Genomic DNA, 72,089 nt, shown 5'->3' with positions numbered 1-72,089 from the left:
ATCCTGACTAAATAGATATCTAGGAGTTGCCTAATGTCTATGCAGCTTCACCCGAAAGTAGCAAACACATATTAAAGTCTATTCTAGATTTGTATAGAAAATTAACACTTTTAAGGAAATTGTTGATTTTGAAGCAGGTGATAAGTATATTAACTCCAAGATATTGGGTCCCAACAATACGAAGATCTTTTGAAACAAATATAAAACGAAGGAGAATATCCAGATAAAAAAAGAAATTCTTTTCTAGTATAGTCGTGAAATGAAACTGATAACATCTTTGTCAAAAATAAAGAAAAGTGTTTGCGATCTCTTTTCTCGATTTTCATTTCTTGTCAAAGATTTCTTTAGCCACGAATACCAAACTGATCCTCCGTCTTTGTTCAGGATATCACATTAAACAGTGGTATTAAATCGCAGTATATGGGTGTACTTGACACATTCTGTGATTTGCCATCAACTGATCCAAATCTGAAGCATATATCGTTGATGGGGCAGTAATGGTTATTTCCAGGACACCACGTGAAGCAAAATAAATGGTGATAAGGCAAAAGATGTCATACTGGCTTATCTATAATCTTGCACCGATAAGTATTCAAGAGTAGACATTGCGTTTGATGTTTACTAAATGGATAATTTAAAAGGCTGGGACGAGAAAAAGGCTAAAAAGTGTTAGAAAGAAAGTAGTTGGTTCTGGTAGTACGCCTAGGGTTTTGGGGTAGTTTTCTCTGTGAAGATAACAAAACGGAATTGTCCAAGTTTCTTGCCGACAGAATAACTTCTTTAGAGACTAATAAAAATGCTGGGCAAATTGTGGATAGATTTTTAAAGGAAAACATACTTTCGATTGCTTCATGTATTTAAATTTAGTGCTCGTTTAGCTGCTTTTCCCATCCTCCATGTATTAAATTGATATGACACTGTGTCAACATTTCATGGTAAAGTGACTAGGTCAGCTTGACAGATATGGGAAGTATTTTCTGATGAAACGGACCTTTTCCCCTTCTTAGTATGAAGACACAGACATGGATATAATAGAAGCGTTTATTTGCATCATGTATCATGTGTATGGCAACATCAACATTTGCTGAAATCGAGGCTCGAAAAGAATCGTTTGCCAGAAAGCAGCAGCCTTGTGAAAGTTACGTTTTAGCAAAACTTACATTGAATTATACCTTTAACACAACTTTCAAATTGGATATGACTCCATATGTATAACGAGCGGTGGCCATTTTGGACCTAAAAGGTCCTGTACCAAGTCAAGTTTCAGTTGTGTCGTAGTTCTTCTCTTGTATTTGATGCGTTTCCCTCAGTTTTAGTTTGTAACCGGATTTGTTTTCTGTCTCAATCGATTTAAGAATTTCGAACAACGGTATACTACTATTGCCTTTATTTATGGCCATCAGCTGGTTTTTAGCTCACCTGTCCCGAAGGGACAAGTGAGCTTATGCCATCACTTGGCGTCCGTCGTCGTCCGTCGTCTGTCGTCGTCTGTCGTCGTAAACTATTTCAAGAATCTTCTCCTCTGAAACTACTGGGCCAAATACTTTCAAACTTTAACTGAATGTTCCTTAGGGTATCTTATTTATAAATTGTATCCGAAGTTTTGATCTATCAACAAACATGGTCGCCATTGCTAAAAATAGAACATAGGGGTCAAATGCAGTTTTTGGCTTATAACTCAAAAACCAGCATTTGGAGCAAATCTGACGGGAAAATATTGTTTATCAGGTCAAGATCTATCTGCCCTGAAATTTTCAGATGAATCAGACAACCCGTTGTTGGGTTGCTGCCCCTGAATTGGTAATTTTAAGGAAATTTTGCTGTTTTTGGTTATTATCTTGAATATTATTATAGATAGAGATAAACTGTAAACAGGAATAATGTTCAGCAAGTAAGATTTACAAATAAGTCAACATGACGGAAATGGTCAGTTGACCCCTTTAGGAGTTATTGCCCTTTATAGTCAATTTTTAACCATTTTTCGTAAGTCTCAGTAATCTTTTACAAAAATCTTCTCCTCTGAAACTACTGGGCCAAATACTTCCAAACTTTAACTGAATGTTCCTTAGGGTATCTTGTTTGTAAATTGTATCCGAAGTTATGATCTATCAACAAACATGGTCGCCATTGCTAAAAATAGAACATAGGGGTCAAATGCAGTTTTTGGCTTATAACTCAAAAACCAAAGCATTTAGAGCAAATCTGATGTGGGTAATATTGTTTATCAGGTCAAGATCTATCTGCCCTGAAATTTTCAGATGAATCAGACAACCTGTTGTTGGGTTGCTGCCCCTGAATTGATAATTTTAAGGAAATTTTGCTGTTTTTGTTTATTATCTTGAATATAATTATAGATAGAAATAAACTGTAAACAGCAATAATGTTCAGCAAAGTAAGATCTTCAATTAAGTCAATTTGACCAAAATTGTCAATTGACCCCTTAAGGAGTTATTGCCCTTTAAAGACTTTTTTCACAATTTGTTCATCATGTTGACTTACTTTAAAAAATCTTCTCCTTTGAAACTGCTGTATCAATTTCAGCCAAACTTAGGCTAAATGAGTTTCAGAGTATCTAGTATAAATTGTATATTTTATTTCCTTGTATGTCAAGAAACATAGCTCCTATGGCTAAAATAGAACATAGGAGAAAATGATTATTTTTTTTTGGCTTTTGAAGAAAATAGGACGATCCAAAAAACATTTAAATAAATTGAAAAGCCAAAATAATCATTGATGAGAGATTTAACCAAAAGAATTAAGGTGAGCGATTCAGGCTCTTGAGAGCCTCTTGTTTTAATTATCATTTATTCAACCTTCATACCAAATTTATGCTTGAATCCCGATTTGCACCAGTATTTCGACAATATCTCCCATTATATATAAAACACGAGAAACGAGAAAAATTTGAGTATCACATCAACAAATGACCACCACTAAACATCAGGTTCTAGATTATTTTTAAAAAATCTGCCTCTTTGTCCATAATTTTCTTTTTTTTTAACCCTAAAGTCATTTATAGATGTGAAATGAACAATGCATGAATACAAAAATATACAATTGTTTGGTTATTTGTAAACAGCTTAAGGGACAAAAGTATCATCTTTTGATTAATTAATTAAATAAATAGAAGCAACTGGTGACATGTTTGACGAAAAGTAAACCACTACTAGCATTACCTACGATAGTAGAGGAGCATTATGTTTTCTGGTATGTGGGTCCGTTAGTATACATGTTCCCCATGATATGATCTTTCTGATTTTAATGCCAAATTAGAGTGTTTACCCCAAATTTCACGGTCCACTGTACACATAAAATGTAAGTAGAAGTGGGGCATCCTTGTACTATGGAAACATTCTTGTTTTGTTGCCTATTTTTACTTATATACGACTGCTCTATGGTCGAGTTGTTGTCTCTTTGACACATTCCCCATTTCCATCCTCAATTTTATTATAATGTGTTATATGTCAGTCATAATCAGAAAATGAAATTTAATTTGTATTTTGAATACGGTGTATTATTTGGAAAAAATGTATACTTAAAATTGAGAATGGAAATGGGGAATGTGTCAAAGAGACAACAACCCGACCAAATTAAAAACAACAGCAGAGGGTCACCAACAGGTCTTCAATGTAGCGCGAAATTCCCGCACCCGGTGGCGTCCTTCAGCTGGCCCTAAACAAATATATACTAGTCCAGTGATAATGAACGCCATACTAATTTCCAAATTGTACACAAGAAACTAAAATTAAAATAATACAAGACTAACAAAGGCCAGAGGCTCCTGACTTGCGACCGGCGCAAAAATGCGGCGGGGTTAAACATGTTTGTGAGATCTCAACCCTCCCCCTATACCTCTAACCAATGTAGAAAAGTCAACGCATAACAATACGCACATTAAAATTCAGTTCAAGAGAAGTCCGAGTCTGATGTCAGAAGATGTAACCAAAGAAAATAAACAAAATGACAATAATACATAAATAACAACAATACATAAATAACAACAATACATAAATAACAACAATACATAAATAACAACAGACTACTAGCAGTTAACTGACATGCCAGCTCCAAGACTTCAATTAAACTGACTGAAAGATTATGATTTCATCATATGAACATATTGAATGATACGTAAACGCTTGAAATAGCCACACAAAAAGATTTGAACCTTTACTATTTCATCGATGAAATCTGCAGAAAGTTCACAAACAAGACAATTCATATTAGGGCAGATTAAATATTTCTTCAATGACATCAACAGAAATTTCACAAAGAAGGAAATTGGTCATGTTTAAATGCATACAATAGCTCTATCTGACAATATCGTTTTGTTTTATAGATAAAAAAACATATGTGTTTTTAACTTAATATGTTACGTCAAAACGTTTAAAAATGGTTTTGTGGAAAATTAAGAGAGAGTTGTACAGCTTTGAAACTGTCAATATTACTTCTTTACAAGGTATATGATTTGCAAGGAGAGACTGCAAAATAACGTGGCCAATGAACAGTAATTTAATATTCACTTCTTTAGAATTCTCTCTTAACATCAAGGCTTTGTGGAAATATAATAAAATTAAAACGAATTCTATGTAAACTATAGTGTTTTTGTAATTTATTTTTATAACCAACAAAATTCGTCTAACAGAGAATCAGAACGTTGGCATGTTCATAAAGAATTCAACAGTGGCTTTCAGGAACAGGACAGGCTTTCAATTTCATGCAGGCATTTTACAAATTATCAAGAGATGATTGTTTTCATAGTTACATGAAGTTTTAAGCGCAATCAAAAATCAATACTTGTTTATCTTCTTGAATCAGTCCATTTGTTATGTACAGTTTGGTATAGTTCTTATTGAAAGCAATTCCATACGGTTCATTCAATCCATCTTCCTTCTTCAGTAGGAGGTCAATAAGCTTCCCTTGAGGTGACAAACGATGTAATTTGTTTGATCTACGAGTTGTTACATACAGATTATCTTTACCATCCAATGCCATGTCTACTGGTGCATTGAAATCAGGAGATTTATACGAGAAGACAACAGTTCCTTTGATATCAATGCAATGTAGTGTATCATTTTCTGCCTCACAGCAATAAATAAAATCGATCTTACTTGTCTTCAGTGAATACAAGGCCCTACTTCCGACATTGAATGTTTTCATGAGACTTCCAGTCATACTGATACAATAAACTTTCCCCTTCCCACCTAATATCATCATGTCCTTTACAACTGAGATTCCATATGACTTTCCAGGAACTTTTATTACATTACCTGGTATTATGCTAGCTATGTTAACAAACTGAACCAAATTCATAGCTGGTAATGTTACAACTGCTTCATTTGTGTCTGGTATTATGGCTACCCCCCACGCTTTTCCAGCAAGGGAACAATCCTTAATGTGATCTCCCGTCTCTGACCATATCGACAATGCTTTACTCTTGTCTCCCGTATAACATAACAGCAGCCTATTATCTTTTATAACAACCATGCTAGATATTCTTCCTAGAGCATAAGGTACTTTGAATTCTGTTTTGCGTTTGAATTTTGTTGGCATTTTCTTATATTCTGGTGGTACTTGCGCTTGTGCGTGTTTGGAGGGTTTGTGTGTGATTGAACATGGAACAGATTTTATTTCCACCGATCCAAGAGAATTAAGTGCGGACTTTATTCCTGATGCCTTAAAATCAACATCAACACATTCGTATGACGGAACCAAATTTTTAAAGTCGGTCTCTTGCTTTGAAATATCAACTCTTAAAGTATTCAAAAGCATCAATATTTGGCTCTCTGAGCCATGTTTTGTAAGAAATTCCAACTGTTCTGATATATCTATAATGACCTTGTGTCGAATTTCAACGTCTGAAAGTTCTAATTCGGCCTTTTTGGTAAGCTTTTTCTCAGTTTCATCAACTTCTGTAATTAATTTCTTTTCTAGTTCATCTAAAACTTGAATTAATTGGTGTTTAAATTTTACTATCGTCTGAAGAGTAGTCGCCTTAGATTTCCAGATCTTTTCTTTGTTTTTTGCTCTGTCCTCTACTAATTGCCCGGCAGTTTTCAATAAACCCTTTAAATCTGTTGTTACATCTTTCAACATTACTGATGACTTTATTCCACGTGCAGCAACATCGATCGGTAGAATTTTGCCACATGTGCGATGGTTATTCACGGAGCATGTACGGCAGCATACGTTTTCATGATTTGAGCAGTAAAACTCTAAATTCATATCTGGATGGTCATTGCAGGTTCTTTTGATGCTAAAAGCCTTGTTAGTTTGAACGTCTTCATCAATCAAATGATGTAAAGCAAGAGCCTTGATTGCTTTGTGCATTATGACGCAATCTGTACATAAGGAATCTTCACAATCAGTGCAAAATGTTACAGCCGACGCTAATTTGTCAACCCTAGAACATGGTCCACACATTTTACTAGAAGCCATAATTACTCTGAAAAACATTTGGTTTCAGTTGTATTATGTAATTTAACAATGATGAGTCAGAAATGTTATTTATGTGTCATTTTGTCTTCTAAAGACGTTGTCTCTTAAGCAACCATAACCATTTTCTTATTTTTATTTTCATAATCGAGAACAAGTATATTTCGCACTGTTAGTTGTTGACGTTCAACTGCTACATGTACATTTATAGGGATGAAAACATTTGGAAATGTTTACACAAACGTACGGTTGCCTATTATAACTAACATCCACTTCATATAAACTTTGGTAGATGTTTGTCTTTTATTTAATCATACAATATGTCATTTCAATTTTATATTTACAATCGTGAACAATTGTAGAGAAATGAAGAGATGCGTACATGTAAAAATATATAAGTTTAGAAAACTCAAGGTGTTCTAACAACCAGAATTACTGTATTCAAACCAATGATATTTAAATATTTATGTCCCCCTTTTACGTGATCAAAGGTTTCGAATCGTGGAGGAACGTTTTTCGTTTCCAAATAGACAGCTTTTCAAATGATTGAAGCTAAACGAAGGCCGTTGAATTTTCTCTTTAGTACCAGCATTAAATTACTCATTTTCGCGTTGATTATACACGAGTATCCTTCGTTTTTTGGAGTTAATCAGTACCTATTATAGTGTTTATTACAGATTTAAAGACTACAGGTAATAACGTTGCATTTGGTAAACACAATGTTAATGAACTAGAACTCCGAAGAAATCAACAAATGATTTTAGTAACATAGTCAAATAGCTCTACATTCCATTGCATCAATCTCATTAACCTGTTAATTAACGATTTAAGTCCTATTAACATTTTGAAGTCTTGTATTGATGACCGTATTTGCTGTTAACCTTCTTTTCATCTGTAAAAAGTAGAAAAACAAAAATACCGAATTGCAATGGAAATTCAAACGGGCAGTCCTTTATAAATTGACAAAATCAAAAGCTAAAACACATCGAACGAATTCAAAACAACTATTATATTCCTGACTTGGTACAAGCATTTCCTAACGTAGACAACGGTGGATTAAATATGTTTTTAATAAACTAACTCAGTAGGTAAAACCTTAAAATTATTCGAAACAGTTTTTTGAAAGCGATAAATTAACTCCTTATTCAAATCTGTAGATGGGGTCAGTTATATAAAGGTTTTGTATATCATAAATTACTGATGAATATGTTTCTGTCCGTGTTTAACAGTTTTCGAGACAGTAAGTAAAACACCAAAATTGGTCAAACATTTAACTAAGGCCCCCAACTCCTATGAGTCATCTAATATTTTTTGCATAAATGTAGAGAAGTTAGGTTTTGGTAATCAGATATTATTTAGAATGTGAGATTTTCTCTATGTATTATGCTGTAAAGAAAATAAATTTTACCCACCATTGATGGGATGTTAATTGATCGGCAGGAAGGATACATACAAACTTTACACTTAAGTTTCTGCTGTAGCCCGACCTTGATTAAAATTGGTAGTGGAGTTTTAAAGTAGATATTTTTCAAAGTTGTCGACGAGTACGGAGGTCAATAGCTTGCACCAATTACATGCCAAAGTAATTAAGTAATTAATTACTTTTCAATCAATTGAAATTAATTTTGAAATATATATTTTTCAAAAGATATAAAAGAACCATATCATATCAGATAAAATCATAAAAATGAAAACACGCTTGAATAAAACTTTTATATGCACTATTTTTCAAGAGGACATCGCTACTTTTAATCATCATTAGATTTTTCACAAAATTTTCACAAAATTTTAAAACATTGGACTCAATATTTGTTTGGTTTCACTGCTATGTTTTAAATATTCAAATAATATCCATCTGATCAGATTTTAACATATGAATATAATGGTAAAAACAAAAATTACCTTTGGCATTTTTATCAATGGACATTGGTTAACTTCAAAATATTTGTTTGGGTGAAAAGAAATATCATGATGCCAATATTTTTTTGTTTTAATCGTTATAACATATTTTCAAATAGAAAGAAAAAAGTAGGATAACAGAAATACTGGAAAATTCAAAGCGGAAAGTCCCTAATCAACATAATCAAATGCAACAACACATGCAACGAATGAACAACAACTATCATGTGAATGACTTTGTACAGGCATTTTCAAATGTAGAAAATGGTGGATTGAACCTAGTTGTATAGCACTAATCCTCTCACTTGTACGACAGTCGCATCAAATTCCATTATATTGCCAATCAAGTCAATAAATTGATATTGATTCTAGTTTTTATTTTATTTATGTATAGATGTGAAGATAAATAATGAATGAAATACAAATAAAGATTATATATTACATGCTATACCACGAGTGCCAATGACACAACTCTCCATCCAAGTCAGAATTTATGAAAGTAAACCATTATAGGTCTGTTAGAAAAACATCATTATGTTTACTAATTACAAATTGCGCATCTGCAAACAAGAGTTGATTTTGATAAAATAATTTATGTACAAAGTGCATACAATGAGATGTTTTTTAAATTTCTGTTTTGACCTTAGCTGTATTTGGCAAAACTTTCAGAAATTTTGGTCCTTAATGCTCTCCAGCTTCGTACTTTAGTTGGCTTTTTAAACTTTTTGGATTCGAGCGTCACTGATGAGTCTTTTGTAGACGAAACGCGCGTATGGCGTATATACAAAATTTAGTCCTGGTATCTATAATGAGTTGATTGATAACATTCACCATTTTTGTTGAGCCTTCGACTTTAGTCGAAAATGCGAGACATAGCGATCGTACATTCCGTCGTCGGCGTCGGCGTCGTCGTCGTCGTCGTTGTCGTAGTCGGCGGCGTCCACAAATATTCACTCTGTGGTTATTGTTTTTGAGATTTTAAGAACTTTCTGTAACTATCCTTGATTTTTACAAAACTTGGACAGAAGCTTGTTTATAATCATAAGATAGTATACAGAAGTAAATTTTTTACAAAAAATCCTAATTTTCTGTATTTTACTTTTAAATTGACTTAGATTTTCTGCCAGAAAAAAATATATTCACTCTGGGGTCAAAGTTTTTTTCAATTTTAATAACTTCCTTATACTATCCTTGATTGGTACCAAACTTGGACAGAAGCTTGTTAATGATTTTTGTTAAAATTTTGTACCTGTTTATCTGCATTTAATTTACATACGGACTTCGTTTTTCTTCCAGTTAACAATACATTCAGTCTGCTGTTTGAGTTTTAAAACCATTAATTAGATTCATAAACTAAACTGGTTTTTTACCAAACATGGACAGAAGCTTCTTTCAATCAAAAGATAGTTTGTTGAGTCTGCGATTAACTTCAAAAGTAGGCGAGACACTGGTATCCGCGAAACCTTTACAATTTTTTTCTTTTGATTTTGTATTCAATGACACAGCAATACAATACCCTGACTAAATGAATGTCTAGTAGTTAGTTACTTTCAAATGAAAGTAGTTAACACATATGAAATTCTCTTTTAGACTAACCAATATATGGGAATAACAAAAATAGGAATTCCTTTGATAAAATTCCATTCACATCTACACTAATGATGTTGTAGGTTAGTAGATATAAGAAGATGTGGTATGGGTGTCAATGCAAAAACTGTCCGTCAAGTCACAAAATGTAAAATCAAAACATTATAGGTTAAATTACAGTCTTCAACACGGAACATTGACTCACATCGATCGTAATTCTAGTTACGATCATCTCTTTAAATGGTGGATTGGACCTGGTTAAAAATATAGCGTTACACCTCTCAATCGTTTGACAGTCGCATCAAATTCCTTCTCTTTTGTTTCATTTAAGTAAAACTATATCTTAACGAAGAAACAAGCGAAGCAAATCAAACCCCTCCCCCTAAAAAGAATAAACAACGTTACATATTATATATAAGAGTTGTTATCCATTCGTTTGATGTGTTTGATTATTTCATTTTGCCTTTGGATTATGGACTTTCGGTTTTAAATATTCCTCGCAGTTTGGTATTTTTGTTATTTTACTTTTTATATCAGGAAGTAAAATCACTGTTAGATATCGAATGATCACCATGATTCAATATATCATACACACATAATTTTCAACGTTCTTTGTTATTTCAGAGTACATTTGTATATTGTACAATATTGTATTAATGAACATCTCCGTTGAAAAATATGAAAAGTAATAGTAAATATTAATAAAAAGTAAAACAATTGACAGTATACATACTATTGTGGTTATCTGGTACAATGGGAGTTGTCTTTTCTTTTATTTCGTTTATTAATAGAAATGACATGTGTTGTATAGGCAGAGTTTAAATTCTTTTTTATAGGTACACATTCACAAACTTATTATATGTATCGGGGTATTAGAATTGTGTTTCTTACCGTTCTTATGAAATTTTCGATAATTTCATATTTCAAAGAATAAAATGTATTGAGGAATACATTATCACTAGACTAGTATGTTATACTTAACACATGTAATTTTAGATATTTCTTAATCTATGATACGAATATGTAAATAAATACATATAAATTGACTACAATTTCAAACCGAAGGTCGGTCTTTGTCTAATTGATTTTAATTGAATTTTATCTTTAAATGTTGTCGGAGTTGGGGTGCGCAAACATATCTAACACTTTTAAATTTGTGAATATATTTTATATTTTACAGTCGATTGTAGCTATAGACTATAATTGTTTTATTATTTTCTTAAATTTAATTTGTATTGCGTACACAATCGCATATATCATTTAACAGCTGAGGCAGTCTAAAAATGGGCCGCCCATTTACTATAACTGTTCATTTGATGAACTGTTCAACAATGTATTTATAATTAGACGTTATACGAGAAGATAATCTTTTTTTACTTTCAACAGAGGTCAACACCATTAAGATTTAGATGCATAGACATTTCTACAAACATAGATCAAAAGACTATAACATTTAACAAAATCCAGGGGTGGGTTGGGGTTGTGGGTCACTTCAATCTTTCTTTGGTAGAGGTCAGCAGCTGAAACAGCTAAGTATTCCAGTCTTTTAATGTATTTTTTATTTAACAAAAAACAGACCTAATAGTTATTAAATGGATCAGGATTATAATTTAGTACGCCAGACGCGCGTTTCGTCTACATAAGACTCATAAGTGACGCTCATATATAAAAAGTTTTTGCCTAAATGTAAAATAAATTTCGTTTTGCTTATTTCACTCCTTTTGAGGCTGAATTTTGTCACCAATTATGTGTTATTGCCATTTTTCATTCATTTTGATAGTAATTTCGATCTTAATCTGAAAATGAATGTGCATTAGTGTTTTGAATACTTGTGAAGTGCATTATCAAAAATATAAAATGTGGTGATAAGTTAGTGCTGTAAATGTTAAAAAAAAATATGTACATATTTGCTATTTCTTTAAGATATATATTTACAAATAAAAGAAATTTATCTTTCTCTGAACATGTCAGAGCACATAAGAACCAAATCTATCTGATTATAAAAATTATAAATATTTGTTTATGTATATGTAACCATGGTAACTGCGAGTTTGTTAATCTTCCCTCTAGAATGACAATTAAAACGCGTAAATGATGGTTTTATTTTTTAATTGAAAGAGAACTTATTAGTTGTTAGTGGCTTTGAACTAGCTGTCAGATAACTGCGAGTACTCTCAGATCTGTTCATTGTGTCTTTTTGTGTCTGGATGTATAAGTACACGGCCACGTCCACTTGTATTTTTGTCCATTTGATGAGTTAAGCCTTTTCCAACTGATTTTTATAGTTCGTTCTTATGTTGTACTGTTATACCACTGTCCCAGGTTAGGGGAGGGTTGGGATCCCGCTAACATGTTTAACCCCGCCACATTATTTATGTATGTGCCTGTCCCCAAAAAAAAGTCAGGAGCCTGTAATTCAGTGGTTATCGTTTGTTTATGTGTTACATATTTGTTTTTCGTTCATTTTTTTTACATAAATAGGGCCGTTAGTTTTCTCGTTTGAATTGTTTTACATTGTCTTATCGGGGCCTTTTATAGCTGACTATGCGGTATGGGCTTTGCTCATTGTTGAAGGACGTACGGTGACCTATAGTTGTTAATGGTGTAATTTTGGTCTTTTGTGGATAGTTGTCTGATTGGCAATCATACCACATCTTCTTTTTTATATTGTTTAACTTTGATTAGAACTGTCAGTATTACTTTTTCTCAAGTCAAATGATTTACAAGGAATTGACTCTTGTACTTAGGTGACAGCTCAATCCAAAAAAAAAAACACCGTGCCGAATTAACAATAAATTGTTTTTCATTCCTTATGGATTATTTATTTGCATCAATGAATTAATCACTGGTGATATCGGAAAACTCAAAGAGTTTTTTTTATGTCAAACATGGCGTTCTTTTAGTCATTTTCAATAACTCATAAATTCTTCAAAAAGAGGAATATAGTTCACATACACAATTCAACAAGGACATGGTTTTTATTATTTTATAGAAACTCTTACAAATTATCAAGTGAAACGAGTCTTTATAGATATGCAGTTTTTAAGCGCAATCAAATATCAATACTTGTTTATCTATTAAAAAGGTTCCGTTTACTATGTACAGTTTGGTATAAATCGTTTTGAAGGCAACTGCATACCGTTCATTCAGTTCATCTTTCTTTTTCCTCACCTTTATCAGTAGGATGTCGAGAAGCTTTCCATCTGATGACGAACCATGCAATTTGTTTGATCTCCAGGTTGTTACATACAGATTATGTTTACCATCCAATGCCATGTCTACTGTTCCATTAAAATTAGGAGGTGTATGAGAAAATAACAGTTCCTTTGATATCAATGCAATGCAGTGTATCCTTTTCTGTCTCACATACCGCCAGATGTCTGGTATATCATATCTATCTTGCCTTTCTTCAGTGAATACAAGTAACCACTTCCGACATTGAATGTTTTCATGAGACTTCCAGTCACGCTCAGAAAATAAAGTGTTCCCATTCGACCCAAAACTATCACCTTTTTAATAAATGTTATTCCATAGCATTCCGAAGAATCACACTCATTCCGATTAGAAACAAAAAAAAATACATAAAATTAGCAATATGCTGGATTTTTTTATCAACGATATATTTGTTGAGTTTGGTGGATTGATATTTCAACAGACAGTCGGTATTACAGTCCTTATTATGTACTTTTTTTGGTCGACTTTTGTCTGTATTCAAACGAGGAACAACTTATAAAACCTATCACAAAGGAAACAAAAAACAACATCTCTAAAAGTTAAAAATTTATAAAATAAGGTAGCCCTGTCCACGCCTTCTAAATTTTAACTCCAGTCAAATAGTTTATCATATGCTTACAAGAGCATGATTATGCCATTTATTATTACGTTCTATAAAGTTTGTCTATCTCTGTTTTATTCCGCCATCAATTTTTTTGTTTTGTTAATTGCATGCCGGTACATGTATGTCATTGAATTATTATATTAAACACAATGAGGATGATAATCAGTTTCTTGTTGTGCTAAAACTGTTATACTTGTGCATGTAATGTGAGAAACATAACTAGGTTATAACAGTAACGGTAAAGAAGGTCCTGCACATGATGCCCATTTCGACAATTAATGCCTCTTCAGTGATGCTACTCGAGAGGCCAAAATATTTCAAAATCTAAAAAAGGTATGAAAACATTGAGCGTTTTATAAACCCAAAATTACCTAGCAAAAGTGTACATATGTGATTACTAAATCCATGATCAGAGAAATGCATAAATCTGTGACAATGATGCTGCTTTTCTAATAACAAACAAATATCATTATTTGTTTATCTTCACGATGGTATCCGTCTGCTATGTACAGTTTTGTATAATTATTGTTAAAAGCAACAGCATATGGTTGCCGTAATCCATATTCTGTCTTCAGAAGAATGTCTATAAGCTTGCCATCTGATGGCAGACGATGTAATTTCCGACCATAACGACAATGCTTTACTCTTGACTCCGGAAAAACATAACAGTAATCTATTGTCGTTCATGAGTACAATATTCAGGATGTCACCATTCCAATAAGGAACATCAATTTTTTTAATTTTTTTTTAGTGGCATTTTGTTATATTCAGAGGGTATCTGGGCTTCTGCATGTTTATGAGGTCTGTATATAATTGAACAAGGATAATATTTTAATTCTTTATTGTTGAATTCTTGAAGATAAATTCGCTAAGTTCGTAAGACGGGATAACATCTTGAAAGTCATTCGCTTGCTTGGAAATATCCATTCGAAGAGTATTAAACAGTAACAATATTTGCATTTCTGAGCCGTGTGTTGTTAAGAGGGGTGAAAGATACCATAGGGAAATCCAAACTTATAGATCGAAAAATAACTGTCAACGCCATGGCTAAAAAAGAACACAATATAGAATATTAAAGACTAACTGAAAGACCAGATTCGGCAATCCAAGTGAGCTTTTCCTTAGTCCCATCATCTTGTGTTAATAATTTCTTTTCTAGCTCATCCAACTCTTGAATTACTTCACGTGTAAATTTGACTATCTTTTGTAAAGTGGTAGCTTTAGATTGTTTGATATCTTTCTTGTCTTTTGCTTTGTGCTCTACTACTCTTTTCTTAGGGATGTTAGATGTTTTCTCAAAATGGACAAATATTTTACTCTTCTTATGTATATTTTATTTGCATCAATGCAATACTAGCTGGCTTTGTGATATCACGATAAAATAAAATGAATTCTTGTAAAATATATATTTCTTTAATTTCTTTTCAATCAATATAAATTCATTAAACTCAGAAACAGACATACATAGACAATTTTTACGTTGGCTTTTGAGGACAAGACAATGTTTCAATTCTTTTGGGAGGCATTTTTACAAATATCAACAGATCAAGTGAAACTACAAAATGTAGTTATACAAGTTTTGAGAGTTATATGCAGTTTCTAGGCACAATCAAAAATCAACACTTCTTTATTTTCAATTCCCAGTCCGTTTGCTATGTACAGTTTGGTGTAATTTTTGTTGAAGGCAACAGCATACGGTTCATTTAATCCATCTTTCTTCTTCAGTGCGATGTCAATAAGCTTCCCATCCTTTGACAGACGATGTAATTTGTTAGTTCCCCAGGTAGTTACGTACAGATTCTCTTTACCATCCAATGCAATGTCTATTGGTCCCTTAAATTCGGGTGATGAGTATTTAAATATAACAGCTCCATTTATATCAATGCAATAGAGTGTATCACCTTTTGCCTCACAACAATAGATCATACCCGTCTTATTTGCCTTCAATGAATGCAAGCATCCACGACCGACATCAACAGTTTTCAATAGACTTCCTTCCATACTGCAGAAGTAAACTTTTCCTTTCCCACCTAATATTATCATGTTCTTAATGACTGCTACTCCTTGGCATCTGTCAGAAACTTTCAATACTTTACCTGGTACTAGACTGGTTATGTTAACAAACTGGACCGATTTAATTAATGGTAATGTTACAACGGCTTCATTTGTTCCTGGTATGATCGCCATACCCCATGCGTAATCAGCAAGAGTACACTCCTGAATATGGTCTCCAGTCCATGACCATAAAGACGCTCTACACTTGTCTCCGAAAAAACATAACAGTAGCCTATTTTTATTGGTTACAATGGAAGATATTCTCCCGTCAGGATAAGGTACTTGAAATTCATTTTTGATTTTGAATTTTGTAGGCATTCTATCATATTCTGGTGATATTTAGGCTTGTTTGTGTTTACGGGGTGTGTATGTAATTGAACATGGAACCAATTTCATTCCCACTGATCCAAGAGAATTCAGAGCGGACTTAATTCCTGATTCTTTTAAAAAGGTTATATCACTACATGCGTAAGACGGATCAAATTTTGAAAATCGTTCTCTTGCTTTGCAATTGCCACTCTGATAGTATTCAGCAACATCAACATTTGGCTTTCTGACCCATGTTTTGTTAGAAATTCGAATTGTTCTGATATATCTACAATGACCTTTCTTCGGATTTCACTGTCTAAAAGGTCAGATTCGGCCTTTTTGGTAAGTTTTTTTTTAGCTTCATCAACATTTGTCAATAATTCATTATATAGTCTATCTATCTCTAGAGTCAATTCGCATTTGAATTTGGCTATCTTTTGTAGTGTGGTCGCTTCAGATTTTCCGATACCGTCCATGTTTTTAGCTCTGTCCTCTTTTAACTGTTCAGCTGTTTGCAATAAATCCTTTAAATCTGCTTTCGCATCGTTCAGCATTACTGATGTCTTTATCCCACGTGCAGCACCATCTATTGTCAACATTTTGCCACATGTGCTATGGATATTCTCTGAACATTTACGACAACATAAGGTTTCATGATTCGAGCAGTAAAACTCTAAACCCATTTCTGGATGATCAGAGCAAGTGCTTTTGATGATAAAACCCTTATCAGTTTGAACGTCTTTGTTAATCAAGCGGTGGGAAGCTAGGGCTTTGATTGCTTTGTGAGTATGGACGCAATCTGCGCATAAATGATCCTCACAATCAGTGCAAAGTTTTACAGCTGTGATTGATTTGTCCATCCTCGAACATGGTCCACATGTTTGACTTGAAGCCATGTTAATTCTGAAAATACATGTATATGATTTGTTTAGTTTCATTTGACACCAAAGGTATGGACATTTTTAATGTCCATTCATTTTACTATTTATTGGGAGCTGATCCACTGGTACTTATTACTAATAGACATGTTCACCATAAGCCTATACCGAAGCCGTAACCGATACAGAAACCAAAATTAGTAGTGAGATAAATGGTAAATGTTTATTATGTTTAAATAACTCTACACATCTACTCCATTATATTGTTTGAAATTTTAATACACTCACTACTAATTTTGGTTTCGGTATCGGTTTCGGTTTTGGTATCGATTTCGGTTTTGGGTTTGGCTTATGGCGAACGTATCTATTAGAATGTATCTGTATGATATAGGCAGACATATTTGCTTTTTAAAAACTTAAAACTAACAGCTGTTTAAATCACCTAGAAACGAAGGATAAAGCCAAACACTAACATGCAATAAAATTTATGCATGAGTGAGATAACAGGGTTTTCAAAATTTTATAGTAGAATCTTTCAATAAAAATCATCCGGACTTTCATGGCTGTACTAAATTCCTGCTATGGATTGTTGATTCCCAAAGTTTATGGCGCAGCTTTTTGAGTAAGCAATATATTTTCATAGATTAGAGAAAGCACCGCCCTCTTAAGAAGCAATATACCAATTCAAATGTATCCCGACTCTCAAAATTCAAGTCAATATCAGTGGACAATTCTATTGGAGAGGCATGGTTTTCCTTATATATAACCACTGTACCAGACGGGAGTTCAATCCTAGACAAATGCATTGCTGATTCCAAAAGTTAATGTATCTGTAGTGATTGAAACATGATGAACACAATTAGGGTTGGTAGGGATATTTTTATTTACCGTTATATGTTAAAAACATAATAGGATATAGGCGTAAAACAGAGTTGGTCGGCTGAAAGTCAACACCAACACTTTTTTTTATCTTTGCCTCAACGAAAAATGGGTGCAAGCTATCAAGAGAAAGTTCAAAACTCAGATTGTGTCTTTTTTGTTGTTATCCCTGCAATGGAAAACATTATTTATTGATTTGTTGTATCTGGCTTTGGACATACTTTCAGTAACTCATAAACAGAAACTTAAAGTCTCTTTTTTCCTTTTTAATGCTTCGTTTCGATTAAGTGATTCAAGCACTTTCCAATCATTTTAACAGTTTTTTACTTATGCTGAAATGTTACCCATATGTCCCAGGTAGGTGGGCGTGGAGGGGAAATGCTCACAAACATTTCTTATTTTGTTAGCACCCTTCCCAAGTCAGGAGTCTATTATTCAGTGGTTTTCATTGGTTCATGTCTGTCGAACATTGATTTATAAGGACTAACTTATACAGTTCTATTTTCGCTCCTTTTTCCGATTAAATATTTTTTTAAGAGCATTCATGTTGATTTTCATTCATTTCCTTCTCTTTTCATACAAAAGAAAATTAATAAGGAAGTGTTTATTCCGGGAAATGTTATGAATACCAGTCATGCATTACGTATCTCTTTTGTCATGTGCAAAAATATATATTGAAAAAAAATCTGTAAATAAATATTATAATGTTAAACAAAGAAATCTTTTACATACGTTCTCCTTGTCTGTCGCAACGGAGTTATATTCAACTTTTCTTCTTTTTTGTTTACCAAGAAGCGTTATGACCGTACTTTCATTCCGGGATATGACTTCCTTCACCACTCTTAGTGTGTCTAATCTCTCGGAAATGAAACCCTGGAAAAAACACGTCGTGAATTTTTATATTAGTGTATTATTTCCAAAATGTATAAAGACCTACAAGAGTACACTGCAAGACGAGATTCACAAGTTCAAAAGGACGGGTTCTAAATTTCTTATTATTTTAGGTACTTCTGAGACAATGTCAGAAAAGTTATCTGTTTATGCTTTATTTAAACCAGAAATACGACCTTATTTACACCAGAAACATGACCTACCAATACAAAATAAAGAAAAGGAAAGAAAGCAACAAAATAACAAAAGAAAAAGAGAAGAAAAAAATGAAATGCTGATTTTTACTTCGATTCTTTTGATTAATTGTTTGCCGTTTTTTCAGGTCAGCGGTTATGTTGAAAAGTGAGGGATTTGTAAGTTATGTGCATGTATAAGATAATATGATAATCAAAAGACGGGCCATGCTGGGCAAAATCTGTACAATGATCGATACATACAAGCTACAAAGTAATAATGAAAATTGGACAAATAGTTCACAGACATCTTGAGTTTCTTTATATAAAAACAAAGGTTATGATTTTTAACAAAGCAGAAAGAAATTTTCAATAAATTTACCAAAAAGAACTTAATTTATCTTGATCTAACATAAACAGCAGTAGTTGTCCTACATTTCAATTTCTAAAGGGAAACTCCGTTCTAAAATTTCCGACAAAAGAGACGATGCTTCATTCCCTATTGTTAATTTTCCTATTTCAGACGACAATGTTCCTTTTGCTTCATCATACGGTGTTTATATATCCCAACTCGTTCGTTATGCCCGTATGTGTAGTGATGTCATAGATTTTAACGAACGTAATCAATGCATGATGGGTAAATTATTAAGTCAAGGATTTCTTTCCCATAAATTACTTAAAACGTTTACTTAATTCTTTCATAGATACAAAGATTTGACTAGTAAATTTGGCTGTACCTGCAGAAAACTGATTAAAACGGTATTTTACATCCTAGAATTTACGGTAATATTGAACTAAACGCGCGGAAATCAGTGATCAGTGTAAAATCGTCGGACCTTTAAACAAACTTATTAGTAAAGGTTATCTTACCATTGTTGTAATTAGATCTTTGAATATAGTTGACATTGACACTAATATCGATTTTGTCATCAGCAAATTAAAATATAACTAAATATGTATTCTTTTCAAACGGGATGTATAAAGACACACACACGTTCATTTTATCTATAAAGAGGTTAACTCCTAAGTCTAACTATCCTTCTGCCTGACGATACATTTATGTTTAACATTGCACAAGTCATGTCTTCTTTGACTGTTTATGACATTAAAAATACTAAATCTCTGGGACGTGTTTTAGTGATCTCTGATTGTATGATATTTTATCATTTATTGTTTTGGTTTTTAATTAGTTGCATGTCAGTATCTGCGAGTACTCTCAAACCACACTTTCTTGTTAATTTGACCTGTTGATACTATGTGTAATGCTTTTATGTTATTTAATGTTAACTTATATCTGGTTTATATACCAGCTTTGAAAACTTCTTTGGAACTTTTTAGGAAGAAAGATAAAAAGTTAGCAATATCCTTTAACTCTACTTTCCGCTATATAGATGACGTTCTTTCACTAAACAATTCAAAATTTGGTGACTATGTGGAACGCATCTATCCCATCGAATTGGAGATAAAGGATACTACAGATACAGTTAAGTCGGCTTCATATCTTTACTTACATCTAGAAATTGACAATGAGGGTCGGTTGAAAACAAAACTTTACGACAAAAGAGATGATTTCAGCTTTCCAATTGTGAACTTTCCATTTCTAAGTAGCAACATTCCAGCAGCACCTGCATACGGGGTATATATCTCCCAATTGATACGATACTCCCGTGCTTGTATTTCCTATCATGGTTTTCTTGATAGAGGGTTGCTATTAAATCAAGAGTTTCAAATAGTGTAGTTGAAATCATTCTTTCGTAAATTTTACGGACGCCATCACGAGTTGGTTGACCGTTATGGAATAACTGTTTCACAGATGATATCGGTATGTTCCTTACGTCGTAACTACAATCCCCTTCCCTTTCATGAATGTGACCTACCGAATAAGACTAGTTACCGGATTTGTTATAACATGGACAACACGACGGGTGCCACAGTTCCTCTGGTATCTTTCGATCCCCTTTTAATGTAGGCTGCTTTCACACATCCTTTATCAGAATGTTTTTATGTTACGTCTATGTTATATGTATTTGATAACAAGCTGCAAAAAGCTTATGGTTATGTTGTTATATGTAAACGAATCAAATGAACTACCACCAAGTATTTCGTATTCGTATAAAGTACTCGACCGATTGTATGAACAGTTACCAGTTTTCGACATAAAAGAAACCGAGATATATACCTCGTATGCAGGTGCTGCTGGAATGTTGCTACTTAGAAATGGAAAGTTCACAATTGGAAAGCTGAAATCATTTCTTTTGTCGTAAAGTTTTTTTTTCAACCGACCCTCTTCGTCAATTTCTAAATGTAAGTCAAGATATGAGGCCGACTTAACTGTATCTGTTGTATCCTTTATCTGTAGTTCGATTGAATAGATGCGTTCAACATAGTCACTAAATTTTGAATTATTTAGTGAGAGAGCATCATCTATATAGCGGAAAGTAAAGTTAAAGGACATTGTTAACTTTTTATCTTTTTTCCTAAGAAGTTTCTGTATGAAGTCAGCCTCGTCATAATAAAGAAACAAGTTGGCAAGAAGAGGGGCACAATTGGTTCCATTGGAATAACATGAGCAACACGACAGGTGTCACATGTGGAGCAGGATCTGTTTACCCTTCCGGAGCACCTGAGATCACCCTCAGTTTTTGGTAAGGTTATTGTTGCTTATTCTTTAATTTTATATGTTGTTTCTTGTGTACTACTATTTGTGTTAGTCTTTTTCATTTTTAGCCATGGCGTTGTCAGTTTATTTTCGATTTATGAGTTTGACTGTCCCTCTGGTATTATTCGTCCATCTTTTATTACATATCCGGTAAATAGTATAATTCGGTAGGTCACATTGATGAAAAGGGAAGAGGATTGACGTAAGAAATGTATCCGATATTATATTTGAAACGTTTTTTTCAAGGAAATACAAGCGCGGGAATATCGTAGTAATTGGGAGATATATACTCTGTATGCAGGCGCTGCTGGAATGTGGCTACATAGAAATGGAAAGTTCACAATTGGGAAGCTGAAAAAAACAGCACATTCATATCAATAAGCATGCAGAGTTCAACTAAAAATTCTGAACACAACTAAAACTGAGGAACAACACAATGTTGACACCATTATTTGTATCTGAGACTACGATAACGCAGTGTAATTTAATTACAATAGGCTATTAGGCTGTTAGCCTAAAGGGTATGACCTCTTAAAAATGTAAATCGTACTCGAAATAGTAGATGAATCATCATAGAACTGTGACCATTTGCTTTTAACCACGCATATCTTAACTAAACCAAATACACCTACCGTCCTTATTTTTGCAACTATCATTAAAAACTATAGCAATGTTAATTTGTGTATAATTGTGTGGTGAATGGTGCTTGCTTAACATCCAGTGTCATATATTGCATTCATATTCAGACCGAAAACAGCTTTACAATTAATACAACAGGTTTTACAAAGTAAGTGGACCGGGATAAGAATTAAAAAGTTGGACTGTCACTGGAAATGATAGTTGTGGCAAGGTTTCTTCAACGTACAAAAGGCTTGGAACTCTACACAAAACAAAGCCTTTAGATTTATTAATTTTGTCTGATTTGTCGCAGGTTCCATTTCCTATTAATATAATGGTAATTCTAGGTACGAGAATTGAAGCGAAAGTGCACATCCAAACATAGGCCTCACTTGTAGCGAGGCCTTTTTCAGGGATTAGCATTTTTCTATATCCAAAATCAATCATAGAGGTCTATTGTTTAAGACAGTATGCACACTTTCGTTAAGACTATGATACTAGACACACCAATCAAGTTTAAAGCAGATGCGCTTTCCGTACGGCTGGTCAGATTAAATACGGATGGTCAGATCAATACAGATGGGTAGATAAAAAATGGATGGGTAGATCAAATACTATTGGTTAGATCAAATACAGATGGTTAGATAAAACATGGATGGGTAGATCAAATACGGATGGTTAGATTAAGTACGAATGATTAAATCAAATACGGATGGTTAGATCAAATACGGATAGTTAGATCAAATAAGATAAAGCTAGCACAGGAACATAAATATTTACAACTACTGTAGTGAGTTAAAATACTGGTGGTTAGATCAAATACGGATAGTTTGATCAAGTACCGGTGGTTAGATCAAGTACTAGTGGTTAGATCAAGTACTGGTGGTTAGATCAAATACTTGTGGTTAAATCAAGTACAGATGGTTAGATCAAGTACGGATGGTCAGATCAAATACAGTGGTTAGATCAATTAAGTACAGATGGTTAATTCAAATACTGGTTGTTAGAACAAATAAGGATGGTCAGATCAAATACTAGTGGTTAGATCAATACAGATGGTTAGATCAAATACGGATGGTCAGATCAATACAGATGGGTAGATAAAATACTATTGGTTAGATCAAATACTGGTGGTTAGATCAAATACGGATAGTATGATCAAGTACTGGTGGTTAGATCAAATACTGGTGGTTAGATCATATACTTGTGGTTAGATCAAGTACGGATGGTCAGATTAAATACTGGGGGCTAGATCAAATACGGATGGTCAGATCAATACAGATGGGTAGATAAAAAGGGATAGGTAGATCAAATACTATTGGTTAGATCAAATACATATGGTTCGATTAAGTACGGATAGTTAGATCAAATACGGATAGTTAGATCAATATAGATGGTTAGATCAAATAAGATAAAGCTAGCATACGAACATAAATATGTACAACTACTGTAGTTGAACATTGAGCTGTGATTAAAGCTGTTTCTTTTCTTCTTGACAACATCAATCAAGGTTTTTAACCTGCTTTTAGTACCCTTATACTGAAAGATCGGTAATTTGTGTCTTGTGTCTATTTCAGAGGGGATCTCATTGATGAGGGGGTTCTGATCACGGTTCCCGCTTATTTCGTCAGATTCTCGTATGCCGCTGATCATTTAAATAATAACGCTTGTAATGTCATGTGTTCCGCCCGATTTTGTTGCCTGTTTTCACGCTTTATAACTTGACTTTCACGTGTCACGCTTTAACTCCAATGAAACAAACTTTAGTAAATCAAGCCATTTTTAAAGAATATTTCTTCTCCTATTGAGTTGTTATTCACTGTCCAAGGGAAGGGAAGGGTAGTCGCCACAATCTGTATGCGCATGTTCCAAATCATGTACCTGTTATTCGATGGTAGCCGTGTGTTGATGTTTGTCATGTTGTTATTCTTTTAATGATTTATCAATTAGTTGGTTTTGTCGTTAGATCGTTTTTTACGTTTTGTCATTTCGTTGCCTTTTATAGCTTACTATTCGGTATAGGTTGTGGAGCCCAGGCCCCCCTTTTTGTTGGAAAAAATTGTTTGATTAAATAGGGAATCACTGAAGCATGACTGGAGCCCCTTTTTTTATGTCGGTCAGCGCACCCCCCCCCCTCCCCCCCCCTTTATGAAAAGTTCTGAATCCGCCACTGGAAGGCAATTTCGTTAGGGAAAATGGACTGTGTGAAGTGAGTTTCAGTATTTACTTAAGTTTGGCTTGTTTCATGAACATAATGAATTATGCAAATAATGTCCTTCTACCTTGTTAACACGCTATTTTAGTTTATCTAAAAAATTGAACTTAAATGGCAAAAATAAAAAAAATAATAAAAACATTGAAAATTGATATGTGATCCTAAAATCTTCCCGCTTTTCCAAAATTAAAAATAAAATGGTTCACATGAATCAATCTATGTGTATATGTATGATATCAAGGGACGATGTATTCTTACCTAAAAGAATATAAAAGATATGTTTACTTACGAACTCAGTTGTCTGTCGCAACAGCTTACACGAAATCGTGACCAGCTTGTTTTCTTAGAAAAAAATAAAAACGGGGAAGGTGTAAGCTTACTTTCTTTTCGACGTAAAGACCTTCCTTCTTCACACAAGTATACTTATTCCGCGGGAAATGAAACCATAGATAAAATACGTCAGGGAATTTAAACACAAGTGTATTATTAATACACTACCGGAAAAAATACTTCAAGAACGGGGTTCATGCTAGAATTGTTTCTATTAATACATACAAAACTACGAAGCAAAAAAGTATCAAAAAATAAACAAAACATCATAAATAAAAAATAACAAATCATGTTAAAAAAAAAAGAGGTTAGTTGACACAGTGAAATACTGCAAACAATCAATTTTGATTCTTTCCTACAATTTACGGTCAAGGTTGAAAGGGGTAGGATGCAATACTTTCTGTCATCCCGATAAATACACATATAAATTCAAATTCATTAATTCCTAATCGCTGGTCCCTTTCGGGCATTACAAAATTTAACACAATCATTCACCCTTTCATATAAATCTTTCTCACTCCGCTCGCTCTGATTATGTTAATTGAATACAGTACATTAGAACATGCATGTATAAAAGATCATAACTTGAAGTCTTCATATAAATATTAATTATACAAGTCCAGTTAGTGAATAAAGAGAGATAACTCTGATAGTTTCTTTTTACCAGGTAGATGAGTACAACTATGAGCTAGACACTGTTTTCTTTCTTTCAAAATTCACCAGGCGCGTAGCTGCCTATACGCTAACACGCAGTTGCGTGCACATCGATTCGACATGCAAAAAAAAAAAAATGGCAAAATAAAAATTTATAGATTGAATGTTAAAGGAAACACCTATGTTGTCACTTTTTTAATTGATGAAATAGGCCGATGAAATATCATTAAATAACGGCATTTGGTTTCAAAATAATAGTTTCATTGGAGATTATGACAAAATCGGACAGTAACTTGTATCTTTTACTAGATTTGAATTTGTCACAGTAATACTCAGTCTAAGACATGTAGTTTTTGGAGCACATATTACAGTGCACGGTTCATCAGTTTGGAATGATCGAGATGTACCAATCGGCATTAGAATTATCAGAATTATCAGAATCCCTCGATATGCCGAGGCGATGTGGTCGACAGACTACCAGAGCCAATCACCCTGCAAACACGCCAAAACAGTATTGGAAAGTCTCATTATTTTTTGCGTTCATAGACCAAATGATATGATAAGGGAACTGGAGAGTGGAGTCGCGTCTAGTATTATCAGAAAATCGCACTTTTGCGCTGTATCTGCTCCATCGTGTTGTAAGAAATATAACAAACGAAAAAATCTCAACATTATCTGAGACATATGAAACTGACCTGGCATGTGATTTTGACGAATTCAATTGGGAGGTCGCTCGATGCTGAACACGTACGCTGGTTCATAACATCTCGCGAGTGCTACTATGGAGATCTATCAGTGTACTAAGTATGTTGAAAACGAATGCACGATCAACAATGAACGACAGTTACTAGCATTACTGCATATTCATCGGGATTTCAGTGTGAATATTGACAATTAAAGTAATACAGAAGTTTGTTTCTGCCTAGACCCGAAGAGCAGATTTTGGACAATTTTGAGTAAATTCTGTATCACAGATATGTGTTACTCTATTCAGAAGATTTATTAATAGTTTTACATTCATAATTTTTTTATAAGTCCTATCTACATATAGCTCCTCTTTTAACAGTCCTATGACCGAAAACCGAAAAAAAAACATTTTACTGCATAAAAGGGTCCCCAAATTTTTTCGCCTCGCTTCGATCGGCGGTAGTTGCTTGCACATCGTTTCTTTCTAGCTACGCCCCTGTTCACCAATAAAGATAAAAATGTGCTGTCTTCATTTATCATTATCCATACATACAGGAGATTCTATAACTGCAACAATTGTGTAACGATATTTCCGCACTCGAGACAGTTAAAATTTTAATTTTTTATTGAAAATCACTGTACGCCCATATGGGCCAATTAATGGCTTAAAACATTATACATGATATCATGGATATACAGTTTACATATAAACAATGAAAATAAACTATGTAGACATTTTCTACAATAATCTGGTCAAGCTTTTTTTTTTAAATAATTAGAATTTAACTGATAAGCGTTGAGAAATATCGTAACTAGTTATAGTGGTGGTATCTTTTTCTCCGTAGTGATTTTTATTCTCTCTTTTCAAAGATTTTCTTTGTTCTTTATATATATGTGACGGCATCAGGATTTTTTAGAACGTCACAATAGGAAATTCAGAAAAAAATCAAGAAAAATTAGCGCATAATTAAATTTAGACCAATCATTTGCTAAGAACAGCGATTTCACTATAGTGATGAAAAATATTTTTCTCACGCCTCTCAAGAAATGTAAAAAAAAGCACAAAAAATTGAGAAAATTGTTTAAATGTAAAAAAAAAATCCTCTGTCTAAATGATGGCTTCTTAATTAAATATTTCTATAATTAGAGGATTTCTTTATTCTGCACATCGTTAATTTCTGTATGTTTACCTCCAAATTGTTTTATTTTCCACAATTATTCTGTATACATTATTCTATTCTTTGTCTTATTTCTCATTTACTATAGTCATTATTTTTTTTTTGCCATAATCTTAATTCTGTCATAAAAATATACCCAAACCAGACCCTCATTATTTTTTTCAATATTTTTTTTTTAATTTTTTTTTAATTTTTGTTAAATTAGGGGGGGGCGTTACTAAGCCAATGAGTATATTCAGCCAGTTTTACATATTTCCATAGAATCAAAGGATCTCGCATTGTTAATGTATTTTGAACAAAGGAGAAATTTTACAGGGTTATGTATTTCTTCACATCGGTTAAAACAGAGCTAGGTTGATATCATGGTTTTTCCCCGACACAGTATAATATGGACAAAATCTTCTTCCAATTGGTCTTATTTCATCCAGGAACATATATATATACTGTTCCCAGTTTAATCGCAAAACAAAAAGGGTATGATATAGTAGTAACATATGTTGTCTATAGCATTGTAAAAGTTTAAAGTCATTAACAGTTTGGACAGTTCAAACAGAATCATTTGGCTATTTAGTGTAGAAAGTGTTCATTTTAAAGAAACATACCAAGTCATTAGCTTTCTCGTTTGAGTTGTTTTATATTTGCTCTTTTACGATAGCTGACTATATGTGGTATGAGGTTTGTTTATCGTTGAAGGCCGCACGGTGACCTATTGTTGCTATCGTTTATGTAATTAGATTGGTCTCTGCTGGTTGTCTCATTTGCAATCATACCACATGATCATCTTCTTATTTTCATATCGTCGCTGGGCTTCTAAAATGTTGTAAATTACAAATTTTTCAAGAATTTATTTTCTCACAAACAGGCTTTGAAAATTTTGGCAAAATGCATGCTTCCAAAATGTCATATGTGAACTTGAACATATTTGACAATAGCAGTGAAATAAATCGTTGACATTTCTGGATTATCCTAGATTATTAAATTATTTTCACAGAAATAAAGAAATGTACAATTGTGTTTTTTCCCAAAGCCATTCTACAACGATTTTCAAGTTTTCATACAACATTTTGGAAGCAAACTTTACAAACAACTGACATTGGAAATTTTGTAATATGTCTTATTTCACACATTGTGATTGGTCTAAATGTATGCTATTATGCTATACCAAAGATTTCCTCCCGCCCAGACCATTGGTGTCAAAAAGTATGTTTAGCCAAAAAAGTCATATACGACATTTTAGAAGCCCAGCGACGATATGTAATTTCACATACATTATATATCATAGCCACAATTGCATAGTGTATTATAATTTATTATCATCAGCTATTTTGGGGAATATTCGCTTAGAATCTTAGAAAAAAGGTTATGAACTTCCTTTTATTGAATGTTAAATGATATCATCTTTTACAGTCGATTCCATTGAGTGTGTAGGCAAAGGTAATTTTATTGATAAGCTTGCTTGCTAGCTTATTCCTTAAGTTATTATTATGTAAAGTATATTACCCTCCTTTCGAAGTAGCCTAGTCCTACAGACAGATAGATTGGTTATCTGTCGGACTAGTCTACTCTTTTACCTAACCTTATAATGACTTCACGGTTCAGCTAGCAAGCAAGCTAACCAAAGATATTACCTTTGCCTACACACTCAATGGAATCGGCTATAATATCGAATTATTCTTTAATGTTATTGTCATGTCAAAAATGTATGACCTTTGAGGCCCTTAAGCGGAAACTACAAATCTTTGTTTCATCAGTGGAAGATACTTTATAATTTTCGTATATCCTTGAGGCATATTCTCGTTGTGCAAACTGCATTCAAGTAACAATGCTAATCTTTACTTGTTACGAGCAATTTTAACATTTAATCAAACATTTAAACATGTCAATCAGTCCATAAGTGATTCCATTGTGTCAGTAAAAATTTAAGATATCATATATACTTCCTTCTTACATAAGACTTAAAACATAAGACATAAAGCTTTATTTAGAGTCGGTATATGCAATGCAATTACAAACATAAGCTCTAAAGAGCTTTTAAAACCGATAGTTCTATAAAGCATCTTAAACACTTATCGTATGATGTAAAAACACAAAAAAAAAAGAGTAAAATTGTTTGCAACATAAAAAGCACATAGAGCATTGACTGTAACTATGCTAATCATATTGGCTAGCTAGAATAGGCATATATACATTTTTTTTTCTGATTTTCACAGATTAATTTTGAATCTATAAAATCAGCCCTTGGTTTATACATCTATGGCCCCATCTACTTGCTTTGATGTATTACTTATTTAGTTGAATTCTATTTAATTGTGTAAATCTAGATCTGGAGTTGTAGATGTTATTTTCATGTCGAATGTTTACATCCGAAAATGGAAAATGACATTAAATTTTACTCTTTTTGTTTGTTTGTTATATACTAGTACATGAAATATACTAGAATTGTATTACATTTTATTCTTCGAACTATACATTTGAAGTTTATTTCATATATCAAATAATTCCTGTGCCCACTCGAGTGTGTTGATGGGGCTTAACAGAATACAGAATAATGGTAAAAAAATTAACATCAAGAATAGAGAAATATGGACCAACAAAATGAAGAATAGGGAATATTGATCGAGCTGCTAAAATATAAGGAAAAGAGAATAATGGGCAAAAAGTCAGTGTAAAAAATAGAGAAAAATTACCTGAAAATTAAAGAATATAGAAATTGATCCAGACCCTACACTATTGTTTCATGTAAGGTTGAAGGTTGGTACCTATTAAAACGTGAAAACCCGCTGCATTTGTTTGCATCTGTCCTAAGTCAGGAACCTGATTTCATGCAGTGGTTGTATAGTTTGTTGATGTGGTTCATAAGTGTTTCTCGTTTCTCTTTTTTTTTTTGTATATAGATTAGACTGATATTCCTATGATGAAGACATAATCTTTCAATCAGTGTAATTGAGGTCTGAAGCTGGCATGTCAGTAACTGTTAGTAGTCTGTTGTTATTTATGTATTATTGTCATTTTGTTTATTTTCTTTTGTTACCTCTTCTGACATCGGACTAGGACATCTCTTGAACTGAATTTTACTGTGCGTATCGATATGCGTTTACTTTTCTACATTGGCAAGAGGTATAGGGGGAGGGTTGAGATCTCAAAAAAACATGTTTAACCCCGCCGCAATTTTGCGCCTGTCCCAAGTCAGGAGCCTCTGGCCTTTGTTAGTCTTGTATGATTTTTAATTTTAGTTTCTTGTGTATAATTTGGAGTTTAGTATGACGTCGATTATCACTGAACTAGTATATACATTTGTTTAGGGGCCAGCTGAAGGACGCCACCGGGTGAGGGAGTTTATCGCTGAATTGAAGACCTATTGTTGACCTTCTGCTGTTGTCTGTTCTATGGTCGGGTTGTTGTCTCTTTGACACATTCCCAATTTACATTCTCAATTTCAGACTGTCGGTTTTCCTGTTTGAATGGTTTTACATTAGTCATTTTTGGGGTCTTCTTTCACAATCAGTGCAAGTAAACTATACCAATAATGAGGTCCAATTGTACGTTAACAGTATAGTCGAATGTGAAAAATTATCACATTTTAGCTAAAACGACTATAGTGAGGTGGATTAAGGGGTCTAGTTTAGTTTAAACATATTTATTTATAGTGGATTGGGAAACAAGTTATTGCAACTTATATCAATCCCTTTCCACTTTGTGGGTGCGAGTGCTGCCTTGTAGTGGCATTATAGCCTGCTCTTTTTTAGAAATCTACAAGGGTGTCTTTTACGTGCAAGAGATATGGCTCTCTCTTAACACGGCCCAGCCATTTATCGTCCCCTTCCGACGGACTATCCTCGTTTGGGAGAGCCGAACATTCAGTCCCTGAAATATTCTCCCTGGAACGGGGATCGAACCAGGAACCTTTGTGTTAGAAGTCCGATGTACCAACCACTACACCACGGCTCTCCATTTAGGGGGCAAATAGGGACCCCCCCCCCCTTATGAAGTTACAAATTAGGGTAAATGCATGGCCGGATTTTTCAAAATCCTAGATCCGCATCAGTTGTGTATGTATAGTCTCTGGTGCAATACATATTATCAATGGTGCAATTAACCTGTATATCTAAGACATCTTATACGTTCAGGTATTTCACATCCAATATTTAATGGTAATATTCTTTACAAAGCACAACTTGAAATGTCGGCATTCACCTCAAAAGCTAACCAAAACTTTAAAAGATTTATTCAGAAAGATATAGTTACGATACTGTCGTCAGGTCATTAAGTATTGCATATTTTGGTATCAATACTGAATCACTCATAGGGTCTTTGCATCGGAAATAGACACATTTATTCTAAACCGAGTTGTTGGCATGATACGGGTCATGTTCTTCACATATATTTTGTAAATATATGATACTAAACCCCTAACGGGATTGTACTTAATTTTCATATGATGACGACATATTCTTTCAATCAGTTTAATTGAGGTCTGTAACTTCTATAGTAGTCCTTTGTTAATTTGTGTATAATTGTCATTTTGTTCAGTTTCTTTTGTTACCTATTCTTACATCGGACTCGGACTTCTTTTAAACTGAGATTTACTGTGCGTATTGCTATGTGTTTCTTTATTCTACATTGGCTAGGGGCATAGGGGAGGGTTGAGATCTCATAATACATCGGTTTAACCCGCCGCATTTTTGCGCCTGTCCTAAGTCAGAAGCCTCTGGCCTTTGTTAGTCTTTCTAATTTTATTTTTTTTATATGTTTTGGAGTTTAGTTTACGTCCATTTTCACTGAACTAGTACACAATTTTATTTACTAAGGGGCCAGCTGAGGACCACCTCCAGGTGCGGGATTGCGGCTGCATTGAAGACCCAATGGTGGCCTTCAGCTGTTGTCTGCTCTTTGGTCGAGTTGTTGTATCTTTGACATATTCCCCATTTCAATTCTCTATTTTTACTCTTATGTTAATAGTACCCACCGTTGGGAGGCTTAAACATGTTAAATTACTTGTGCATCGTATAGATATTATTTTTGTCAGCTGCTTGTACTGTTTATTTTCAATTTATCAGTTTGTTCGAAACATGTCGCATATACACATATTTTCCTAATACCTTATTTCCATTCAAAGCTTATCACGGTCTCTTTAGACATAGACCCCCCTTTTTTACTAGTCTTTTGGGGTTTTTTTAATGGGGGGGGGGGGGTATTTTTAATTTTTTAAACTGTTTATAGTATAAAGTATTTATACTTATTTTCGTCGTATTTAAAGAATCCTTTCCCTAAAAAAAAAGTTGTTTATATATGCTACACCACTAGCCCGATTCCCGATGGAAAATTTAAACACAAACAAAAAAGGTAAAAAGGGGGGTCCATGTCCCAAGCTTTCACACCAATCATCAAGTTGTACAACGCCAGTTCAAATGTCTAATTGTCATCCCATGTATAATAAACAAACTACGTTTTTTTTTCAAATTATAATGTGGGCAAGGCTATAGATTGTTTACTATTCTCAATGTGGGCGATTCCACTTCAATTTAAATCGTCCGCATTCCATGGGCGGATCCAGGGGGATAATGCAGGGAGCAGAAGTCCCGCCCTGTCTAAGTAAAAAGAAATTGGTTTTGTCACGTTGTTCTTTGTTTTATTTAGATGAGCAAAAGAAGTCTGTAAAGGAAACAGATTCAACTATTTACCAAAAAATTGTTATGAAAAAAAACCCACCATAAAACATAAGTAAAAAATCTGCACTATAAATCATGTTGACTGACAAAGAAAGATTTCAGTATTAAAATATCAAAACTTACTTGAGAGATCAAATTAGGCATGTCATAATAACCGTTGTTATTTCATATTAATCGTTCATTTTAGCCTTTCTTTTACAAAACATTTCTAATTACCCCTTATGTACCTCTACACTGATGGAAATTACAGTTCCTTTGATGTTGTCGATAAAGTAGACATTAACACGTGCCCCTTACAACGCCTAGCTGTCAATCAAAGCTCTCATACCACGCCAGACACCGGTTTACCATCTATTGTATTGATTATTTAATCCGATATAAAATGTAGTTCTACAGACAAACGTCTAAAAATTAATAAATAACGCATTTAAATATCTTTGTAAATTAAGAAAAATATTAAATAATTGAAAATCATGAACTTCTATAAAAAAGAAAACAATGAAACTGTCTAAATCATAACGCGTCTTAATATACAAAAATATTCGGCTTGGAAGGAAGCCACAGTACAGGGGCACCTTGCTTTCTTTGTTGACTGCCCATTTTTTGTTTGTAAAAAATTGTGTATTTGCTATTTTAAGAAAATAAACAGTCTTAATGACCTCGACAGCATCTAAGAAAAATAACCAGGACTATGTTGTTCCAGGTGGAGCAACGCAAGTAAGTGAAAATTATTTTTTTAATCAAATTTCGGTTCATATTGACGAAAAAACTTCGCGGTGGCCATTGTGATGCACACCCCTAATCTGTGACCCCGCCTCGTTTCAGGAAACACAGCCATCCCCTTTGGCTCTCCTAGCAGCAACATGCAGTAAGATTGGAGCTCCCCCACATAATCAAGAGGAGGGACAGAGTCAAAATGGTGCTCAACAGCAGGTTCGAGTCATTGGGGCTAATGGAAATGGGAGTGGCGATGTTGTTGTTCCCAGCTGGGTACAACTTCCGGCCGGTGCCGTAGTCGATTCGAGTGGTAAACAAACTTTTGGAATTCCCCTTTCATCATTGGGCGGAGGTCAATTCGTTCAACAGTCAGTGAACTCAAATCAGCCACAGATAATAGCGACAGCAGGCCCTGGGGGAAATCTGTCATACAATGTCGTACAGCCGTTTCAAACGATCAACGTTGACGGTCAAGAAGCAATTCTTATTCCGTCTTCAATGGCATCTGGTAATAACGGTCAGATAATTGCAGGAAATCAACAACAGCAACAAACTTTATTCGCCACACCATCAGGGCAAATAATTCGTGCAGGTGCACAAGGGATACCTAACCTTGGCAATGTTTTAAACTTAGGTGGTAATATTGTTAACTTGGGAAATGTTCAAGGTATGTCTGGCGTCCGACAAAATAATAATATATTACAGGCCTTACAAGTGCAACAGCCGCAAAATCAATTTCAAGTGGCAAACGTTCCAAATTTCATACAGATACCCATGTCAACTGCTAATGGCCAAACCGTAATGCAGACAGTTCAAATTCCAGTTCAGGGTATTCCTGTATCAGCATTTCAACAGCAACAACTAGGGCAACAGTTTACTACGTCCGATGGAGGCATGACAACACAAGCGGGACAAGCACAGACTTCTGTTTCTTCAGCAACAACCAGTGCGCAATCAATACAAATTCAGCAGCAACAACAACAACCACAATATATAGAAATCCAAGCTAACCCAAATATTGCTTCAGTAACAAGAGCTCCATCAGAAGTGGATACTAAACCTTCAACACAACAACAGGCTGCAACTGTGGTAAATTCACAACCAGCAAACCAACAACATCAACAAATTTTACAAGCTGTTCAGCAGAATGCTGCTGGACAAACAATATTGACACCAGGGCAAAATTTGACACCAAATATTTTATCACAGCTGCCCTCGCTTGTTCTAAATACAGCAACTGGACAGCTTATACCTGTATCTAATGGTAATAGTGGGCAAAGCTTCATTTTGGGTTCAGGAACACAAGCAAATGGTTCAACAACAAACACAGTTTCTGTTGCATCATCACAACAACAACAATCAAATGTTCAAAATATAATGACGCCGCAACAATTTGCTACAATTCAAATGCCCAACCAGTCTGTTGGAGGAGTTCAGTTAAATGGACAGAACCAAGTTCTCAATCCATGGCTCAATGCTTTAAATATTGCGAATATTCGTCAACAAGGAGTTCAGACAATACAAGTTCCAAATTTACAAGCTTTGCAGAATATGCAAAACTTTCAAACTGTGCAGAACAGTGGCATCCAGGGTTTTCAGTTGACACCTTCAGGACAGTTAATTGCAACGGGTACAAATTTTCCACAGAATTTAGGAACTGTCACGTTGACACCACAAGGCACATTAGCTATGTCAAATCAGACCAACCAACAGCAAACCAGTCCTCAGTCCTTCCCTGCAACTGTTACCAACATCAATCTACAACAAGCTGGGAACCAACAAGTGAACGCCTCACAGCTTATAGGTAAGATTTTAACATGAATAGTCATTATTTATAGTGGAATTTTGTCAATAGACTTTTTTCATAGTGATTAGGCAATATGTCAAAGATTTCTTTAATCTGATGAAAATAGTCTGTTAAAAAATTTACTAATATGATTTTCTTATTACATGTACATAATACATGTGTCTGTCCAATATCTGTCATCAGCAAACATCTACACATTGAAATAAAACCAACACTCACTTTAAAAGTTTTAATCAAAACGTATTGTACAAATTAAAGACATATTAAAGAAAAAAGAGAAAATTACTTTTAAAGTTTAATCTGTACACTGTACAATGTTTTATATCATGCATATATTTGGCTCTAAACGCAAGTTTGATTCTATGTATGTAAGGCATAGTACATTTTTGTAACATCAATGCAGCATGGCTCATTATGCTCAGTACATCTTCACTGCACAAAAAAAGGTGATACATTTGATTTAGATATTTTAATTAGTAAACTTTTATAAAATAATACAAATATTTTAATCAGTGAACTTTTATCATGTTTATAAAATAATAAATAACTACTGATAAATATGTCCCAATATTTTGTACAGCTTAACCATGTTTAACTGCTAACAAAAAAGAAGTGTTATTTAAAGATACATGTAAGAAATACTTACTTGACTTATGTTACAAAATGTAATTTTTAGTTGAAAGTTGTTCCAATAAGTCTAAATATATGTTTACATCACTTCTAGCTATATCATTTTGTACATGTTACATGCTTTATTTTAAACAGCAAAATTTCTCAACTCAAAAATTGAATAGTATTTGAACATGTATAAAATTTGCTATATATTTTTAGGTCAGCCAACTACAATACAACAAGATCCCAATGACCCAACTAAATGGCAGATAGTTCCTACCACACAGACAAACCAAGTTACCTCCCTTAGCCCACAATACAAAGGAGAACAAATCATACAAGACAGTGGCACACCTGGCAGACGGTTACGGAGGGTAGCTTGTACCTGTCCTAACTGTAAAGACAATGAAGGAAGGTAGGATACAAGGCTAAGCTTTGTTAATATAAGAAGATGTGGTATGTTTGTCATTGGGACAAATTCTACCAGAGATTGAATGACATGCAACTTAAGATCACTGTTTTAGAGTAAGGCATTAAAAAATGAACAATACACATATTTAACTATAAAAAGGATCTCGCTTGATAAAACAAATCCAACTAGAAATTCAACGGCCTGATTAATTAAATGTACATTTATGTACATGTACAAAACAATAAGCAAAAAACAAGTACATATAGATCACATGTTCCTGGCTTGGGACAGACTAAAAAAATTGTTAATATGCAATCTGCAGACATACTCATCGCGATATTTGTACAATATTTAGACAATTTTTTTTTAATTTTCAATCAGATGCCAGTTGAAAGTTCAGTAATATTTATGTGGCAAACCTGTTTTATTCTTGTGATGATGGCCTATAGTTAAAGAATTAGTCTACATGTTTTCTTTTTATTTCATCATTGTTAATGTACATTTGAATTTTGTCTTTTTCAGGACGGGTGAAAACAAAAAGAAACAACATATTTGTCATATACCTGGCTGTAACAAAGTTTATGGAAAGACATCACATCTCCGAGCTCATTTACGGTATATTTTATTTAGCTTTGATCAGAATTCAACTAAATACTTGTTAAGATATGTTGAAAGGTTGATTTTATGTATGATAACATCCACACATACATAACAGGTATTTTTTTGTAAATTCTGATTTATTTTTCGATTTTATCCAAACTTTAAGAAAATATTCAAAAATTGAAAGCATAAATTGATTTGATATATTCTATAAAACCTATTTTAATTTAAACATATTTATTTATAGTGGATTGGGAAACAAGTTATTACAACTTATATTAATCCCTTTCCACTTTGCGGGTGCGAGTGCTGCCTTGTAGCGGCATTAGCCTGCTCTTTTTCGAAATCTACAAGGGTGTCTTTAACATGCAAGAGATATGGCTCTCTGGTACTTGACATATACAAGACTCCCTTTTAAAGTCCACACAAAAGAGTGCAGTGAAGTGATCAATCCTTAGAAATTGAAGTTACAATTAGATGTGTACTTGAATTACCATACTTGTCTAGAACATTTTATTTTAACTTAAATTGAAAATCATATGAATCTGTTAAAAAAATAGGTCATGTACATGTACAGTGGAAGATAACTCTAACTCAGATTAATATTACAATTCATTGTTTGAAAGCAATCTTTACTCTAAAGTGGTAGTTTGATTAGTTATTTGGCATGCACTGTACATCAACTAGGCATGCATGTAATTAAACTTTAATGATGCAAATAAACCTTTCTTACTAATGTCTGTTTGTGTTATTACAGCCTTCACGCTGAACTGCTAAATCTAAAGGCCTGCAGCTCAATTTTTGAAAATTTTTAGTTAGATTCTGTTGGCCTGTAGGTCTGATTTTTACAGGCCCGAGAGCAATATTACCAGCCTGGGCTGCCACTCGACGTGAAGACTGTTATTATTTTCAATTTACATTGACCTGAAACATTAAACAAATGTTACTGATTTTACTCTTCTAAGAAAGTAATAATGTAACTTTGAATTTCAGGTGGCATACAGGAGAAAGACCTTTTGTTTGTAACTGGTTATTTTGCAATAAAAGATTTACACGTTCTGATGAATTACAGCGACATAGAAGAACACACACAGGTTTGTATTGATATTTGAAAAGATTACAATAATGTTTATGTTCCTTTCTGTAAGAGGTTTGGGTTAGTGGTAACAATTCATCTTAACTTAGATTTTATAAACACAAAATAAAATTGAGTTTATATTTAAACATTCATGCATCACATGCAACTTTAAACATACTTAAAGCCATGAAAATCAACTAAGCTCATGGTTTGACACATTTAAAGCCATGAAAAATAACTTAGCTCATGGTTTGACACATTTAAAGCCATGAAAAGCAACTTAGCTCATGATTTGACACATTTAAAGCCATGAAAAACAACTTAGCTCATGGTTTGACACATTTAAAGCCATGAAAAACAACGTAGCTCATGGTTTGACACATTTAAAGCCATGAAAAACAACTTAGCTCATGGTTTGACACATTTAAAGCCATGAAAAACAACTTAGCTCATGGTTTGACACTAAGCTATAGAAAATGGAATAAAATAATGATTATTATGCAGAGACCTGTAAAAGCATGGCACACTCCAAAATGAAAAAAATAATATTGCTGGGTGGAACACTCAACAAATGACCGACTGAAATCACCGATATTTTATGCAAATATTAAGCAATCTGGCAAATTTTCAAGACAGATATGTCTCTTTAAATCCCTTATTATCTATTTGCAAATCAAACTCATCAAATTTACCATTTTGTAGGTAAAGGCTTGTTTCATCTACTAAAAACTCATCAGTAATGCTGGAATAAAAAAAAGATAAAGCCAAATGAAGTACAAAAAAATATACCAAATTGAAGAGTAAATATTCGCAATAGACCAATTGGAGTATTGGAGACGTACAAAAATTTGTTTAACTTGTTGCTACATTTATTAACTATAAGGCCTTTTTTTTTTAATTAGTTGGTTTACGGACAACTAGTGTCAAAGGTTAGGGTCGGAGGAGGTAAAAAAAATAAAAATAAAATAGCAATCTTAGATTTTTTTTTTGTTCACGTATAACTGTTCTGAAAAATTTGAGTTGGAGGAAAAAAAAAAAAAAAAATGCTGTTCATTCATGACATTACAGGGGTTGAGGAGGAGAAATAGTTTAGCTCTTATCTTGATATGCTTTGCATTTGATGGATGGATGGTCAATTGTTGTTTAATGTCTAGTGGCTAATCAGATGCATAATTAGGATGAGAATATGATATAAATGAGAAATGAAATGCTAAACTGACACACTGAGCCAGAATTTAAATGTGGTAGCTCACAAGGTAACAGTTCCCCCAAAGATATGTTACCTTACCCAAACACATTATTCTGACTCCTTTAATAATTGCAATTGCAGCGTGCTTGGCGAAGAAGCAGCAGATACCAATTTTTAAGTCTTTGATTTGACCGGGTCAAGGTTCAAACCCAAGATCTCTCACTCTCCAGGTGAACACAATACCATCACATTTAAGGTGCACGTGGTCTTCACGTATGAATATATGTGCATGTTTGACCCAAAAATCTTTTGAGGACAATATACTTGACATAAACAAATTTCTTTGATTTATGAAATGTTTGATAATCAACTGTGTTCATGATCCTATCATGCTGATGAAGAAATAGCAATGTACCAAAGTTTGACTAAAACACATATTTTGTACAGACAAGAAATTTGTTAGCATCTAAATTATGCATGAATCCCGTTCGCTGAAAAGTGGAAATGGTGGCAAAGAAATAAAAAGTTGAGATCAATGTTTGTACCTTGACAATGGCAACATTTTCATCAGCCATATTGTCGAATATGGCATCGCCGATTGTTTGCTTAGGTTTGCATTTGATAAAAGTGCTCTCAGTACGTTGACCATCAAAGTTAATATTCAACTGAAAGTAGATGAAGCCGTCAGACTCCATGGTCCTCCCTCGTTGGGTTTTTGAATTCGTCTGCGTCATTTCGAAGCTTTTCAAAATACGCCGTTCACTACAAACGCTTTATTGACACAGACAAAACGTTTTGGAACGCCTCGGATTTTTTTATTCACAGCACTCGAAAAATCGGGTCGGCGGAATAAAAAACAACACGAAATCAAAATTTTAATTTTATTTCACTTTTAAACAAAATCGGGTCGGCGGATCCGTAAACCAACTAATTAAAAAAAAAAGGCCTAATATGAATTTGTATGTATTTTAGGCGAGAAAAGATTTGAATGTAAAGAATGTCACAAGAGATTTATGAGAAGTGACCATTTGTCAAAACACAGAAAAACACATTTTAACAACAGAGGAACAAAAGGTGCAGCTATAGATGGTGGTAAGTCTAATACAGTGAATTTAAAAATACCTTTGAAGTAAACAACTGATAGGGTTGATATAGAGAAACCACAAATTTAAATGTCCAACATAGAATTCAGATTGAATGCAAAATTTTACTAAACAACTAAATTTAGATATTCATTAAATATTCTTATTCTTCAATATAAGAAAATTTGTACTCACGAAAAAATAAACTAATCTACATTATTACAGATTAGTGTTTATGATGGTAACTTTTGCCACTTTTTTGCACAAGAATATAGGAGTCAGTAATTGATTGCAAATATTTTATTAAAGAATTAATTATACTTCTTTAAACATCTGTCACTCAATTGGATGCTTCAGAACCAGTTTTGAAAAAATAAAAAATAGAAACATGCAAACTTTGAATTTAAAAAAGTCTTGTAAAGAAATTTAGAAATGATCCAGTTGAAAAATTTGCTAAATGATTCATATTTAAAAGGATGAATTGAAGTTTTTCAGCATTAAAAGTTTTTGTCAAATAAGTTGTGCATGTGGTAGGAGAGTCATTAACTTTTTGTTTAATATCTTTCAATGGAATTTATTTATTGGTTAATCGGGCATATTTACATTTTTGTTTAAACTCCCATCAGTCCTGTAAAATAGAAGTGTGATCAACCAATTTGTTGAAATTCTTTTACCTACTGTGAACATTTTTTTTTTTATTAAGAATTAAATTGTGATAAGGGAAGTAATCCATTATTTATTGTCTCCCTTAGACTCCATGGCAGTGGAAGTTGGTGAAGGAGTTGACATGGAAGGAGAAGAACATTCAGAAGAAAATAATACAAGCATAGAAGAACATGAGACGGTTTTAGTAGAAAGTGAAGAAGGCACAGTAACTGTTATAGTACAACCTCAAACGGGTTGAGAATATTTTCATATTCTGAGTCATTATCTTAATTATCTTAGTTAAGATGGCACACGGACTCATCTTGCTCTGAGTAGAATTGTCAAGAACTGTGCGTACTCTGTGTCAGTGATATGAAATCAAGATGACTGTTCAACCTCATAGTTCCAAGTTGACTAGCGTTAGCAAGGTTGTTATCTGTAAAATATGACAGAGGCATGGAAACAGTTGTTGCAGAAAAAAAATTGTTTCTTGTCTGTTTAAAGATGCATTTGATTCAGTGCAAGAAAGGAATACATGAGATAACTAGTTTAGAAGTACATTATGTAAAGAAGAACAAAATAGAACAATAATGCCATATTTTGCCATTTGATATTGAAATTATGTATTATTAGCAGAAAAAAAATTGTGTACATTTAAACTATTTTTTTTAAATGAGATCATGTTTAATTAGAAAGCAATAGTTCATATGTAGTTATAAAAGTATGGTTTGAGGTCATTTATTTTCCTGAAATTCTGTAGATAGACATTTTAGTAATGCTTGTTTTGTGTCTACTATTACTTTTTGAGACACACAAATATTTTCCCTTGAAATCTTAATTAAGTAGGTTTTCTTTTTGAAAATAAAACTCTTTTATAAGTGTTTGCAGTTTTTGAGAGAGAGAAAAACCTCATGTAACACTTAAAAATGAGATACTGCTTTCAAGATAAATGTATGAAAATATGATATTAAGTGAAATTATGTAAATTAACAAAATTGGGTTATCTCCCTTTAATCACAAATTTTGCATTTCTTAAAAAATTTAATCTTCTAAAAGTTTTACTTTTTTCTACAATACCCAACAAGCAGAAAGTAAAATTATTACCTATTAACTGCTTGAAAGTTTAAATTTTAAGTTGATATGTATGCAAACTACAATATATTTTGTTCCCCATAAGTTGGCTAAAAAACAAGATTGTCATACAGAATGAATTTTCAATTGCTCTGTGCGAATTTTTTATTCTGTGGCAAAGGTATTTGTTATAGAAAATTATGTTCTTTAATAGGAGGGCATTGTCATTTAAGTATTGGAAGTTCAGAAATTGTTTTTTATAAAAATGTATAGTAAATATCGCATTATTTTTATGAGCTGAACGAAGAAAAAAAATATCATGATTATGTACATGTTTTTTTTAACATGTGTGATTATTTTTTTAAATGTAAAAATGTTTTTTGTAAATCCATTATGAAAATGTTTAAACCAGTAGATACATTGCAATTTCTAAATTAAGCTGCTGTCTCACCATTTTCATCAGACAACTATAAATGACAAAATCCACATCAAGTGTAAGATTGAAATACTCACAACAGTTCATATGATCTACATTTCTTTCAGCAATTTTTTTGTGATACAAAAACTACTGTAGCGACCAAAGATACGTCTTGATTACTCTTTATCACAAATGTATATATATACCATTTAATGACACAAAATAGACAGAGTGTAAATATGCAATAGTAAATGATTTCAATTATTGGCATGGTTGAAACAATTGAAGTTTTAAACAGATTTTCAACTGTTCAGGGTTACACTCTTGTGGAAAATCTGATTTGCTGTCACTCTGACAGCCTCTTGTTTGTTACAGCTGTCTATCAGAACATTAACATTCTCATTCATAACAAAGAATTTCCCACCTGATGTATTTATAGATCAGAAATCCCCACCTGATGTTGTTATTGAAATCTAGTTTGAATGTCTAAAAATTAAATTTAATTGTAAGTTACACATTTTGAAAAATTAAACCATCAAGAAACCCATGGAATACCAACCTCTAGAAATTACCCTTAAAAGAGATGTTTTCATTAAGAAATTATATCATTGTTTTCTGTGAAAAAAATATGTCTGAATTTTTAATGTTTAAAAAATTCTGAATGTGTCATTTATAAGATATTGATTTGTTGATGTTTATTGTGTAAACAAACAATTTTTTGACTATAAATTGTATATTTTTAAAAACCAAGAAACCTATTGATGGTGATGATAGAAGTTTTTAACGATCTCTCTATACAGCCCTTGAAGAGTCTGCAATATTGATGGTTAAATATTTTTTTTTAAGTACAGAATTTTCAAAGACATCTTCTCTCGTCCGTACATGAAGAAATTTTCTGAAGGGAGAGGTTTTCAAATAAACACAAGGAAAAACTGTAAATTTTAATTCAGATGTTTTAAATGTCTAGGAGCATCATCACTCTCTCCTGAAAAGAACAATTTTCAGCAGAAGCATATTTTCAATATTTTCAATACATGGTTTGGAGATTTTTGTTTTTCCAAAATATTAAAACTTTAACAAGCAAAAAAGATATTTTGAAATAATAAGGGTAAAATACAGACAAATTTGTACATGTAAATGTTATGTTTAAAATTTTTATTGTTATTGTGTTGTTACTGTTAATGAAGTAAATTGATGCTATTCAATTTTTATATAAAAAAAATAATTAAATACATTGTTGATTTTAATTGCCATCAGACTGGCAGACAAGGTTTACGAAAGTAGACATTGTAGTTGTCGTCTGTTATGTAGTTCATTCTCGTTTCTCGTTTTTATATAGATTAGACCGTTGGTTTTCCTGTTTGAATGGTTTTACACTAATAATTTTTGGGGACCTTTATATATACTGTTTGGTGTGAGCCAAGGCTCTGTTATTGAAGGTCGTACCTTGACTTATAATGGTTTACTTTTATGAATTGTGACTTGGATGGAGAGTTGTCGCATTGGCACTCATACCACATCTTCCTATATCTATTGACACATTTTTAGACGACAGTCTTTTGTTGAAAACTGGATTGTCTCCACTAGATTTATTTTGTTATTTTAGAGATTTATTTGTTATAACATTGACACCTTTTATCAGTGCAAGGTATAAAAGTGAAAATACTGAATTCCAAGGAAAATTCAAAACAGAAAGTCCCTTATGAAATGGCAAAATCAAAAGAATGGAAAACAACTGTTATATTCCTAACTTGGTACAGGCATTCCCATATTTAGAAAATGGTGGATTAAACCTGGTTTTATAGCTAGCCAAACCTTAATCAAGTTTTTAGAATGCCTAATAATTGATAAAAGACAAAAAGATCTAGAATAATAGGGAAGGAGAAGATAATTAACATGGATGGAAAACAAAGACATAATTCTTAAACAGACATCATCATGGCGAAAACAAAAAAGGACAAACGGAGAAACATCAAGTCACAACACTACAAGTACACAGAAAACACACAAACTCTACAAAATCCCAAGGGTTAACTCTGGTGCCCTGGAAGGATCAGCAGTACCTATAATATTGAACTAGACATTCCTGTCTTGTTTCTTCCTGTTTGAATATGTATATTAGTCATACCTGAAGACAAAATGGTCAAGGTTTCTTATCAGACTCATCTCCATATGCCCACATGCCAGATCATATGAATGCTCTTGTGCCTGAACATTTTACCAAATTGGAAAGTTGAAATGAATTATAAATATATATAGTTTCTTACTCTTAAACTTTCTGATACCTACAGTTTTTGCAAGCTCATAGAATGCTGCAAACTACTGGCCACAATAATCATTATGGTATCTAGTTTAAAAAATGGGTGAGGAGCTTGCTATCCAATGAATATGGTACATCTAGCTTAAAAAGGTTCTTCTAAATGTTACAATGTATCATTTTTAACACCACAGTGTTGATTCTCTCAAGCTTTCTAATTGATAATGGATGGAAAATATCCAAATTTTCAGGTTGCCATTAAAGTTAATGCCCTTCTCAGTATTGACTTTCAAAGGACATCTAAATGTGACTATAAAATGCACAACGTTAACCATTATTAAAAATTTGTCTACTATCTTGAAAACCACTTCATATACAGAAAAATCTGACAGCTACAGAAATATTCAGAAAATTTGTTGAATTCAACATACTGTTCATTTACTAAAAAAAAACTGTCAAATGGCCCATGAGTTTAAAGATGATATTTACCAACTTTCTGTTATCTAGGGAAAATAATAGATCAAGAAATTTTAACTACCAAAAATGATAAGATAGGCTACTAGGTGTACAATTTGTCAACATAGCTGAAATTGTCAGTCGACTCTATTTAAGCTCCCTTGAATTATTTTTTTAACAATATTTGACGTTTTTGCTAATCTTGAAAACCATAAAAGACAATAGAAATAAATAGCAGTACATGATCTAGCTGCGGAACCGTCGCTCATAGGTCCTTATGTTATTTTTTTTACTTTTTGCGGACCATTTATATGGTCCGCAAAAACCATAGCTCATAGGTCCTTATGTTATATGGTCCGCAAAAAGTCAAAAAATAACATAAGGACCTGTGAGCTACGGTTCCGCAGCTATACAAGATCTACAAATGTATTTATATGACAGAAATCATGGGTTGACTACTTGTATGAGTTATTTCACGTAAACATTTGCTTACATTTTTTACAAAAAAATCGAGTAGATGGAAAACAAATCAGTAAGACTAGCTACATACAAATAGGTCACCATAGTGGTAATAGCATTCTACTCCTTTAAGGTCTTTTTGTCATTAAATGATTATTTTTATGCCCCACCTACGATAGTAGAGGGGCATTATGTTTTCTGGTCTGTGCGTCCGTTCGTCCGTCTGTCTGTCTGTCTGTCTGTCTGTTCGTTCATTCGTTCGTCCGTCTGTCCCGCTTCAGGTTAAAGTTTTTGGTCAAGGTAGTTTTTGATGAAGTTGAAGTCCAATCAACTTGAAACTTAGTACACATGTTCCTTATAATATGATCTTTCTAATTTTAAAGCCAAATTAAACTTTTGACCCCAATTTCACGGTCCACTGAACATAGAAAATGAAAGTGCATGTTTCAGGTTAAAGTTTTTGGTCAAGGTAGTTTTGATGAAGTTGAAGTCCAATCAATTTGAAACTTCGTACACATGTTCCCTATGATATTATCTTTCTAATTTTCATGCCTAATTATATTTTTTATCCAATTTCACGGTCCATTGAACATGGAAAATGATAGTGCGAGTGAGGCATTCGTGTACTTTGGACACATTCTTGTTTAATCATTTTTTCAAGGAAACTTTAATAGAATAAGATTAAGAAAATTGATGAGCAGGGCAAGATCGACACAATTGTCAACATTGCCGAAACTGCATATTTCCTCCAGTATGAGTTATTGCCCTAAAGACGATATTTATATATATCATTTTTATGTGTTGGACAAAATTATAGAAAATTAAGTGCAAAATGATCAACAAGACATGTGAAGAAGACCTCTAGATATTAGTTGGTAACAAAGACCAAATAATCTGAATTCAGAAATTACATTTTTTACACATTTTTATTTTGGGAATAACATAGAAAACAAAATATCAGCAATACAAAATGAACAAAATTGTCAAAAATGTCTTGGTGACCGATTAGTCTAAATATTTGATTTATCATGTGTAAATTCGGACTCTGCAAGTTGACTAGGATTGTCACTCAGTTTTCCGGCCTAAGGTCTGTAGTTGTCTCTGGGCACTCCAACCTCCTCCACCAATATAAAACAAATGACGACCACTGTATGACCAATTATGCTGAATGTGGCGTTAAATACCAACAACCTACCAATCGTTTATATGGATTACATTCTTATCCTTAACGATGAAAATTAAAATAAACCCATGTGAGCGACATACTAGGCTCTAAGACTTCACCGTGACAGGCACTTGTCTCAGAATGTTTCTCTATATAGGAATTCTTTTCTTCTGAGACAAGTGCCTGTGGCTGTTCAGCATGTTTATAGCCTATTGTTATATTTTCATTCTTCCTCTTTTAATCCATCTATATATCATACACTTTCACTGGCCGTGATTTAAATCAAACATTTGATAAATTTACACTTGACAAAATTTACATAAAACAAAAAATTAAGTTCAAACAAATTAAAAAGACATTACATAAAATCAAGGTTACTGCTCAATAAGTTAAGGCTGACTAGGCATCGGCTTGATAAAATAGCTTTTCTGCTGAGTCATAGGAAAAAACATAAGAATAAAAAGGGTACTTCAATGAGAAAGAAACCCAACAAACACCCAATGGTCAGTAAAGGTTTGACAATCTCCTCCAGTCGTGCAAAGCTGCTTATGCCGACTATATGATCATGACACTTTGAAAACATTTTTTTTTAAGAGAACGGGGTGTCCAATTTTTGCAATTATAAAAATTCAGAAATATGCATGTATTTAAACAATTCTGTTTGGCTACAGACCACCTGCAATCATCTAGAACCAGAAATTTAATATAAATGTATGTTATTTTCCCACGTACATTCAATATCTGTGTTTAACGAAGTCGCAGAGTATATATGAGGGTCTGGATTGGACAATCTAATTAAAATATAGAACTACGTATTAGAACGAAATCCGAGTTCTATATTTTAAATAGATTTTGGATTGGGATATCTTCAATCCGGTTTTCTTTATTTTTTAGGCCATATTTCTCTTTTTTTCATAAATTTTGCCCATCATTCTCAATTCTATATAATCAGGCACCCTATTTTTCTCATTTCTTTTTTGGGGGGAATTTTTGTATTCTCTCTATTCTTTATTTTTTTAGACCTTAATTCCTTCTGCACTTTAATTTTTGCCTAGCTACTATTTTCTATTTTTTAAACCCTATACAGACAGTAATGTATATACGTGATATACCAACACTAGCAAAGCTCCTGATAAATACATTCACGATAGAAATAGTTTGCGGTCCATTGGAGCATTATGCGAGAGAAGGTTATACAATATTCATAAACTGGTTGTCCATACTTGGTGTACTGTTGAACAGTGATGTTTATTGACTGAAGTAACCAGGTAAATTTCTTCAACATTTTGTAAATCAATTCTCTTGGTTTTACTGTTTTCAAATTGTGCTGTCTTACACTGTATACTGCTCTTTTAATGAGGGGGCGGGGTCGGAGGGGTCCTGATTCCGAAATTCCGAGGTCCGGAATTTAAAGAAATTTCAATCCCGACATCCCAAGCTTAAAAACACCCGATCCCAGAGCCCGATAAATATCCAACCCCCTCTTTAATGGAATAACAATAGTAACTGTGCATTATGTGGGTCCGAATCGGTTTACCTATAGACTGAGATTTATGGACCAATTCTTAAAATTCTACGTCATTTGGTCCCTTGTGGAGAGTTGTCTCGTTGATAATCATACCACATCTTCTTATTTTTATACAGATCTAAATAAAAATAAAAAAAATGATTAAAATATATAGAGAAAAATGTGTGTATTAGGGAAAAGGGGGGGGGGGAGCGGAGGGTGACACAAAATAAAAAAAATGATGGGGTGCTAAAATATATATATATATATATAAAAGGACAATAATAGATCAACATATTAAGGGTATAGAGAAAAATAGGCGTAATTATTAGAGAATACAGAAATGAAGGACCCCCGTCTACACCCTCAGTAAGGTGGACGTATAAGGAGACTCAGCGCATTGTATATATGTGTGTATTACCTTTAAAATCATTTTGTTATATTTATGAATATTTATGAATATAAAACTGCTGGTGCATTAGCCGTATCAAATAAAGTGAAATATGTGATCATTGATGCAGTTAGTTTAATCGATTTTAACTTATTAGGGAAAGCTAGGTGAGTTAATAGTATTTTAGTCAAAAATAGTGTTGTGATGAATTGTGAAAAAATATTTTACAGCTAATTTCTCAATGCATGTAGTTGAAGACTTAGGTTAGCGTACTTGCTATTTTGTATATTGTACAATTATATTGGGAAAATGTCCAATTGAATTTAGATATGATATATACAGGTTTAACTATGTCATATATATTGTTTGGAGATGTCAATCTTAATTACAAAGCTTGAATAGAAAATTATAGAAACAAAGCAAGCACGCCAACCAAAGTTTTACTCTACAATCATTAGGAAATTAGCTGTAATGTCTATAAAATCCACAGTACGTTATCTATGTAATGGTAATACAATTACACAACATATAATATAACACTTCAGTACTTGAGTAATAATGCTCTTTTATACAGACCAATTTTACTGAACTAGTACACATTTTTGGTTAGGGGCCATCTGAAGCCCGCCTCCGGTGGCGGTATTTTCTCGCTGTGTTGAAACCCACTAGTTGTTTTCGGTTATTTTCTTGCTCTTTGATCGGATTGTTGTATCATTAACACGTTACACATATCCATTTCCATTCTCATTTTAAAAATAAAATAAAGGAGGATGTGTCAAGAAGGAGGTCTTTTGCATCTTTGATTCTTTATACTTCAAGTTGAACACATATTAACCACAATTTCCAGCACAAAACAAAAAATATAGCCGCTATGCTCGCCAAGAATGTTGAATGTGGCTTTAACACCATATAACCAAGAAAATAATCATAATCTGAGTTTAAATTATCTTAAATGTTACGGATAAAATAGCTCTTTTATAGACCTGTTCTGGTTTCCATTTTACTTTGGAGCATCAGGTAAACAGATAAAGCAGAAAGCATAAAGGGCATAGTTAAGCTGGTCCGTTAGAAGCATAGTATACCATTGCTAGTGTTTTTATGAGAACGTATTAGTGGTGTTATTTTAAGTCATAAATTGTTCTTTGTGTGTTGATGTCTGCCCATGAGTTTTTTTGAGTGAAATTTTCTCTGGCCTTTTTTGTTTAAAATTTTCCTACCTACTTTAATAGATATATAATTGTTGCATTTGAATATTTATCTAAATATTCCTTAATACATACCAGGAGATCCGGATAGCGTTTACAGAATAGAGAATAATATGCAACTATATGAAAAATTGAAAAATAGTTTGAACTAGATATATTTCTTCTTTGTTTTCTTCTGTTTTGTTAATTGGAAGGGGGTAAAGCTTTCACCAATATGTTACACGATGCTTCATTTCTAATCTACCAGCACAAGCCAGAAACCTATGATCTATTATTGTCGTTGGTCGCTTTCTGTAATAATGGTTTTTGTTCATTATTGTAGTATTAATCAGACTGCTGAGTGCATGAAACGATTTCATATTTCATCACATACCGAGCACCTTTATAGCTTAATATACACTTTGAGTTTTTGGTCATTGATGGAAGTCGATCTGTGAGCTGTAATTTGTCACATAATCGTCCTTTGGTCTATATTGATACAACTTTGTCTCTGAAAACTATTCCGCATCTCTTTATTTGTATTCTAGCGATTGCACTCCACACATCCTGAAGTATGTTAGAAATTGAACTCACAATATAAAACAGAAGATGTGGTTTGATTGCCAATGAGACAACTATCCACAAAAGACCAAAATGACACAGACGTCACCGTACGGCCTTCAACAATGAGCAAAGCCCATACCACATAGTCAGCTATAAAAGGCCCCGAAAAGACAGTGTAAAACAATTCAAACGAGAAAACTAACGGCCTTATTCATGTAAAATGGATTTTTCGTGTGCCTTAATTCAAAACAAAGTCTTCATTTATCAAGCGTTTTTCAATTGAAAATGCATTTACCATAAACATTATAGAAGAATATAGAAATGCCCGATTTATTGTTTTGCGATACTAGTATTACAACAAACTGTTGTTTATCTTTTTTATAGGTAATGTACGAGATGAAATTAATGATAAACCTTATACATGTTTTAAGATAATAAACAGAAATAGCATTTTGTTTTTAGAATATTTCATTGACCTTATTTTTTCCCTGTATCTCCATTGTAACCAGTATCCGATAAGTATTTTCCCTCCAACTTATTTTACAGGGATAACAAATATAAAGTTTCAGCCTAAGCATGGGAAAAGGCGGTAAATTGGATGAAGACAAGACAACGTATACATGGGACGAAATCTCAAGACATGACAAGAAAGACGATCGATGGCTTGTAATTCAGGGGGATGTCTATAACATCACTGATTGGTCCAAAAGACATCCCGGTGGCAGTCGTGTTATAGGCCACTATGCTGGACAAGATGCCACGGTTAGTAGTAAGCTCTTCATATACTGATCCGCTACTAATACCGAAAATTTCAGATGTTTCAGTTAGGACCAACAATCCACACGCTTCCTGAGAAAAAAATAGTCAACAAAACATATAGCATCTAGTAGCTCGCTATATGTGATGTTATGATCATTGTTGAAGGTCACACGGTTTCAACTTTTGCGTCATCAAGGAAACATGGCACACACCTTACACGCGTACAAACACATCAGATCAGTCTTTCTCGTACTCCTAAAAAAGATCAAAATTTAAATACACTTGATTCTCTAAGATTTTTAGTATATAATACGCATACAGCCAATTTTCTTTAAACACGTATGTAGATCCTTAATTCTTCCCGTGTTCTCATAGTGTCGCACACTAAAGACTTAATGCGCGACATACCTGTATATGAAAATGGGGCCTTAAAAAAATAAAATTACATTTGTAATTGGATTTCTCTAAGAATTATTAGTATATATGATACGCAAACAACCAACTTTCTTTCATTAACACATGTACATTAAAGTAGTTTAACTTTAAATAAAACAAAAACATATATATCTAAATTCTAGGACGCATTCCGAGCATTCCACAATGACATAGACCATGTCAAGAAATATCTAAAGCCATTAAAACTGGGTGGCGTTGAACAAAATAAAGACAGAACCATCGAAGAAGATTTTAGGAATTTACGTTCAACAGCTGAACAAATGGTAAAGTATAACATTGGAAAATAAAATGCCTACCTACTTTCCTGATTTCTAAAGGAAAAATCCTAACTGAGTACTTTCTGTTTTGCCTTAGACTGAACAAATTACCAAAGATCTGCTATTAAAGTTCTGAATTAAAAGGAGAGTCTAATTTGACCATTGCATTATAAATCCGAAAAAAACATCATATTTATTTTTTTTATCAGGGCAATGGCATTATGTCTTTTTTGTGTGAGTGTAGTACGTGAATCTTTTTTGATAACTTACAGTCACCGTGGACACAGCTGCTATTGGAATATTTTTGAAAGATGTCATGAACTGGAAGCTGCCGTTTTGTAAATGTTTATTGTTTATTGTTTTAGTTTATTGTTTGTTGTTTATTGTTTTATTGCATCTAATTGTAAAAAAAATGTGCATATTTATAAGAGGAAAAAATACGTAACAAAATGTATTCTATTTTAATTTACAGGGATTGTTCAAGACAAGTTATGTGTATTTTGCTGTATATTTGATACATATAATTGTTATAGAAGTGTTATCCTATCTTACTCTGTACTATTTTGGTACTGGTTGGGTTCCACTACTGACTTCCATACTTCTGTACGGAATAGTGCAGGTAAGTTTGTATAAGGAATGACTGTAATATTTTTTTCTGTCTTTAAAAAAATAACACCAAACATGCACGTGGTGCACGCTGAAAAAAACATGAAGCGACTTATTTAAAATTGTGCATCCCGTTTTTGAGGTTATTTCGAATAGACAGAAAAAAATATTACTACCATTCCTTATAATTCAATTCTTAATTCCATTTTTAAGGAGTAAATCATGAAAAAAACCCGTTTATGACACCAAGATAACATGACAAAAGTATGCCTATAAGCTGACAAACAAAAGAACTTTCAGCAACCATGTAGAAGATGTTTAACACCCAACATTAAACCACAAGAGCATAGCAGGTATTTTTTAAGTGCAAAATATACACATGTCTGACTTAAAAGTGTGTTCGCATAAACAAATCAGCAAATGAATTTGCAGCCATCGAACCACGGTAGCACGAAAAACAATGTCAAGTTAACTTCACCTATTATTCACGAATTAGACTTATCACCGGGTTGTTACTTATATGAACAACACGACGGGTGCAACATGTGAAGCAGGATCAGCAAAACCCATCCGGATCACCTGCGATCATTCCAAGGTTTTAGTGAGGCTCGTTTTGCTCAATCTTTGATTTTGTATATGTTGTGTTTTATGCACTTTGTTTGTCTGTTTGTCATTTCTTTATTAGTCATGACAGTGAGTCAGTTTTTTTCGACTTATGGATTTGAATGTTCCTTTGGTATCCTTAGCCTCTCTTTCACAATGCATCGGATAAAAAAGAAAAAAAAAAAGACAAACAGACAAACCGACAAACAATAGTACACAAAAAACAATATAGAAAATTAAGACTGAGGAACTCGAATTCCACCTAAAACTTGGTGTGATGTGAGATCCTTCGGAAGGGTAAATAGATCCTGCATCTCATGTAGCACCCGTCGTGCTTCTCATGTTAGAACAAACCCTGAATTAGGTCTTATTTATCAGGTCACATTCGAGAGTCAATTTCCGTATTTATTGATAATTTTGATGCTCAATCTAGGTTTTTCTGTTTACATTTTTTTTTGTCTTTTCGATTTTTTTCTGTATCGTAAAACATTCTTAAAGCAATAATTTGTATTGCCCTTTGGTGTCTTTTCTTACATTTTTTAAAAGCTCTCAAAATTAGTATCGTCCAAAGTAAAAGTTAACAAGGAGTAACGGCAGTTTTGTCGGAAATAGCATGTATTTTTGAGAACTCCGCCTCATTCAGTGAGTGATTGCTTGTTCTGAGAATATTCGATGCAATTATACTCAATGAAAACATTAATGCTGTTATATCATAATTTTTCAGGCTCAAAGTGGATTCCTAGCACATGACTTTGGTCATTTATCTGTATTTCACAACACAGCTTTAGACCACTTCTTTGAGTATTTTTTACTCGCCTATATGAAGGTATGATTTGTACATTTTACATACAAACACACACACACTACGATCTCAAACCTAAACGATTGATAACTTGATCTTTAGTGAAGGCATGATTAATTATAATAACTATTGATTGGCTATGCAATAGTGCTAACAGTTTCAACTAAGATTAATTTGGGTAATATTCATAGCACCCATTTATATCGATGTGTAAAGTAAAATCACAAAAATACTGAACTCCGAGGAAAATCCAAAATGGAAAGTTCCTAATCAAATGGTAAAACCAAAAGCTAAATATCACATTTAACTTAATATTCATAGAAATCATCAGTTGGATTAGATCACATACCAGTAGCTTTAAAATTCTGAAAATTCTTCTTCTTTTTATTTATTAAATGTTAGAACTACTTTTTCATACAGGGAGTTTCACCACTATGGTGGAATCACATGCACTTTCAGCACCATGCTAAACCGAATGTGGTAAGTTTACTTCTGATAAAACCGACGCATTATTTTACCTGCATCCTGGTATTCATGATGAGTTTAGTTAGATCCACTGGTTCGATGCCACTGCTGATGGAGTTTTATTTCCCCGAGGATATCACCAGCCCAGTAGCCAGCACGTCTGTGTTGACCTGAATTATCATTGATATGTCATAATTATAAATTAACTGTTTATAAAAATTTGAATTTTTGAAATACTAAGACTTTTCTACATCAGGAATAGATAACTGTAGCTTTATCTGGCAAACAAATAGGAATTTTTGGTCCACAATGCTGTTGATGCTCGTACTTTTTTACCTTTTTAACATTTTTTTAAACGAGCGTCACTGGTGAGTCTTTTGTAGACGAAATATAGACTCTAATTTAAAATTTCAATCCTGATATCTACGATGAGTTTATCTAAAAGTCCTGAAAGATAAACTTGAAATTTTCGAAATACTTAGGATTTTCTACTCCAGGAGTATTTACATAACTATATTTGGAAAGCCTTTCGGAATTTCTGTTTCTCAGTTGTCTTCAACTTCGAACTTTATTTGGACTTTTAACTTTTTTAATCCTATTAATTTATGAGTCTTTAGTAGACGAAAGACGCGCCATGGGTACAACATTTTAATCCTGGTATCTGTGATAAGTTTATGTACGTGAAATTGAAATGTTTTCGTTGATTTGCAGATGGGAAAAGACCCGGATGTTAGACTAGACACGTTTATGGTTGTAGGAGATGTCATGCCAGTTGAAGTAAGTGTGTTTATCATATTTCCTACACTCACTTAACAAAGTAAAGGGTAACCATTTGTTATGTGCAAAAGCAAAACACTTAATAATATAATTTGTTAGCGTGATGTCATGGAGCTTGTTGATTGGCAGAGTTAAGATGTCCTTTTGTCATTTATGTTGTTGGCTTGCTGTGTCATTGACGGGCACTTCACATCTCTCATTGATATTAAGACCGTTGACACTTCCTTTGGACTGTTTTTCCGGGATTTTGTAGAATTTGGTCAAATCTACAAGAAATTTTCAATAACGCCACCACGCACGAAAATACGTATAAGGGTACTAGTATCTAAATTTGCCATGATTACATTCAAAGTGGAGTAAAGTAGCGTCTTTAGCATGCACCTGCGATAAAATTAACAACAACAAAAAACTAGTAGAAACGAAGGCATAATTGCAAAAGATACCAATAGAATCATATTCAAAACAGTGTGGTCCTGGCCATTGATTGACGACCTAAATTATCCCATTGACTGGGACAGATTAGGTGAACGTTTGTCTGTAACGACCATTGCTCACTTCTTGCTTATTATAGATTTTAAACTGTGGGGTCACCAAAGGTTCTTAACGCCTTTAATAATAAAATAATTCGAAAAATTATTCAGGAATAACCGTTATGTTTTGATTTATATTATTGATATAAATCAACACATCGTATTATTCCGGATTCGTTTTTCTAATTTTTTTATTTAGGTGTTGAGAACCTTTGGTGACCCCACAGATTCTGTGTCTTTAACAAGTACATAGTGAGCAGTGATTGTTACCGACAAACGTTCACCTAATCTGTCCCTTTCAATGGGATAATTTAGGTCGTCAATCAATGGCCAGGACCACACTGTTTTGAATATGATTCTATTTTATAAATCTACGATATATCTCAAATTTGTAGCCGAGTATTACAAGTACATACAAATTGCATATTTTAAAATATTCTGTTTACCCTTCCGGAGCACACGAAATCACCAGGGTTTTGGTTGGGTTCGTGCTACTCCGTTATTTTTCTATGCAGTGTTTTGTAAGATATAGTTTGTCTCGTCATATTTATTTGGTTTTTTTTTCGTATTATTGGTTCCTCTTCAACTTTTGTTTGTCTTTTTGGTACCTCCCGCTTACATTTATATGGGTCTTTAATGTAGCTCAACGAAAAACTATACGACCACATGTAAATTATCATAAATCTTTGAAAAGATAATAATCCAATATAAATCAACAAAATGTCAACGCTTGATTTGCCTGCTGATTTATGCTGTATAGTGACCACTAGACGATCAACTTCGTTTCAGTTGTGTTTTGGTATTTTGGTGATTGGCAGCAAATCAAGAAATCACTATCTATACTAAATATTTTGTCATACTTTGATAATCTATGTTTAATTTTAGGTTGCTAAATCTAAAGCAAAATCCATCCCATTTGATTTACAACACAAATATTTCCCAGTTCGTAAGTATAAGCATAATATATTTTAATTTTGACATACCATTTATTCTGATTGACTGAATGTTTTTTGTCTATCAGCTCATAGACAAAATTTTGTCATGTGACCGTGACAGCATCAACGTTTTACCACAAGAACAAATAAAACAATCGAAGAACCATTAGTGGATGTGTAAATAATATATTTATGTCGCCTGTGGTGGAAGGGGATGTCGCTTTCTTTGACAATTAAACCTTGATTGACCTCATAGTGAGACTTGTTGACGGCATTTTGTACGTTTCGTACTCACTCAACATATTTTTCTATTTGAAATCCTTTTCCCATCGATTTTATTCCAATCGACCTTCTTTGCAGGACTTGTTCTTATCCTGACAATGCATGAAACATTTGCTATTCAATATTGCAGTTGCAATAACCAATTAATAAATCAATCAAGGAATAAATTGATCAACCAACCAATCATTCAATAAATCAAAGCAATTTACTTGATCAACATCGAAGTTGGATGTAAGCTCCCTGTTTATATTAGTATATTTCGTAATATCACCATTTACAGTTGGTCCGCCATTACTGTTTATATAAGTATATTTTGTAATATTACCATTTACAGTTGGTCCGCCATTACTGTTTCCGGTATACTTCCATTTCACAATTTATAGGCATGTTTTTACCAGGAAACTTTGGTTGGTAAGTATGACTGAGATATAGATCAAGTGATCCAAACATACATACAACATCGTAGATAATGGCAACAAAGTTTTTAATGCTTACTAATACGAAATTTGAAAACATCATGTAAGAACATTGCGACTCAGGCATATCTGGCGCTAGTTAAACCAAAAACTTGGAATTCATGTATAGTAATGTATGGGACCCTCACATAGTTGAATAAACTTCTTAAATCGAGATGGTCCATGCAACGGCTAGCTGCCAGATATGTCTATAACACGGACTATCACTCGAGCAGTCCTACAGGCACGATCAATTCATTTAACTGGCCAATATTACAAAAAAAAAAGACTACACACAAGATAAGTAATGTTCAACAAAATAGTCATTACAATCGTAACAATCCCATCTGCTATTCCCATACCATCCGACAGTAAAACTGGCAAAAATCATAATTTCATTTTCAGACAAATTTCAACCAAATATTGACTGTAGTTGTTTATACCCTTGGTATATCATTTTCTCATTGGCATTCATCATAACAATAACATCAGAAGTCCTACAGAGTTGGTCATATTTATTTTTAAATTCAAACTAATTTCATCATATTATTCTTGGTGATGATACGATATCTGATAAAACTACAAGTAATCGGACTGGACTATTATTCTAAAATATTATAACAGCGTATTTCTTTTATTTATTATTGTTTGAAGGCACCTTGTTTAAATTTTAGATATAGCGCTGCCTGACAAAGACATAAATATAGCTCATTATTGAATAAAACATATTCGAAAATAATTATGTAAAAAAACATTATGTCCAATATAACAGAAAACATCATGGCCAAACGAATATGACGAAAAAAAACCAACAAAAACATTTCACAGAAAACTAAAGATTGAGCAACACTTATCCAAGCAAAACGGATGTGAAATCAGTTGTTGTCGAAAGCATAGCATGTCCTGCACCTCATGCGACACCCTTCATGTTCACAATGCAAGTAAAATCCGATATAAGTCTCATTCCTTAATGATACAATCGACTAAAAGAGGAAGATCTCAGAAATTATACGCAAGGACAGAAACTTTTTTTTAAGTTAAAAGAAATAACCACATGACTAATATTTTTTTTTTTATCTTTTGAAGGATCTTGCTGTTATGCTTTTCTTCAACTTGAAATTTTTGTTAATTTTTGTACCTCTGCTAGGATGGGGTTGGACACTTTTCTATTACGAAGCATTTAGGTAAGACATTATTTTTAACATTTACTAATGTTAGATACATTGTGTTTTTATCATTCGGATCACATATGGTAGATAATTCACCAACAGCATCTCGAGCATAACAAGGAAATTATTGAACCAATGCATACATAAATAATTAACCATGTCTTTTATGTACTTATTTTACATCAATTACGACGGAGGTTGTGGATCATTTTCTGGATAATTCAATTGTCGGCCATTTTCTCTATTCTTTATATTTTAGCATCTCATGCTTTTTGTTGTTATACTTTTCTCTAGTATCTATTCTATAAACCCCTATCCACACCCTTTTAATGTAATCGACAAAATATTTCATAGTGTGAGTGTTGATAAAAAAAAACTTAGGCTGCTAATTAACTTTCGAGTTTTGTTTCCGACGTTTACCGATCTTAACCTTGATAAGCAATTAACCAATTCAATTGTCCACTCGTTCCCATGGGAATACAAAACGTTTTAAAACGACTTGGTGTATTAATTTTTGCAGCATCGGTTAAGACTATCTTCCTTTCAAATTATTTACCATTTCTTTCATTAGGGGGTTGTTCCCCTTCGCGGTAGCTCTGTGTGATTGCCAAATATCTAACGAGGTGTTTCACGGTTAAGGTCAATGTATACGGAAAGCAATACGGTAAAGTGTAGCGTGATGAATTTGATTAAATAATGAGTTTCGTTCAAACAACAGTCTATGTACACATGTTTTAAAGTAAAACATACATGTGGCATTTGAAGTATACAAAACATGTTTATGTGTGTTTAAAGGATTATATGAATAATCTTGTTTGTTTATATAAAAAAAGAGAAATAACAAAAATACAGAACTCCAAGGAAAATTCAAAACGGAAAGACCATTACCAATTGGCAAAATCAAATGCACAAACACATCAAACGAATGGAAACCAATTGTCATATTCCTGACTTTGTAACATCATTTCCTTATGTAGAAAAGGGTTGGATTACACCTGGTTTTATAGCTAGCTAAACCTCTCACTTTTATGACAGTCGAATAAAATTCCATTATAGTGACAACTATGTGTAAACAAAGCAAACAGACATAATAGGTACAAATATCAATGATATCGGTACGGCAGTCAACATTGTTTTATAATCTTAATCGCTATAAAAAAAAAACAAATATGTCAACAAAGAAAAGCATAAAGATAATGGACAAAGCACATTAGCAAAAACAAAACACAAGAATATAAAAAAACATAGCACAATGACACTCGATGCTCTTTTTTATTTATTAGACATATGAGATAAGGTGAACTTCATTTTTTTGTTTTTTTTCAAATGCAGGGTAGTGGATTCCATGTGGTTTACTTGGGTAACTCAGTCGAATCATATACCAATGAATATTGAACATGACGATAAGAAACCATGGCTGAAGCTACATTTGTTTGCCACTTGTGACGTTGAAAAATCTTTCTTCAATGACTGGTTTACTGGTCACCTAAACTTCCAGATAGAGCATCAGTAAGTATCTAAGTCGAATCATATACCAACATTATGATATGAAACAATGGGTGAAGCTACATTTGTTTGTTGAAAAAAATTCTTCAATGACAAATTACTGGTCACCTAAACTTTCAAATAGAGTACCAGCAAGTTACAACAGAAAAGATATGTTTATACATTGATACGACAGAAACGAAAATAATACAAAGTTTATAATACATACTTAATGATGATGACAGGTCATTGGCTCTCTTTTTTTAGTTTTCTATAACTGTTAAGTTACAAATATTGCTTTGTTTAAAAAGTAGAATAACAAAGATTTAAAAGAGGGACGAAAGATACCAAAGGGACAGTCAAACTCATAAATCTAAAACAAACTGACAACGCCATGGCTAAAAATGAAAAAGACAAACAAACAACAGCACACACGACATAACATAGAAAACTAAAGAATAAACAACACGAACCCCACTTGTTAACCTGATTTTATAGCCAGCTAAATCTCTCCATTGTATAACAATCGCACACAATTCAATTAAATGGACAACAATGTGTGAACTTTAACAAAGAGACACAATAGATAAAAAAAGTCAAAAATAGGGGTACATCAGTCAACATGCCAATACGGAAAACAAGTTGGAACAAAGACAAAGCACATAAGCAACAAATGAAATACAGGAATACAAGAAATGCCCTCAACACAACAACACATTACGAAGAGTAAAGATGTCTGCCTAGCATTGAAGACTTTGTACCATTCTTTGAAGTCATTTCAAGGTTTTTTGTACTCTTGTAAACGTAAAGCCCACATCTATTGTAAAGCATACCAAACATATCTAACTAAAAATAACTACGGTAAAATGTAAATGTACCATAAATGATATAATTTTAAAAACTAATCTGTAAGGACAAGGTTAAAAATCATTCCTATAATTTTCTAAAAACGATACTGTAAATGAATAAAGAATATTTGTTAAATTGGTATTTCTATGACGACAATTTGTCTTACAGTTTTTTAAATTTTACTGTACAATTCTCTGACAAAAATTTGTTTTCGGTTTGTTTAAAAGTTTGCTGTCAATTATCTGACAACAATTTGTTTTTCGGTTTATTTAAAATTTTACTGTACAGTTCTCTGACAACAATTTGTCTTTCAGTTTGTTTCCTACTATGCCAAGACACAACCTCTACAAGATACAGCCTCTTGTTAAATCATTATGTAACAAGCATGGTATACCATTCGAGGTTAAATCTCTTCAAAGGTCATTTGCTGATATATTGAAGTAAGTGATAGATATATGCACCGCATTAGTTCGGGTGTATCAACAATATCATTTTATTTAGTGTCACTAACTTCCAATGATGAAAGTTTAACGATTTGATTCAATAAATAATATCAGTATAGACATTCAACATTTGTCCTAGTAACTTACGTGATACAGACTACCTCGCTCGTATATAACGTCTTGACAAATAAGAAAGCCCAAACAAGTCCAAAAAAGTGACTTTGCTTTTCCGAAACGCAATCGGTCACTTAAATGTTTATGATTTGTATTGCTGTTATATACATTGAAGGTACTTTGGATATCATCATGGAATTTTTAGCACGATATGACCATCTCAATGTACATCAAATTTCAAAACAATTAGATATGAGGTTTTGATTTGATTTTTGTAACACACTAAAACGCCTGTTAAATAACTCGACATTAATAACTAAGGAAAGAAGACGATTTTTATAATTACTCTGAGGAAGTTGGCGTATCGCTATATCCAATAATGAATAACCAAATACCTTTAAAATAGACAAAAGTGTCTATAAAAATTTCATCGAAGGTCAACTTTGAATGTTACAGACTTGATTGATAATAGGCTTGCCAGTTTGTGGATGTGTTCTGAAACATTCAGAAGTAATATTGCAATTAGTTTTATGTAATAATATGACTTCCTATTAAACATAACTCACTGTTGCTGTTAAACATGGTCTGTATTTAACATTTAAATAATAATTATTGTTTGTCTGCATTGACTTACCGTACTTTATATTTGCAGGAGCCTAAAGCATTCAGGGGAGATATGGAGCGCTGCATACAACGCCCACCATTTATCATAGTGAGAAACAATAGACACGCCAATTAGATCTAGTGTTTGTAGACATTTGATATCTGATTGTAAATCAGAACCATTGTGCACTCCTGGCTTACAATCTACGGTTTTAAACAAATGAAATGAAACTATTAAATTAAAAACAGTTAAAGATAAATATCTTATCACACTCAATGCAGTGGTAGAATCTATAAATCTCTGTCTATATTTATTTATTAAAAATCTGCAATTCGAATGATATTATGAATTACATATTTTATAAATCATGTTACTCGTCTACAACTTTTTTTTTATAAACAAACAAATGCTCTTAACTTATCTAGTGTTATAATGTACAGAACATATACATGTGCAAACGGGTCTTATCGATTCAATTATCTTCAGCGTGGCGTTTGTAGTTAATTCTTTAATGAATATTTAGTAATGTATATGTACCAGTGGTGATAGTGAAACAGGTATTAAACAATTTCTAAAGATAGCAATCGCTATTTTTTCACGAAGAATTACTAGTGATGACGTTACAATCAGCCAGTCGAAAATATTAAGGAAGCAACCAACAGTTTGTTGACTGTAATCTGTTCCAAGGATGACAATGAATATGTTCCAGTAGTCGTAACTAAAGCTTCTTTTCTGGCCTCTTTTCCTCTAATGTTACCAACCGACTTATATGTATATAATCTGGTATATACTTACAGGATCAACCCGACAGATATCACATGTTGGACAGGTTCTGCGTATGTACCCTTCTGTATCACCTGGGATCAACCCCGGTGTAGGTGGAGTTGTTGTTGCCCAGCTGTTAATTTTCTATGTTGTGTTTTGTATACTGCTGTTTGTCTTTTGATCGTTTGTCAGTTTGTTTTCGATTGATAAGTATCAATGTCCCTTTTGTATCTTTCACATCTCTTTTTGCATTTAAAGTTTTAAGCGACTGAACAATATACTTCACAGAAGTATAAATGAATTACATTTGTATATTTTACCGGACAGTGAATTCTATTCATAATATGCATTGCCTATTATATTTTCTGTTAGTGGATGCAAACAAAGTTCTTGACCATTCTGCAACCAAACAGCATAGTAATGTTTTGTTCCTGTTGTCTTTACGGTTTCGTGTCCTTAGTTTTTCTTATAAAATAGTCAATAACGGAATAATGTCATCAAATAGTGGAATCTGCTCAACATGTTTGGAGCTTTGGTATCAACTTTTGTATGTTTTCAATTCGTTTGTTTCTGCCTCACATCACACAAATAAAATGGGTATAATTTGCGCAGCATATTGATCATTCTAATTGATTTTGTAGCGATACATTTGCTATACAATAATGGAGTTCATGTCTTTTTTTACTATGTAATGTTGGTATACTGTTGTTTGTATGGAATTGGATTTTGACTACGACAACTTGAACGTTTTCATGGCATTGTCAGTTTGTTTTCGACTTATGAACTTGAATAAGCCTTTGTTATCTTTCCCTTCTCTGTATTTATACTGTATGTTTCTCTGTAATAAAATTAACGGTACCAATTTTCTTGCACCAGATGCCCATTTCGACAATACATGTCTCTACAGTGATGCTCGTGGCCAAAATATTTGAAATCCAAAGCTTATATAAAAGATGAAGAGCTATAATCCAAAAGGTCCAAAAAGTATAGCCAAATCCGTGAAAGGAATCAGAGCTTAAATTTGTATTTACTTTTTAGAGAATAAAGATTCTTCTCTCTATCAATCTATCTATCTATCGTAATTTGATTTAAATATCTTTTTGTTTTCTTTTCTATTATCAATGACATTTTACTACAGTAGGACAATATATGAAAAAAATTTAAAACTTCAGAATAACTATCGACAACAAAAAACATACCATATTTAAGGCCTCGATAACAAAATAGAATAATTCAAACCAGAAAATATTAATAAAATAAAAACAATTATGCTAGACAGCGCTAAACAGCTACCACTGCTTTACAGTCCCTTGACTATTTGTTTACAGAATAACATTAACGGTACCAATAATTCTGCACCTGTGTGAAACTGAAACATGTAAATCTATATACAGGATACTAATTTATTGTTAATTGTAATTGTGTGCCGACTCTTACTACTATTTATCTAATTAACAATATGTATTACAAGAACACAAGATTCATAAAAATAATTCAAATGAAAATAAACTGATACAGAGATCAGTTTCACTCAGTTGTGCTTAATATATTGCTTGATGGATGGTGTTTACCGCTGCATTCAACCTTTTTTTTCCTGTTCAAAATGACATCTTCTGAATTTCATATACTGTGGTTTCATTTATTTTCATGGGTACACATTTTCGTGCATTGAGACAGAAAATAAAACACATATTTTTGAGAATATTTGATTCTGGGGTTTTGCAAAAGTCTATGTACAAGCCTATATATAATTATATAGATAATTTTTGCTTTTTTCGACATTCAAATTTGTGTTAAACCTTTAACAACGAAACCCACAGTATATATACAATAAGAAGATGCGTTATGATTGCCAATGAGATAACTCTCCATATGAGACCAAATGATACAGAAATTAAAAAAAAGCAGAATACTTTCAACAATGATCAAAGCCATCATAAAATGCCCCAAAAAGTCCAGATAAAGACCATAATTACCAGACACCGCACTACTGCCGTGTTTTAATTCTTTGATCGTATGTCGTGAAATTTGATGACCACAGCAATGTGGACTAACTGTGCACTACTTATTGCGGACCTGTTTTTGTATTGTAATGAGTTACAATTTATGACTAAAATCAGCAAAGACCAATGGAAACAACATTTGATACAAAAAAATAACAATACTTTTAGATATTTGGATGATATATTGGCTCTCAATAATGACGACTTCCTTATGTATACTAAAGAAATTTATCCTATTGAACTTACTTTAAATAAAGCTAATACTAACAATGGCCACTGCCCTTTCCTCGATCTTGATATCTATATCGTTAACGGGAAGCTTAATACAAAAATTGATGATAAAAGATTATATTTTTCATTTCCTATCGTTAATTATTCATTTTTAGATTGTGTCGTTCCGTTTTCACCATCTTATGGTGTTTATGTATCTCAACTTGTACGATTCGCTCGTGTATGTAACACGTGTAACAATTAACGTATTAGATTTTAACGAGAGCAATTTATGTATTACTGAAAAATTATTACACCCGGGTTTTCGATATCACAAACTAGTCAAAACATTTATTAAATTTTATCATCGGTATAAGAAAATAATTCGTAAATATAACTCAACATGCAGACATCTTATAGGTTCAAGTATTTACATCCAATCTTTTATGGTAGTATTCTTTATTCGGGTTTTCGATATCACAAACTAGTCAAAACATTTATTAAATTTTATCATCGGTATAAGAAAATAATTCGTAAATATAACTCAACATGCAGACATCTTATAGGTTCAAGTATTTACATCCAATCTTTTATGGTAGTATTCTTTACATAGCACAAAAATGTCAATATTCACCTCAAAAGCATAATTACAAGACCTTTAAACAGACTTATTAAGAAGGGGTATAGTTACGATACTGTTGTCAGGTCATTGAAGATTGCATATTTTGGCTTTAGTATTGATTCACTTATAGGTTCTTTGCATCGGAACACATTTATTCTAAAACCAGTTGTTGGCATGACACGGGTTATGTTCTTCTCATATATTCCATGATGATATAATACTAAACCCCTAACAGGAGGGATTGTGCCTGATATTCATATAATGAAGACATTATCTTTCAATCAGTTTAATTGAGGTCTCGAGCTGGGATGTCAGTAACTGCTAGTAGTCTGTTGTTATTTATGTATTATTGTCATTTTGTTTATTTTCTTTTGGTTCATATGCTGACATTGAACTCGGACTTCTCTTAAACTGAGTTTTACTGTGCATATTGTTGTGCGTTTGTTTTTCTACATTGGCTAGAGGTATAGGTGGAGGGTTGAGATTTCAAAACAAAAACATGTTTAACCCCGCCGCAATTTTGTGCCTGTCCCAAGTCAGGAGCCTCTGACCTTTGTTAGTCTGGTATGATTTTGAATTTTACTTTCTTTTGTATAATTCGGCGTTTAGTATGACGTCCATTGTCACTGAACTAGTATGCATATTTGTTTAGGGGCCAGCTAGAGGACGCCTCCGGGTGTGGAAGTTTCTCGCTACATTGAAGACCCATTGGTGGCCTTCGGCTGTTGTCTGCTCTATGGTCGGGTTGTAGTCGCTTTGACACATTCCCCATTTCCATTCTAAATTTTATTTTGCTCAGTTTATCGCAAAACAATATGACTAAAATAATTATTGAACTTTCAACACAGGTTCAAATAAATGAACTGATCGCAGCAATAAACATATAGTTTACTTGCCTCGAAACGGTTGATGTACCAAGTATAACCATATTCATTAATGTTACAAAAGGATTTTAAAAGGTCATAAAATTGAACTGATCGCAGCAATGAACATATAGTTGACTTGATTCGAAATGGTTGATGTACCAAGCATAACGATATTCAATAGTATTTCAAAATGATTTTAAAAGGTATTTACTTCACTTGCATCTGTAAGTCACTGTATATTAATTTGCCAAGGTGAAAGTAGGTTGAAACGATTTTTCTCTAATTTTTGTGCTATTTTCACATTTCCTGACCGGTGTGAGAAAAATATTTCTCCTCACTAGTGAAAAATCTGTTCTCGGCAAATGATTTGTCGAAATTTGATTATGACGTCAAAATGTTTTGTTTTCTTCTGAATTTTCCTATTGTGACGTCATGAAAAAAGGCGACCATGCCTGATGACGTCGCATATAAAGAACACAAGTTTCTGAAAATCTTTGAAAAAGAAGGATAAAGATCATTAGAGAAACAGATTCCGACACTATAACTCGTGTATTACGATATTTCTCCACTCTCGACAGTTAAATTTTAGTTATTTAAAGAGCTCGGCAAGCCTCGCGCTTTAAATAATAAAATTTAACTGTCTCGAGTGGAGAAATATCGTAATACACTTGTTGCAGTGTAGGAATCTATATGTAATCAATGCGCCGTTTCAGAATCTAGAAATATTACATAGAACAAATGCAGAAACGAACTGTTTGATATGTAATGGCTGTTATAATAACATATCGTATGAAATTGAATTTTGACATCATGAATAGCTCAGAATAGGAAATCATTTGAGATGTATCTCTAATATATCATGGAATAGCGAAGAATTTATATTTTTGAAAACAAGAAACCACTTGAGATGTATCTTTGATAACATGATTAGCTCAGAAGAATGGTAATTCTTGCCACCAGCAAACCCTTTGAGATGTATCTCTGATATCATGAATATCTGACAATTTACATATTCAATATCAGGAAACCATTTACGATTTATCTTGACAACAAGATTAGCTCAAAATTAACATATCTGACACCAGGAAACCATTTCACACAGTACACAAAGTTTATAATAAGCAACAGCTATACTGCAAAGATATTGTTTTTGTTAAAATATTTATGGAGAAAATATCATTTTTAGGTACAGCTGTTGCTAATGTCTATTTGTTTATGCCCATAAGTGAAAATGATGCCAATTTTTTCTTTAAATTCTGAAATTTAAAGGACTAAAGTAAACATGCGAGATTATATTAAGATATGAATACCATAATCCGACAGCTTATGTCATGTGGAAATTTTAAGGATGTAATTTGATATCTTTATTAACTCATTTTTAATATTCGAATACAACCGAGTACCAATATATACAGTTACATAAAACGACTGAAAATTGCTTCTGTAAATGATTAAAATAGATTCAAATTGAATACCATAATCCGTCAGCTAATGTCATGTGAACAGTTTAAGGATGTAATTTGATATCTTTAATGTTCGAATACAACCGAGACACAAAAAAGGGTTATATAACTCGACAGAAAAATCATTCTGTAAGTGATATCCTTAAATAGATTCAAACTAGGTAACATAAAATAAGGTTAATTGTTTTGTTTGTGTTAGATTAAGCCGCAGTGCAAAACTAGTTTAAACCTTAAATTGAAATACACATCATGAAACCTGTGCATGATTAATCAAAGAAGAAGAAATCGAGAAGATAGTAATACTGCTCTTCTACCATTTATAATAGTATTCTTGTCTTTCATTATTGTTTATATGCATTGGATGAGTAGTGTCTATCTGCCTTTTGTTTTCTTTGTTGACATATTTGTGTTGATAGTGATTAAGGTTATAACACAACTAAGACTGCTGTACATAATTTTTGACATTTTTACTTACTTATTATTATTTTTTGTAAACACATTGTTGTCACTTTAATGGAATAATGTGCGACTGTCACCCAAGTGAGAGGTTAAAATAGCTATAGAACCAGGTTTAGTCCCCTATTTCCGTCATAAGGAAATGCATAAGTATTCTTTGACAAAAATTTCACGCACAAACCGCAGTTATGATTTAAAAAACAAAAAATATGTTGAAACAATGTATATTTTACATAAAGTTATCATTAATACCAGGATTGCAAAGCTTTTACACCCAATACGTGTTTCATCTACAATAGACTTACAAGTGACGATTGAATCAAAAAAGTTCAAAATGCCAGATAAAGTACGAAGTTAATGAGTATTTAGGACATACATTTTACTGTATGTTTTCATTTAAATGGCATTATATACATTTTGTACTAATATAATCTAATGGTTCTTTAGAGCAAACCCTTAGTTAGAGTACGGTTAGTGTTTATATATCGTACTATTCAGTCATAATACAGTACACTAGTATTGAAGAGCGTATGATTCCTTGAGCGGTATGTATTTACTTAAGGAAGCTGGCTTGTCATGTTTTAGATATTTTGTCAGATTTTCGGAATCCTCTGGTTTTATCCATTTGAATGCATTGAAAAAAATTGACTGGTGACCCCCATTTTTCTTTTCGTTAATCTTTTACAATTACATGTATAATGATAAGCCATCTGTAAAAGTCTTATAAATTTTAAATTACTTTATAACAGTTTTTGAGAACTTAAACTTGTCAATGATAAAGCTATGAAAAGTCAAGAGAGAATATTTTCCCGCCAAAATTTCAATGTCTTATATCCCGAAAACAAGCACGGTGACCTATATATATTTTTTGCTCTTTGGATTCCTTCATTAATCCCCTATCTATATAAACCAGTGTTTTGAAAAGTTAATTACTTTGAAACTGAGAAGCGAACTCCCTTAAGTAACAGTTAGTTACTTAGTGTACCTTTCTAGAATTAGACGACAAATACAATTCTCCAAATGCAGTTTTAATGCAATTGTGATAACTACTATTCTATTTGTGTGTTTTCTTAAACTGCGCTTTATTGTCAAGTGTATTGATCATAGTTAAGAATGCGCTAAGAAATTAAAATACCAAATGAGCATATTTATAGAAATTATTAACCCTACGAAAGACAATCCACACGTCGCTTTCAAGAGGTGGGGTAGGTTGGAGTGACAGGGGTCTTATTTGCTTCGATAGTATGAAGTTTCTCTACTAATAGAGGCACAATTGATAATGCGTATACGTTGAATAGACTTGCACGTGGAAATAAGATGGAATTGTAACTACAAAAACAAAAACCCATCAGTGGTAACACGAATTTTACATACACAGTCATCTCAGTTCCAGAATCTATGACAAACGAGACGATTTTAATTTTGAAATTATCAATTTCACCTGCATATGGAATATACATTTCCCAACTTATTAGGTATTCAAGAGCTTGCAGCTTCTATTCAGACTTTGTAAAACGTCACCAGTGTCTGAGCAGAAAGTTGATGAACCAGGGGTATGTCAAAGAACGTCTCGTCCTTTTTCTAAAAAAAGTTCATCGGAAGATACCCAGAACTAGTTGATAAATATTCCGTATCAACTTCACAAATAATACAAGATGGTCTTGAAGTATAGATTTTGCGTACTGACGTTGGTTATCATCTTAATAACGTGTAATAGTATTATTTTATTTGTCTTTATTAATATTACTTGTACTGTTAAGTCAGTTTTTTGAGATATTCTTTTGAAGTGACTCTCTGGTTATGTAAAACATCATACTTTGAACGACAAAATTATTTCATTTATTAATATTACTTTTACTTATGGATCTTGACATACTATGAATGACAAAACTATTTTATTCAATAATACTACCTTTTCTGTTAAGTCTGTTTTTTATGATATACATTTGACGTGAAACTGTACTTATGTATCCCGTCATACTTTGAACCACACAATTATTCTATTGATTATTACTACTTTTACTGTTAAATCTGTTTTCTGTTATATCTACTTAACGTGACTCTGCATTTATGTATGCCGTCATACTTTGAACGACAAAATTATCTTTATGTCTACCTGTGCGAATTTCAAACGCGCAATTTTACACCAGTACTGAAAACCTTCTATCCTTTATGGGTAGACTTTACATAGATAAATTAAGTCGTATAAGATAAATAAAATGAGTATGTTAAATTTGATGTATGCCTTTTTGTGCTTCTTCGTTACATTTGTTGTTTTTATAGTGATATTAAGATGATAACACAATATTGACTGCTGTACCCCTATTTTTGACATTTTTTACTCTTTGAGTATGTTTGTTTTGTTCATGCATCGTTGACAATGTAATGGAATTTGATACGACTGTCATACAAGTGAGAGGCTTAGCTAGCTATAAAACCAGGTTCAATCCACAATTTTCTACATTAGAGAATGCCTGTACCAAGTCAGGAATATGACAGTTGTTATCCATTCGTTTGGTGTGTTTGGACTTTTGATTTTGCCTTTTGATTTTGGATTTTCCTTTGTGTATTTTCCTCGGAGTTCAGTATTTTTGTGTTTTTACTTTTTATGCAATAAAAAAATCAGTAACATTCCATCAAATAGTGATTGGGTTTTGTGTTGACCTTCTAAAGAGATAACATATATTTTACCACGAAAAGACTTGCTTGAATAACTTTTTTTTAACAAGAAGCAACCTATTATGAAGAAGATTATTAAAATATATTCTGATTATCCTATCAATGCTGACGTGTATAGCTTATTTTGGTCCTTTATTGTCACAAAGCGTGTTAACTGTTTCAGTTCTTATACATACTTGGCTTTTATATATTCGGGTTTAAGCTTTCATGTTGAAGGTGATTCCAGAAAAGAACATTTTACGCATGGAATTTAAAAAAAAATTGTCTGCTGATAATGTTACCATTAAATATAGAGATAATAGTTCAAGAACAAAATTCATGAATTATCTCTCCGACCAGGGCACACAATAGAAAACTAATCTGTTTTTACTGATGCTTTGGAAATCATGTAAAATAAGGTTACAATCATAATAAATAGTATTAAATCTTATATAAGAAATTATTAGATACTATAATGGTTTATAAGATAATAACAAAAGACTACAAAATGTCCAAAGAATTACTAACTCAGGGGCAGCAACCCAACAACAGGTTGTTGGACTCGTCTGAAAATTTCTCGGCAGATAAATCTAAATCTGAAGAACATTTTTCGCACCTTTCAGATTTACTCTTAATGCTTTAGTTTTAGAGATATAAACCAAAAACTGCATTTTACCCCCATGTTCTATTTTTAGCACTGTCTGCTATGATGGTTGTACATATCTTAAAGTTAATGCCCATAAAGTAAATGAAGTCAGTTTGTTCCTCAAATGCAGAAATTTAAAGGCCTAACGTAAACATGTAAGATAATATTGAAGTATGAATTCCATAATACGACAGCTAATGTTATGTTAACATTTTAAGGATGCAATTTGATATTTTTATTA

General features: G+C 32.9%; 2 protein-coding genes across 2 annotated transcripts; both read left to right on the top strand.

Annotated features, from left to right (window-relative positions):
- Positions 1 to 33,493: 33,493 nt before the first annotated feature.
- On the top strand, positions 33,494 to 43,815 carry LOC143059202 (transcription factor Sp3-like). Its single transcript, XM_076232689.1, has 7 exons — positions 33,494 to 33,671; positions 33,780 to 35,475; positions 36,310 to 36,505; positions 37,025 to 37,117; positions 38,096 to 38,196; positions 40,342 to 40,461; positions 41,204 to 43,815. The coding sequence occupies exons 1-7, from the start codon at positions 33,609 to 33,611 to the stop codon at positions 41,353 to 41,355; spliced, it is 2,421 nt and encodes an 806-aa protein (XP_076088804.1). The 5' UTR covers positions 33,494 to 33,608; the 3' UTR covers positions 41,356 to 43,815.
- A 7,303-nt stretch (positions 43,816 to 51,118) lies between these two features.
- On the top strand, positions 51,119 to 62,496 carry LOC143057984 (fatty acid desaturase 2-like). The gene is made up of 12 exons (XM_076231439.1): positions 51,119 to 51,330; positions 51,906 to 52,046; positions 52,513 to 52,659; positions 53,974 to 54,075; positions 54,472 to 54,531; positions 55,228 to 55,293; positions 56,709 to 56,769; positions 57,375 to 57,451; positions 58,582 to 58,679; positions 59,997 to 60,173; positions 61,313 to 61,438; positions 62,208 to 62,496. Exons 1-12 carry the CDS (start codon positions 51,145 to 51,147, stop codon positions 62,266 to 62,268), a joined length of 1,302 nt encoding a protein of 433 aa, XP_076087554.1. The 5' UTR covers positions 51,119 to 51,144; the 3' UTR covers positions 62,269 to 62,496.
- Positions 62,497 to 72,089: the final 9,593 nt, after the last annotated feature.

Source organism: Mytilus galloprovincialis, chromosome 14, assembly GCF_965363235.1.
Source record: "Mytilus galloprovincialis chromosome 14, xbMytGall1.hap1.1, whole genome shotgun sequence".
Lineage (NCBI taxonomy): Eukaryota > Metazoa > Mollusca > Bivalvia > Mytilida > Mytilidae > Mytilus > Mytilus galloprovincialis.
Note: the sequence above shows the minus strand (reverse complement) of the source record. Positions and strands in the feature narration are given on the sequence as shown.

What these genes read in the sequence shown, in the direction of transcription:
- LOC143059202 (XM_076232689.1), top strand. Translation starts at nt 33,609, where the DNA reads ATGACCTCGACAGCATCTAAGAAAAATAACCAGGACTATGTTGTTCCA. An exon ending in GAACGCCTCACAGCTTATAG is followed by an intron (nt 35,476 to 36,309) that starts GTAAGATTTTAA and finishes ATATATTTTTAG; the next exon opens with GTCAGCCAACTACAATACAA. An exon ending in TGTAAAGACAATGAAGGAAG is followed by an intron (nt 36,506 to 37,024) that starts GTAGGATACAAG and finishes TGTCTTTTTCAG; the next exon opens with GACGGGTGAAAACAAAAAGA.
- LOC143057984 (XM_076231439.1), top strand. Translation starts at nt 51,145, where the DNA reads ATGGGAAAAGGCGGTAAATTGGATGAAGACAAGACAACGTATACATGG. An exon ending in TTCTGTACGGAATAGTGCAG is followed by an intron (nt 52,660 to 53,973) that starts GTAAGTTTGTAT and finishes ATAATTTTTCAG; the next exon opens with GCTCAAAGTGGATTCCTAGC. An exon ending in ACACAAATATTTCCCAGTTC is followed by an intron (nt 56,770 to 57,374) that starts GTAAGTATAAGC and finishes TACCATTTACAG; the next exon opens with TTGGTCCGCCATTACTGTTT.